Here is a 71,661-nt window from a genome sequence, read left to right on the forward strand (position 1 = left end):
TCCTCCAAAACCATGAGATTTGGTTTAAATCCCTTAAAGGACTCTCACCGAGAGGCTGGAGATGCATACATGTTCCACACCTCCCCTTTAAAGGGTCCTCAAGCTTGAGACTGTATCGGCTTCGTCCTCGGGCAAGGCTGGCGGCAGAGCAGGCGCAAGCCACGGGAGCCGCTAGCAGGGCTCGGGCAGCGCATCGTGCCGGCCAGGAGGCAGCTCCCGAGGCACAGCCTCCACGGCGCCTTGCGTGACACCCGGCTCCGCGTGCCGGAGAGCCGCAGGCTGGACAGGGGGAAGAGGCACCGAGCGGTCCCTGTCCGACTGCAAGCGGGCTGGTGACAGCCCCAGCCCTGCGCATCGATGACTCAGCGCTCAAGCACCCTGACTTCCCTTGGAAGGGCCGCTGCAGCGCTAGCACAGAACCCATCAAGGTGCCGGCGTTCAACTTCAAGCCGGGTCTCCGCGCCCACGGCACCATCTTAGCGTAGGAGTGGGACGCTACCAGCAGAAACAAGCTGCACGGCACGGGGCCCTATCGCTGACGGCGACAGCAGGGACGGAGAACCGCCTAGCCGCTCGCATCCCCGTTCCTTCACCGGCCGCTTGCAGCAGTGACCCACTAAGCGGCGCATGCGTCCTGCTGCCGTCCCCTCCCCGCTGGGTTGCGTCACAGCGCGCGTGCCCGGCGGTCGTTGCGGCGCCGGGTCCGTGCAGCGGCGCCGGGTATGGGCAGGCAGCCGCAGACCGTTGCCTGCCGTGGCGCATGCGCGCCCGCTCCCCCGCCAGCTCGCCGCTGCTGCTGCATGGGGCACGCGCTGTTTTCTCCCTGCAGCCGGGGGGAGGTGGAGGAAGATGCCGGGAAAGCTGAAGGTCAAAATCGTGGCAGGGCGCCATTTGCCAGTGATGGACCGCGCCAGTGACCTGACCGACGCCTTTGTAGAGGTTTGCGGGAGGGAGGGGAGGGGAGGGGCGCTGTGCCGCGGGGGCGGGGGTGGAGGAGGAAGAGGAAGGCGGCCCCTCTGGCTCCTGTCTTGGGCCCGCGGGGCTGAGGCACCTGCCCGGCCTCGCCGAGACGACCCTGGGCGCGGGGACTCTGTCCTGTCTGCCGTGCGTTGACAGTTGCAGCTGCGGTCACGTACCACGCACCGCGGAGCGCTGCATGAACGCTGCCGACTGCGGCTCTCCTCGGTGGTCTCCCCCTGGGGCGCGTTTGTTGCCTCCAGGCTCGGCCGGAGAGCGGTTCCGTTGGCTGGTTCATGTACCCTCTCCGTGGGGAGGGCAGGCCAGCCCTGGCTGGGGCCAGGCGGGCGAGCGTGGTCCGCAGAGGGGCTGCGAAAATAACAAGGAGCACCCTAAGTCTGCGGAGATGTTTCTTAATCGGTTTATTGTTTACTCGTGAGTCTGATTCTTTTATCTGACAGCCATGCAGAATTTTAGTGGTGCTTTAAAGTTACCCAGCTCTCTTTCAGCCTGTTCTGGCTGAAGGCTGTTAGTGAATGGCTCTTGTTAATAGGACAGCAGGATGGAATCCATTTCAGCAATTCATTAGGTGTGTACAAGGAGGACGGAGAAGTAGGAAAAGGAACGCTTAAAGTAATTTGTTTCTCTGACTATAGGAAGGGCAGAGCGGTTGTACAGGCGTTACTTTTAAGGTCGATATTAATCCTTCTGTTTAATGTACACAAAATACTGAAATATTTTCAGAGAGAATTTGTATTGGACAAGCGCTAAACATTGTTTATGTATTTAAATCGTGGCATTACACCAAAGGTATCTAACCTCAGCCGTCCTTACAATCATGCAGTTTAAGAGGCAATAGATAGGGCGTTTCTTAGGAAGGGATTGTAAAATAAGCTGACATGATTCATTATTTCCAATGGGAGTAACTGAAAAACATTTCAGTAACATTCCATAGGTTCAGAAATGCTTTCAGAAAAAGCAAGGAGCTCTTTAACAGTGGGATGCAATATAAATGCATGCTTGTACCACAAATAGTGATTGAGGTTGGCGTGGTACTGGTATTCAAGTTGGAAGACAACAAGTGGACAACAAATTAAGCATGAGCCAGCAGTGTGCCCTTGTGGCCGAGAAGGCCAGTGGTATCCTGGAGTGCTTTAGGAGGAATATGGCCATCATGGCAAGTGAGGTTCAGCCACTTTGCTCTGACCTAGTAAGGCCATGTCTGGGGTCCTCTTTCCACTTCTGTGCTTCTCAGTTCAAGAAGGACAAAGAGCTACTGGAGAGAACGCAGTGAAGGGCTATGAAGATGATGAAGGGACTGGAGCATCTATTCTACAAGGAAAGGCTGAGATACCTGGGTCTTTTTAGCCTGGAGAAGACAGAAGGGATCTTGTCAGTGCTTATCAATATCTAGAGGACAGGTGTTAAGAGGATGGGGCCAGACTCTTTTCAGTGGTGCCAAGGCACAAGGCAAAGGGCAGTGGGCTCAAACTGGAAGACAGGAAGTTCTATCTGAACATAAGGAAAATCTTCCCTGTGAGTTGCCAGATCATTGGAACAGGCTGCTCAGATGTTGTGGAGTTTGCTCTGGAGACTTTCAAAACCCTTCTGTGTGCAGTCCTGGACAACCTGCACTAGGTGATCCTGCTTTACCAGGGGGTTTAGTCTAGGTGATCCCCAGAGGTCTCCTCCAACCTCTGTGCTTCTGTGAAGACAGAATGTCTTTCAAGAACTGTGTAGCTTGAAAAGTCTGACAATGTAAAAATAAAGTTTGGGTATGTAGATCCTGATTTGCTTTGGTGCTTAAAAATTTCATTGACTTCAGACAATAAGTACACTGCTTAGTGGGACAGCAAATTGCTAATAAAGTGAAAATGTATTTCTCATATGCTTTTTAATGGAGCTAACATAGTACACAGTTCTGTTTTACTACATGAACGACAGTCATTTAAACAATATTTCAGTGTTTGGTTTCAGGTGTTTCATCAGTGAGTTTTTACTGTATAAGCATTTCTCTTGTAATTTTTAAACCTGATTAATTGGCAGCCTGTGGCAACTTAATGTGTGCTATTAGAAGGCAGGGAAAACAGGGATAGGAAATAATGTTCTCTGATGAGTTTCATTTGGATTGTTTTTAAGCTGCCTTCAGGAGAAACAGCTCTCCTCTACTGGTGCTTGCTTGGGGCCAACTCTGCTCCATCTGAGCCAAAACAGATTTGAAAATTAATCTGGTTAAAAAGTAGCTTAGCAAAAAAAAGGAAAATAAAATTTTTCAGAAAGACCAATTTGCTTATCTGGATTAAGGTGCAGTTTCATGAATGTCTTGGCGCAAATAAGGCTAAAGAAATATGTAGATGGAGCCTTGCTTTTAGGAGTGTTCCTTGGAAAGGTGGGGAACTGCCCTTACCAAGTATGGAGTAGGCAAGACATCAGGTGAGAGTTATGGTAAAATAAATTAAGATGGAAGTATTGTTCTATTTCTGAGTGTAAGGTTGCTGAAAACCTTTAGAAAACCTTTTCACTTAATCAAAAAGCTGAAGTAATGTCTGGTGGTGAGAAAAGGTCAATTCTCCCCCCACACACAAACCACAGCTAACTCAGTCTAGCAAAACGGGAAAGGGCTGTATTTACAAGCAGAATGAAATGCAATGAATATATACACAATATACAATATTTACCAGTTGATTACTAGCCTTTAATTTCCTTGTTAAATTTTCTAATGTAAATCTAGAATTAGAAAAGAAGATGAGAAAATACTTCAGAGATCTTGCTTGGCTCAGGTTGTGCATAACTTGAACTTTGCCAGCATTTATGATCTGGAGGAAATTGGCATCATTTCTTCCATAATTCTGCTTCTAAATTTGTACAGCAGACAGCAGTGTAGTGCTTGATTATCTCTACTGGCTTTAATGAACTAGCTTGACTACATGGAAAAGTTCAGTTAGAGCTGCCTGGGACTCCAAGGGAGCTAATTTACTCCCTAGATAACATGTGAAAATAGGTTGGGTGGAGCTCTGGGCTTTTGTGTCTTGGCAGCCTCTAGTATATAAGGTGGCTCAGTTTAAAACTTGTGTCAGTATCACTTTTACTGCTTTGTGTGATGAGTAAACATCCTACGTGGTGGTGCTGTTATTTTTTTTAATGCACAAAGACTGCCTCCACCCCTCTCCCTTTTGATTAGCTGGATGATTTATATCTAATTTACACCGAGGTTGCTTAGCCCTGTGTTTTCATACCACTCTGGCTTTTACCTTTAGAGCTTACTGTGAAGTAACCTCTTTTTGAAAAGCATTACTGTCTGTTGAATCTAATTAGGGTGAGGGAGGCTTAATTATTATTTTTTGTTTGTTTGTTTCTTTGGTCACAAATTTTGTACAGAGCTCTGTTGACTGAGGTATGTATGGTTATGGGTATAGAGCTCAGTGTGAACTCGTAGTCCTGCAGTGCTTTAGATTTACTGAATTAACTGGGTGTACTTAGGCAATTGTAGGCTGCTTAGAGTTGAGGTATGCATCTATACAAAATAATCACCATGTCACTGAAAGGTGTAAAGCCTTTACTTAATACTCTCCTGAGCAAGAGTGTTAAAAAATTGCTATACAGTTTTCCAAAGTGAAGCCTTCGTTTAGTCTCCTAAATCCCATTAAGATTAATAGTAAGAAAAAAACCCAGAAAACCTCAAACAAACAAACAAAAACCCCAAACCCAATGACAACAAAAAACCTACCCAAACAAACAAAAAACCTCAAACCTCCCAACAAAAACAACAAGAAACAACAAAACCCAGCACTGAAAATTCTAGAATCATGGAAAGGTTGGGTTGGAAGGGATGTCCAAAGGTCATATAGTCCAACCGCCCTGCAGTCAGCTGGGACATCCTCCACTAGGTCAGCTTGCTCAGAACCTTGTTGAATCTGACCTTGAATATTTCCAGAAATAGCGCCTCAGCTACTTTCCTGGGCAACCTGTTGCAGTATTCCACCACCGTCACAGCACTTGTTCCTAACATCCAATCTAAATCTCATTTCCAACCATTGCCCCTCATCCTATCACTGCAGGCCTTTGCAAACAGTCCCACTGCAGCCTTCTTGTAGGCCCCTTGGGCTACTGGAAGGCTGCTATTAGGTCTCCTTGGAGTCGTCTTTTCTCCAGGCTGCACAACCCCAGCCCCCTCAGGCTGTCCTCACAGGAGAGGTGTTCCAGCCCCTTGATCATCTTTGTGGCCTTCTTCTGGACCTTCTCCATCAGGTCTATGTCATTCCTGTGTTGAGGGCTTCAGAGCTGGACACAGCAGTCCAGGTGAAGTCTCACTAGAGCAGAGGAGCAGAAGCACCTTGACCTTCTGGCCACACTGCCTTTGATGCAGCCCAGGATGTTATTGGCCTGGGCTGCAGAAGTGCACACTATTGGCTCCTGTGTAGGTTCTTGTGTACCAGAACTCCCATGTCCTTTTCTGCAGGGCTCCTGTCTTTAACTGCAGTATTTCTTTTATGTAAATATTCTAATTTTCTTAAATATCTTGAATTAATTCAGTACCATAACTATGTATTTGTAAGTAGTGCTTATTATTTGGAGAACAGGTGTTCATAAATCGTTTGGAATGAAAGCTGCAGCAAAATGAAGGCTTTTGCAGGGAGCATCACAGACATTCAGTTTTGCTTCCTTCTTTTTTAAAACAAAACAACCAAACAGGGTCATCCTGAAATAGACTTCTCTGGAGATTCCTGAAATAGGCTTCCATATGGTTGAAGGTGCATTAATCAGTATGGAGAATATTCAGTCTTCAGTCACTGGAGGTTGCATGGATATGTAGAGAGGAATGTGTATAGATATGTAGTCCCTCTGTGCTTTTTGCCTACATGCTTTCTAGAATTTTCTGTATCTTAAGAAAGGAATAGAAACTGATGAGGTGCTGTGTCCAGTCCTGGGCCCCTCAGTTTAGGAAAGATGTTGAATTGCTGGAATGGGTCCAGAGAAGGGCAGCAAAGCTGGTGAGGGGATTAGAACACAAGCCCTATGAGGAAAGGCTGAGGGAGCTGGGCTTGCTTAGCCTGGAGAAGAGGAGGCTCAGGGGAGACCTTATTGCTCTCTACAACTATCTGAAGGGAGGTTATAGCCAGGTGAGGGTTAGTCTTTTCTCCCAGGCAACTTGTGACAGAACAAGGGGACACAGTCTCAAGCTGCACCAGGGGAGGTTTAGACTGGATGTTAGGAAGAAGTTCTTTGCCATGCCATGCCATGCCATTTTTAGACTGGAGATAAGGAAGAAATTTGAGTTTTAATTCTGTGCTCGAGAGTGTCAAGTTAGTCACGTTAAAGGTCCAGTTGGGCACCAAACAGGAGTTAAGCTCTGTTGCTCCCAGCCTCTCTGATATATGAGGACCAGCTGGAACACAAGGGAGTTAAGCTCTGCCAAGTTGCCCACTGTTGGACTGTGACAGTATGTAATGTGATGAGTTTCCAAATGTATTAATATTGATTATTAACTGTGCATCTCTTGTGTTTCTAGGTAAAATTTGGAAATACAACATTTAAGACAGATGTGTATCCCAAATCACTTAATCCTCAGTGGAATTCTGAGTGGTTCAAATTTGAAGTAAGTGTTTTTTAAAGAGTTTGCCTGTATCTGTAGAGACACTCTGGATTAGGGCCCCTTAATGCAGTCATTTCATTTCAGGTAGAAAATGGGGTTTGAGGAGTAACATGTATTTCTGCTATCTGCAAAACCTATCTACCTACAGTTACACCTTGCAAGACTACATGTTCTATTTCTGCAAACACTTACATGAGCCATCTTATTGCATTTAGCAAACCTGATTCCTGGTTTGTGACTTTCACACAAAACTCTGTCCTACAACACAGTTAAAGTACCTGCAGATGGATAATTGCATTTGTGTAGGAAAGTGCATGTGTGAAGTTACTGAATGTTTACAGCAGGTTGTATAAAATGCCTTACAAATTATTTTAAGCCACTGACCAGTTTAGAAAGACCAATAATCATAACTTCAGGGTATAACAGTCCTATAAGATGCTTTATCTTAATTTTGTGTAGTCACTGTCATCTTGCTTTTCTGTTGTTCTCCCAGTGATAACTCTGGTTCCAGGATCTTACCAGTCTGTGAAGGGTAAAATCAAAATAAGTGAATGCATTATTTGGGTTCAGGAAATTGAAATCACAGATTTGTCTCTGTAATTCTCCTCTTTATTACATTGTTTTTTTAGTAGTGTTTCTCCACATTTAAAAGAAAAATGCTCCAATTCCATGTAAATCTTTGCTTCTAGGTAGATGATGAAGAGCTACAAGATGAGCCTCTCCAGATCACAGTTCTCGATCACGATACCTACAGTGCTAATGATGCCATTGGCAAAGTGTACATAGATATTGATCCTTTGCTCTACAGTGAAGCAGCTACAGTTATTTCAGGATGGTTTCCCATTTATGATACCATTCATGGTAAGATTTGCCAGTTTGAAAGTGAAGCAATGTTGTTTGAAATGTAATCTGATTTTTGGTCTTCATTTCTGTAAGCTGTTTTCAGAACTTTGTAATACTTTTAGCCTTGGGAGGTGGAAAGCTGTTTTTCTGGCATTGTTTGCCTTATTTCTGGCAGGAGAGAATTTCTGGCATGGTAAATCAGACTAGTGCTTGGCAGAACACCTTCCACAGAACTTGTGGTATTTAAAATAGTTACTGCAAAATTCAGATTAAACAAAAAGTCCCAAACACACCTCTCCAACTGCCACATGTTTACTAAAAGAATATGCTTGTGCTGAAGTCACTTGGGCTGTGCCTTCCTGGGATGTTGGATAAACTTTACTTGAGATGAAAGGACAGGATGTGACATGTCTTCAACATAAAGTACAGGATGAAATTCCTTTTCTCTGCTGAAAGTACTCTCAGTGCTAGACAGATTTCATCAGAATGTCTTGAAGGTCTGAGGTGAAGTTAATGGTATTTTTGCCTTTGCTTTTAGTGAAAGAGAAGTTTTGTCCCAGAAAATCAAGGTTGACTTACAGCAAGTAGCTTGCTGCTTGGATGCCGTATTGCAGAACATCTCTGTGTTTATCATTGCCACCCTGGTTTATTATCTATTCATATTTAAAACTGTTATACTGAAGAGTTTTTGGAGAAGTACTGTGTGTATTTTTCTTACCTGTTTATTCATATTTTCCCATCATACCTTTTTTTTTCTGAAGTAAAATAAGGTGAACACTTGCCTTGGGATATGTCCAACTTGTATGTCAGAGAGAATTAGATTTCTCTATATTTTTTCTAGATCCTTTAGTATTTCACAGTTTGGGTTTTTTTAATCTAATTTAAGTAAAATTAGAAATTAACTTTTCTGCAGTAGTTGCTAATTATCCTGATCGACTATTTTTTTTTTAAGGAGGCATCTACTGTTTTTCTGTTCATCTTTGTTTGTAGACAATCATTCTGAGTGCAATTTCTTTTTCCTCACTACTTGTAAAATTAATTAAACCTGAAGCACTTCCTCCTGTAGTGACTGAAGTCTTCTTTCTGTTGGCATTTTGGAACATAAATTAGGTGATTCTATTCCCAAATTCAGTCTCCAACTCGAATGCTTTTGTCTGAGTGTCATATACTCCTGTGATACAGGCTTCTGAAGACACTAGAGATCAGACTCCTCAAGAATTTTAGTCCTCAATATGTCAGAACCTGTAATATGCAAAATGGATTTGTTACTGGGTGGGGAAAAAAGAAGTGGAAAAAAGAAGCAGCTCAGCACAGGAAAGTAGAAAAATCTAGAAGCAATGGCTCTATGTTGAGGAAATACTCCATTATTGAGGTTTAATTGGGGCCAAAAATGAAGCTTTATATAAAGAGTCTGTAATCCCTTATTTTTATACTTTCCTTGTCATAGTCAGAGTATTTTAGAAACATTTACTGTGCCACTTTGTGGTTCTAGAAAGAGCCATAAATCTTCTGATTGAGTTGAACCTTCAGTGCAGCTTTACTGTGATTTAAAAACCATTTCAGGGAGAACATGTAAAAGCCTTTTGGTGTTGGTCAGAGGTTTTTGAGGTGGGCATGACTCTAGCACATAGTACTTCCAGCCTCTTGTGCTAAGGGTGTCTTGAGACAGTCACAGTCCTTAAATAGTGATTTTTGTACCCTTCCCGCACTGATGGTGCAGGGCAAAGGAGCAGAGAAGCACTTGCACACTCCAATATCAGGAGGCTGATGGCTTCTCTTTAACAGTGCCATTTTTCTTCTAAAGTCCTGTTTGGACTGTTACTTGCATAACTTCAGCCTCAAAGGCTTGGCAGAATTAGAAACTTCCTATAAGACAGCAAGGAGATGACAAGGAAACTTCTTCCTGCTGCTCTGGCCCAGGTTCAAACTGGCATGGGAAGTGCCAGTTGAACAGAACAATTCTAGCAGAGTTACAGTACATTCTTTGCAGAAACTGTTAATAGAAAGTGTGTTAATTGCTAATAAAAGGGCATAATTAATAGGACTACTTTTGTAATTATTTTTTCCTGATACATCTCTTATTTTTCATGTTTTTTTATTCGTAGGTATACGTGGGGAGATCAATGTGGTGGTGAAAGTAGATCTCTTCAATGATTTAAACAGATTTAGGCAGTCATCCTGTGGAGTCAAATTTTTTTGCAGTAAGTAGAGGAGAAAAGTTTATTTCAGCAGAAAACTTCCTCCCTCTCCACTTCTTTCCTACACATTCTGTCAGTTTCCCTTCTTTCACCAGCTCATGGCATAAGCCCAGTAGAAATTATATTGAAGGCAGTAACAAATGTGGAGAAGTGTTGTTCGCTCTTCTTTTTTAAGTTTTTACTGTTCATATTTCAAAACATAGGAAATAATTATCTCCCCCCACCCTTTACCTTTCTTAAGTGTCATTTCAATACACGTGCGCACACAAGTTGTGTTATTTTGTGCACAGGTCCTTGTAAAGAGGCACAAAGTAAATGTACATATTCTAACTGATACACAAGCCCTGTGAGGAGAGGCTGAGGGAGCTGGGGTTGTTTAGCCTGGAGAAGAGGAGGCTCAGGGGAGACCTCATTGCCCTCTACAACTACCTGGGAGGTGGTTGTAGCCAGGAAGGGATTGGTCTCTTCTCCCAGGCAACCAGCACCAGAACAAGGGGACACAGTCTCAAGCTGCGCCAGGGGAGGTTTAGGCTCGAGGTGTGGAGGAAGTTCTTCACCGAGCAAGTTGTCTGTCATTGGAATGTGCTGCCCAGGGAGGTGGTGGAGTCACCGTCCCTGGAGGTGTTCAAGAGGAGATTGGATGTGGCACTTGGTGCCACAGTCTAGTCATTAAGTCTGTGTTGATAGGTTGGACTCTATGATCCTCGAGGTCTCTTCCAACCTTAGTTATACTGTGATACTGTGATGCACTGGGTTACTTTCTGGAATCTTTTTGTGTGTGTGTGCAATTCTTGGCTTATAGATTCATGCCTTGCATATTTTATGTGATTGATTCTGATTTTTGTTTATATTTTTAAACAGCTACATCTATTCCTAAGTGTTACAGAGCAGTGATAATTCATGGATTTGTGGAAGAACTGGTAGTTAATGAAGACCCAGAGTACCAGTGGATAGACCGAATTCGTACACCAAGGGCGTCAAATGAGGCTAGACAAAGGCTTATTTCACTCATGTCAGGTATTAAACACATAGACTGCAATGATTATTGCTGCTTTAAAAAATACTCAGTGTTAAAACAAGTGACTCACTTAAGATTGTGTATGATTTCTGATATTAATTATGCCTATTTTTTTTCAGTTCACAGCGTCTTCTGTTTTAAAAGGTTCTAATGTCATTGCTGATAGCTGGTATGGCTGACTTCCTCCTTGCTGAGGCCATGCTGCTATCTAATTTGTTGGTTGTTTATAGCAAGGTCACAGAAACCTGTGAAACTTCTGTTGAAGATGTTCTTAATCTATATGAGGAGTATTACTGGAATTTTGACTCAAGTTGCAGAACTACTCCATTCCCTTTGAACTACTTTGAAGTATAATCACATCTTGGGCTTCATCAAAAGAAGTGGCCAGCAAGTTGAGGGAGGTGATTCTGCCTTGCTACTCTGCTCCTGCGAGACCTCACCTGAAGTACTGTGTTCACCTCTGGGGCCTCAAGCATATGAGGAACATGGAGCTGCTGTGAGGGGGATTTGAAGAGGAGCATGAAGATGATCAGAGGTTTAGAGAACCTCCCCTATGGGGACAGGCTGAGAGAATTGGGGCTGTTCAGCCTGGAGAAGTGAAGGTTCCAAGGAGAACTTAGAGCAGTCCTCCATTATCTGAATGGGGCCTGCAGGAAAACCAGGAAAGGACTTTTTACAGGGCCTTGTAGTGATAGGACAAGAGGGAATGGACTGAAGTTTGAGGAGTGCAGATTTAGACTGGAGTTTAGGAGGACATTCTTTCCAGTGAGGGTGATGAGACACTGGAACAGGTTGCCCAGGGAAGCTGTGGATGCCCTTTGCCTGGAGGTGTTCAAGGCCAGGCTGATGAGGGTTTGAGCAGCCTTTTCTAGCAGAAGGTGTTCTTGCCCATGGCAGGTGGGTTGGAACTAGATGATCTTTAACATCCCTTCCATTCCTATGGATTCTATGAATTTCCACTTGATTTCTTAAAGTTACTGATATTGGGACTATGAGGTTATTCTGTGACGGGCTTTTTCAGCTTATTAACAGAGGATTTTGGAAATCTTTCATTTTCATCAGAAGAGAGATGGTATTTGCCACCTGGTGTTACTAAGGCTGTCTGGCTATATATTTTCTTTTTTTAATTTTTATTTTTAATTTGCTAAGAAAGCATCTATGGCAGACCATGGTCTCATAGCTGCAGTCTTTCCATCTTTTTGTACAGCTAACAGAGAAGCAGCACTTCTGTCTGCAGTGTGAGTGGTGTATTTGGTGTCCCATTTTGTCTATTTGGTGCAACAGGTTGCCCATGGAGGTAGTTGAGGCTTCATCCCTGGACATACTCAAAGTCAGGCTTGACAAAACAACCTGATCTAGTGGAGGATGTCCCTGCTGACTTCAAGGGGGTTAGTCTAGATCATAGTATCAGTCAGGATTGGAAGGAACCACAAGGATCATCTAGTTCCAATCACCCTGCCATGGGCAGGGACACCCCACACTAGATCAGGCTGGCCAGGGCCTCATCCAGCCTGGTCTTAAACACCTCCAGGGATGGGGCCTCAACCACCTCCTTGGACAACCCATTCCAGGGCTTCACCACTCTCATGGTGAAGAACTTCCTCCTCATGTCCAGCCTGAATCTCCCCACCTCCAGCTTCATTCCATTCCCCCTAGTCCTATCACTACTTGAGATCCTGAGAAGTCCCTCCCAAGCCTTCCTTCAGATACTGGAAGGCCACAATTAGGTCACCTCAGAACCTTCTCTTCTCCAGACTGAACAGCCCAACTCCTTCAGTCTGTCCTCATAGGAGAGGTGCTCCAGCCCTCTGATCATCCTCGTGACCCTTCTCTCGACACCTTCCAGCACGTCCATATCCCTCTTGTAATATGGGCTCCAGAACTGGATGCAGTATTCCAGGTGGGGTCTCACTCACCAGAGCTGAGTAGAGGACCTTTGGAAGTTACTTCCAACCCAAACCATTCTAGGACTCTATGAATTTCAAAGATGCTGCATTCTGAACTGGATGAACTATTTAGAAACTTAGGAGTGTTCTTGCACACATCTTGACCATCTTTTCCTCTCTAAATAAAAGAAAAACCTAATGAAAATAAAGAAAAAACATTCTGGAAATAACAAGTTGTTTTGGCAATTAAATTTAGAGAACAAAAGGAAGAAATGCTGTGCAAGTCATCAGTATCACCCTTGTTACTGGAGACAGATTGTAACCAGCTGCTTGGCATAATTGTGTAAGGTTGGATCTACTACTTGTTTTACTGACTTTGCTGATAATTCCAAATGCAGAGGCCAGAGGTCATAAAAGAGAATAGGTAAAGTTTATTGCAATTATGAGCTCTTTACAATTTATTTTTTGTTTAGGTGAATTGCAAAGGAAGATTGGCTTGAAGGTGCTTGAAATGAGAGGAAACGCTGTCGTTGGCTATTTGCAGTGTTTTGACTTGGAGGGAGAGTCTGGACTAGTAGTGCGAGCCATAGGAACAGCCTGCACGTTGGATAAATTAAGTAGCACATCAGCATTCTTACCTGCATGTAACTCCCCATCCAAAGAAATGAAGGAGTAAGTATGAATTAATAGTTTGTAGGGAAACAAGTTTCATCTCTCTTCATACTCATTCAGTTTTACATAACCGATGTGATTTCTTTTTTTTTTCCCCCCCTGAATTTGTTTTTCCTTTGTAGTTTTTATTTGTCTGCAACTGAGTTTATATTCCACAATTTGGGAATGGTTTAGGTTGAGTTATTTCTGTTATTTCTTTAGAAGCTGGAGCAGTAATCCTTATTTAACATGACAATCTTGGATTTATATAGCAATGGTATTACATGTCCTTGGGTTGTGATCCAGTGATTTCCTAACTAATAATTAGTTCTGTTTTGACTCCATTTTTGTCCAATATACACCAATGTGAAGGCTTCCTATGATACATCTTCTCAGGATTTCCCCAAGTTCAGTACAGTAAGGCTGAAGCATTTATGCTGAGCATGTAGGAAAAGGTAAATTTTGAATTCAGACAGTTATCTCTGTGATTTAGAGAACGATCCTGAAGTAATCTTGTCTTTTCTTGCGTGCTTTCCTTTTTACACTTGCAGAACAAGTAGGGCTATTGCAAAACAAGTAAAGAGTTCCTTGCAGAGAAAACTCTTTTAGGATGAGAGGGAGAGTTTCTGGATGTTTGCATTTGTTGGAGCACCAAACACAGTTCAAATGCAATTTTCAGTGTGCTTATAAATTAATAGAAAAGAATGTGCAGTCTGTTTCAAATTGTTACTACTTTGTTGCTTGGAGAAATTAGTGATTTTCTGTTCGGTAGAGCTGCACAATTTCTGGAAGGGCAAAAGGCACCCAAAATTGTACTACTCACACTGTGCTTCCAAAGGTGTTAATTGGATTAGGGATTTTTGCTAATGTGAACTGTTGTGTTATTACAATAATTATTAGGCTTTTTTTTTTTCCCCCATGCAGGCAGCAGTATGCTTTGACTTCTCAAAATTACTGGTTTCTGTTTCAAATCGTAGCTTGTTAAACTTGTCTTTAAAAATTGGCCATCAAAAGAGCTTCTGGATGCAATACAGAATAATATAACAGTGGTGATTTTAAGGAAAAAAAGGAGAAGACAAAAAAATAAGAAAAGGTGGACCTGGTAACTGCTAACTTAAAAATGCATTGATAAATAAATCAGTAGCTTTCCTTCCCGAGCAAAATGTGGAAATCCCGCCCCCCACATAGTGGCATGTTCAGCTTAATGGTGAATATTGTCAGTCTCTCAGTCTGAAAAATGGGAGTGTTTCTCAAAGCCAGTAAAATCAGCTAATGCTTCTTGTTCTTGGCTTTACTAACGTGGTGGTGCCAAAGAATCAATTGCACATTCACAAGCTAATGCTTACTGTTCCTTTCTCTCTTATTTCATCTGGACTCTTGCATGCTAGGAATTTAAATTCTTAGAGTCTGCTTAAAGTAAGAGATCTCCTCTAGCTAAACTTCCCTGAAATCATTTATAACATAACTTTGCAACCTGTTTGTATGTATTGTTTTCTTTTCTTCCACCTTGGCTGCAAATTCTCTCAGGTCTCCGCTGGTTCATCCGCCAAGCCATGGATGTCGCTCGACTCACAACAGCCCAATTCACACTGCTACTGGCTCACGACTTACTCAGAACTTCTCTGTGTCTGTTCCCACTCTCATCTACACTGGTACGAGACTGCTCAGACTCAAGAGCTGGGGAAAGGCAGGCCACAGGCACAGTGGTCGCAAAGTGCAGGCAGGCAGGCAGTGTAGGCAGGTACCACCCATCTTTTCTCCCTCATTTTCTCATGGAGACACCTTCTTTTGTCACTGAGGAACTACTCTGTGTGCAGCTGCTGAAACAAAGGCAATAGTGTCTTGAGAATGCATCCGAGTCTCTTCCACAAAGCCACACTCTTCTTTTTAGCTTGGTAACTTCAGAAGACATGAAGTAAATACAAGAAGTTATCTGGGTAACATTCACTGTTTTACAATCACTGGAGGAAAGCATGTCTTGATTGGAGTCCATTATTTCTGTCAAGTGTAATCCCCATCTAAGATTTTGGTTTTAAAATGGTTATAGGAAGGGTATGTGCCATTTGTGGAAGAGATGGGTATAGAGAGCAGGTAAGTCAATCTGCATAAGTGAACTGTATGTCAATATAGTTGTTCCCATAAAGATACTCCTCTTTGCTCTGTTTTTAGCTGTGGCATGCTGCTGATGCTATAGGATAAGGAAACATCTATTTATTTTTTCTTTTTCCCTTAAAATGCATATGTGTGTATATACATAAATGTATGGATATGTATAAACACAAATATAATTTGGAATTATTTTTTTCCTTCATAAACTAACTCAAAGCATTGTGTATTTGACCAGATTTTTAAGTCATAAATGGTTTTTAATTTTCTTTTGCATATATATATATATATAATTTTTTTGTCACATCTCATGCCTTTCATTTGGCTTAATTGTTTCATTGTAGATTATCAGCATCTATCTGTAGAATGCTGAATGGGTAAACCAGCACTTCTTTGCCTCAGGCCTCATCCCCAGTCTTTTCACCTAAGGAATAGCTGCTGGCCCTGCCCCAATCCCATCCTGGTGTTTGGATCATGCTGCTGTCAGCCAGGTCCTTTGGCACAGGATTACTGAATATGTTTCCACCTTCTTCTGGCAGGATTCCCTTCAATGAAGATCCCAATCCCAATACTCATTCATCAGGACCCTCCACCCCTCTGAAAAACCAAACCTATTCCTTTTCACCTTCCAAGTCCTACAGTCGACAGTCCTCTTCTTCTGACACAGATTTGAGTTTGACACCCAAAACTGGTAAGGCACTTCCACCCACTTTTTGTTTAATTTGTGTTTCTCTTTTTATATTTTCATTCAACCCCTTTTTGTTTTTTGGCATTTAAGTTATCAAAATGATGTGGAAATTGGAGACTTCAAGTAGCACGCCCCAAGTCTGAAAAGGTTTCTGTAGGGTGAAAGTTCAAATCCTGCTTATATTTCCACTAATCTGGATAATGTTAAAGTAACTTTTACAACACAACTGGATTCAGATTGCCATAAATCATTTTAAGACTCCCTGAATGCTCTGAGCAATTGCTGTTTTATTATTTCCTTCATTTCATATCACAAATCATGGGAATACATTATTTGAGAGGTGGGCCTGAGCCAGTCACATGAAATTCAACAGGGCCAAGTGCAATGTCCTACACCTGGGCTGGGGCAATTCCAAAGACAGATCCAGGCTGAGTGAGGAGTGGCTCAAGAGCAGTCTGGAGGCGAAGGACATGGGGGTGTCAGTTGAAGAAAAACTCAACAAGAACCAGCAGTGGTCACTGACAGCCCAAGAGACAGCTGTGTGCTGGGCTGCATCCAAAGCAGGGAGAGCAGCAGGACAGGGAGGGGATTCTGCCCTTCAGCTCAGCTCTTGTGAGACCCGACTTGGAGCACTCTGTTCAGTCATGGTGCCCCCCAGCATAAGGAGGACTGGAAACTCCTGGAGAGGGTCCAGAGAAGGGCCACAATAATAACCAGAGGGTTGGAGAACCTCCCCTAGGGGGACAGGCTGAGAGAGCCGGAGTTGTTCAGCCTGGAGTAGATAAGGCTCTGGAGGGACCTTAGAGCTTTACATACACAGTATGCATTTTGCAAGTAATTTGAAAGTAAATTGTACTCCAGACATCTTCAAAAAGCATTTTTTTTCCTCCATTGATCTATCATAATTTCTTCAATTTTTTGTTTCCTCCCTTCTTATTTTTTTAGTCTGTGGTTAGAATCATGTCAGTGATAATGTTAGCACAACTCAAGAGTTGTTACCTATTATGTGACCAATGACCTGAGCTTTGCTACTGAAGGACAAAATGTTTTGCAGAATTGTTGATAAAAGTCTGGTGGATTTTTAAAATGCTGTTTTAAATTGTGGTATTTGAAACTCAGAACATTCCTGTCTCCATCTAATCTAGACAATATTTAAGCATTTCAAAATACTTGATTTGAATTAATGGTCTCTGAGGGTTGAGGCAGGCTGCAGGAGTTGGAACTGTTCAGCCTGGAGAAGAGAAGGTTCCAGGGAGATTTTAAAGCAGCCTTCCAGTAACTGAATGGGGCCTACAAGAAGGCTGGAGAAAGGACTGTTTTCAAAGGCCTGCAGTGATAGAACTAGGGGCAATAGATTGAATCTTGAGGAGGGCAGATTTAGACTGGAGAAACTCTTGACAGTGAGGGTGGTGAGACACTGAAACAGGTTGCCCAGGGAGGAGGTTGTGGATGCCCCTTTCCTGGAGGTGTTCAAGACTAGGCTGGATGAGGCCTTGAACAATCTGTCATAGTAAAGGTGTCCCTGCCCATGGCAGGGCTTTGGAAACAGATGACCTTCAAGGTCCTTTCCAACCTAAACCATTTGATGAATGTACAAATTCCATGAAAAGAACAGTATCTCTTCGGTTCTTTCGTCTTTTACCAAAGAATTGATGGTTTGCAGAAGTTAATTCCATAGCATGCTAAATTCAGTGTGTTGTTCTTAACAATTCACTGTGTGTGTTTGGAGCTCTGGTTTTCATTTCTGAAGACCTGGAATATTTCAGTGCGAAAGTTGATGATGTCAGGGTTTTTTTTTGGGGGGGGGGTTGGGGTTTGATTTTGTTTTGTTGTTGTTAAAGGACAAATGTATGACACTTTAAGCATGAGCAGATGTAAGATGCTTGTTACTTAGTATGACTGACTTGTAAAATTAAGTATTTTCTGATACTTTTGCAGTATATTATATTCCTCTTTATTTCATGGGTAGCTAGTGTGTTCAGATGCTTGAGGTGGAGGCTAACCTGGAAAAAGAGTGCAGATACCACAATTTGACAATATGAATAAGTAGAGGAGATTAAAACTCAAATCTTCTTAAGCATCTAGTTTTCAGGAGACCACAAACTTTGTGTTTTATAAAACATAGTTATAATTGATTGTGTTATCCATTCTGGTCTATATCTGCTCTAAGTATGAAGGGGAATCAGTCTGTGCTGAGAAAGCTTGTTTTGGTTTGTAGTTAGATGACTTCTATGAATAGTGGTAAATTTTAAGGCACTGCAAAACAACAGAGATAAGAGGCTGACAAAAACCATGACCTATTTGCATCAGGTAATACATTTTGATATGACGTAGTCTGTGTTTGGAGGAAATTGAAAAGGTGTAAACTTTTCTTTGTGGGAACTTCAAATTCTACAAATGTCTGACTGTAAAAATCATAAACCCATGACTTGTCTGGAAAACATCTTTTCATTACAAAATAATGAAAGCAATCATATAAACTGTGTGAGCAGACAGTGGGGTTTAGCCTCTATTCCATAGCATTTGTTAGCAAATTTTGTATAACATTTAAAACTAAAAGATAGGTTACTATGGCTCAACACCACACCACCCCCTAGCCCCCCCAACGAATTACAAGTAAATTAGTCATGATTTTTTAGAACATGCTTCTCATTCACATTGTGGAACTGTATTGTCATTCCATTTCTTTGTTGAGGAACAGCAGTTAAGTGCTGGTTCGTTTGGAGAAAAAAACAAATGCTTCATTTTGATTTCTTCCGTCTGTTTCTTTAGTCATCTTCTTAATCTACATCTCTTTGTCTCTATTACTTTCCTCTACAGCACCTTCCCCACAGGGACGTAGGACTTTCCTGTTTCCCAGCTCCCCTACACTCTCTTGTGTCTCCCCACATCCTAAAAAGTCCTGTCTCCTCTTCTCGGGGTCTAGCCTTAACCCTCTACACTCTAGCCATGTCAGCCCAGTTGTTCTGAGGAAAAGTGTTTCTTTCACTGAAGAGCTGCTTCTGGCTGCCTCTGGTAGGATCAATCTATTATGGCCTTTTAAACAAACTTTAAATGAAATGTTATTACTTAATATAGGGGCATTTAACACACAGCCTTCTATAACCCTTTGTTTTTGTTCAGTTAGCCTCTGAAAAATGCTGGCTACGTGACTGTACCATCTCTTACCTCTGCTCCAGAAGCTTGTAACAGCTTCAGCGCTTTGAGGATGTGAAATATACACAGTTTGTGCTACGGAACGTTCTCCTTTTCTCTTGCAAAATTTCCTTTGGTTATTGGACTAAAATCATTTACTTTTGTTTTTAATCCACTTCATTTTCTTCACTTTGTTCCTGTGTTTTGCATGGAACAAGCACTTGCTCATGAATTCATTCATAATTTGTTGGAATACAATGGCTATCAGATAGCTAGCAACACTGCTCTTTAATCTCTTCATGCCCATACAAATTTTTTTCTTTGCACTACCCCTTTTCCATTTCTCTGCCATGCATTATCTTCATAGATATAAATTAAGTAGTTGATAATACTGCTTTTTTTTCCTGTAGTTCATATTTTTTGAGTTTGTTTCATGTCCAGTATTTATGCTATGTTTGTCTGTATTTAATATTGTATAGTCCCTGACAACAATGCCAAATAGTAAAAGCAGTTTACTCTTGCTTAATGGGACTATACAGATACTAATATTTTTGTTTCCTTATCCAAGAACAGCTAAAAATATTGGTTAAAAATGATGCTATAATGATAGCCTAGTAATTTTGGACAATGTTAGGAATTAAGATACATGATTAAGTCCAGTCTTATTTCCAGATATCCGAGCCTTTAGTTAAAATCTGCACTTTATATGTACAGTCTCATTCCTGTTTATGAGATGCTTGATCAGAAGGAAAAGGAAACTAGCAAGGAACTGTTGTGTTAAATTAATTATCAATTCTGTAAAAGACATTCTTGGCTTCACTCCTAACTAACTGCTTGCACTGTGGTGTTTGTATTTCATCCTGCTGCTGGTGCTTTCTGATTCTTGATCCTATGCTCTCCTTTATAACTTAATGTGTGTATTTTTGCTTTGTCAAGTTAGCACCGATGGTTTTAGATACAAGAGATGCTAATGATAGTATGTTTTTAGGCATGAAATATTACCAGTAAAATCTGATTCACCAGCATTGTGTTTTCTTTAGGAAAACCACAATCTTGGTATGTGTTTTATTTTTGTGATTTCTAACCACAGAGCAAATAACTTGCTGTCATACACATAACCTGCATCACAATACAGTTACGAGTACAGTTTCTTCATAACTGAAAATGCTGTAGCATAGGTACTTGTGCATCTGATAGAAACTTTCTGTCTCTTCATAAGAGCTCCTGTATTGAGGCAAGCTCATGTATTGTCATGTTGGGAGTTCAATATCTGAAAGAAAGGGAGAATTACCCAGATTAGGCAAAATTGGACTTGTCTGATTCTAGTATACAGATAATCTGCAGGTTATGTGTGTGTAAGTAGAGCAATGAAAGTAGTGTGGCAGTTTTAAATGTTAAGCAGTAGTCCTTATTTGAATGAATCAGATGAGTGAATATTTCAGTGCATAGATATTAAAGACAATAAGAATAATCAGTGTTATTTTTTCCCCAGAGTTCATATTTCAAATCAAAAGATGTGCATTGCCTTTGCAATTCTCTTTCTCCCAATCACGCAACAGCTACTGCTGTAATGATGTGTACAGTCTCCTCCCAGTGGTTAGGAAAGGTGATAGAATTATACTGAAACTCTCAGAAAGCCAGATTTTATTACTTTAAAAAAATCAAATTGATAATGATAGTAGAGAGAGATACTTTACTGTGGAGTAATCTGGCCGAGAGGTATCATTCAGCAGTGAAGAATTAATGGTAACTTTGCAGCACTTCTCGATAAGAGCTGAACACCTGGTTATGTAGAAACTTCTGTGAAAAAGCAGAGAAGGTAGAGCCTTGTTGAAATCATAGGAAAAACTCCCAAGGTTTATATGCTTAGGAAAGAATGGCAAGCCCTGATCCTCAAGTCTTACTGTAGGTTTTTTAAATTGAGGCAGGAAACAGAAAAAGATCTTGGATCGGGGGGTTTAGTCCAAATGTCCTGTGAAAACCAACCCCCAAAATACTCCTCCCCAAACCCAAATTAAACTGGTGCTAAGCATTTGTTTTCCTGGAAATTAAATTGATGGGGATAATCTGACTGTTCTCAATCACTACTTTATGTATTTTAAAATTATAGTTTGATTACAAATGATAATATGTGTTTCTTTGAATGTCCTTTGTACTGATACTCTTCAGGAATGGGCAGTGGGAGCGCTGGAAAAGAAGGGGGGCCATTTAAAACTCTCTTAAGACAGCAGACTCAGTCAGCTCTGGAACAAAGGGTAAGGCATTTTGAACCTATAATCCTGATCTGCTAAAATGAAAGTGTATTTTGTAGTACATTAAATGTGTTCTGTTACTTCCTGCTTTAAAATATGTGTAATTTTTAGGTCTGAAAATGTATTACAAGTATTGGGCCCTTTTACACACAAGTTATTTAAACTTTAATATATTAACTGAAGCATTAAGAAAAGTGGAGCAAGTAGCCGTAGTGTGCATAGCACTCAAGCGATCAGGCTATAGGGCTCTGAGCTACCTGATCTAGTGGAGGATGTCCCTGCTGACTGCAGGGTGGTTGGACTGAGATGACCTTTGGAGGTCCCTTCCAGCCCAACCCATTCTATGATTATAGCTGCTGTTGGAAGAAACAGTCATAGCAAAAAAAAGAGTACTCTTTAGGCACTGTAAGTTACTGATGAATGTGTAAATTTAATATTTTACAGTCATGTGTTTATCTTTTACAGAAGGCAAATTCAGAAAGCATTGGAATAGTTTGAAACAAGGTGAAAATCCCATTTGTAACTGCCCAAACTATCACTTTTGAAAAAATAGAGTTGGTGCATAATTTAGCTATTGTTCTACTACACAAAATGGTCTGCATGCAGCCTTTAACAAATAGTAACTTAAACCTAAACCCTTTCCTAAGCAATAAAAGGGCTTCATAGGTGTACAGCTTTTTGTAGAACCTCTGCAGGACTGAAAAATGCCAGTTACTGTGCTGAACAGGATTTTGTAAGTGGGTTTAATTCCTTGTTTCAGTTTTGAAATGAGTCCTTACAACTCTATAGATTCCATTTGTCAAAATGTTAGTAATGAGGTGTCCTGATGCAAGAAATGTGAATGCTTTCCTATTCAGAAATTAATTCTTAAATTAAGTCCAATGTCTGACTTACCTGAACTTCTTAACATAGAACCATATATGTGTGTTGGAAACAAAATCAGCTACCTTTGTGAAATATAAGTGAATGGCTTCTCTTTGGAGTAAGTGGATGATTCTCTTCTCGTTTTTGTGTTATCCATTGCTAAGGGAGGATCGCCTCATAGGTTCTGTAGAAGGCGGGTATGTTCCAAAACATCGTGTGACTCTTTGTAGCCCTTTTTTTGCCTTGTATTGAGGATTTTTCAACAATTATTTGAATCTTTTTTTTTTTTTTTTTTTCACCTTTTTATTTTATTGTTTTGGTGGGGTTTTGCAGATTTCTGTTACCTCGTTTCTGCAGGGGGTTTCTTACATTTGTTCCCTTATTTTTAAGAGCATTTATCAGATTGGCGTAGTTTTGCTTAGTTGGTATTTTGCATGTTGGTACATTTCAGTTGAAATTTTAATTTCTCTTTAAACACAAACCCCTGGCTTTTTGCTTTTAATGCTTTAGTTTGTTAAAACAAAAAAAAAAGTGCTTTGCAAAGAGCCTTTTCTCTGTCGAGCTTTGCCTTTGCTAATGTCTCAAAACATTTCATGGCTTATCTGTTATGTCCTTAGGAAGCTTCTTAAAAACAATGGAAAACCTAAATTAAGAGCAGTTAATGTATTTTTAAAGCTTGAATTATCTGCATGTTGTTTTGATAAGGTCTCTGTATTGTCTAGTGGAAAAAATACTGGAAAATGGAATGGAAAGTATTGAATTTGTTATTGATTACGATGTAGCAAAGCATGTAAATGTTAATTGATAGAAAAAATATGTTTGTACTGTCTTTGAAAGTTCCATATTGGCTGGGTTTTGCTATACTTACTTAATGTCACCTTATGGTTGAGTTACTTAACTAGAATGCGTAGCACTTAAAACTCTTTTAATCTTGCACACATAAGTAGTGCCCTTTAGTTACTTGTCTGGCTTAGCTAATTTGGGAAAACAAAGAATAAATTCAATATGCAGAATGTATTTCCTTCTCTGGCTTAGCTAATTTGGGAAAACAAAGACTAAATTCAATATATATTTCCACATGCATTAGATGTACAGTATATTCTTCTGAGTCTTAGTTCAGTTTGTTTGGGCATATGGTAATGCTGTAGTGAACCCAGTTCATTTAACTGGGTGTCTCCACACCTTTTTTTAATCAAATGTGGGTTTAATGTGTTAATTAAATAACCCATATTGCAAACCACAACAGATTTTGTTGGCAGGATAATAATTCCCTATTTCTTCTGGGGAAAATTTACCAGCTGTGGAAAGCTGACATCTGTGTTATGTTGTACGTTAATATTTTAAGCCATTCATAGGATGCTTGTTGATAGCAAATGTAGCTATGGCACAGTTATGTATGTTTTTGTGTATATGCTATGTTTCCATCAGTGGGAAAATGTGAGCTTACTTCACTCATGGGGAAAAAAAAAAAAGGGCCTGCTTCTGTAGAAATGGCCAGATGCTCTAGATGATATTTTCTATCCCTGTTGACTTGAACAAATGCTGTTTTATTCCTCCACGTTTGCTTTCTGCAAGCGCTTGAGGGATCTTTTCTGCTGCCTTTTCAAAACGGAGAGCTGTTGATCTTCATCTCTGAAGAGTGCTGCTAGATAATTGTTGTGCTAGAGTGCAGTTCTCTGGGTGACTCTGCTGGTTGCAATGCTGATTTAAGCAACTTTTCTTTCCAGCTACTTCTCGTTACTATCCAACCCATTCCCTTTGTTCAGTTGAAGAATAACCTGTAGGAACGTTTGGCCACTCTGTGAGATGGTGCAGTAAATGTGCTTAGAATGAAAATAATTCAGTGAGGAAATTAATCAGTATTATCATGTGGACCAGTTCACTGCTGTGGTTCAGCCCCAAAAGTTTTATGAACTTATCTGACCACTACAAGCATTATCTGAGGGAATGGTACAACGATGGGAATGAGTCAGTGGCTGGAAGAGAAACTGAGAACTGCTTCAGCTGGCACTGACACCAAATAAAACCTGTGTGCAGCCTTGTTCCATGTGCTTTCTGATTATTTTGTGTCTTTGTATGAAACATAGTTAAAAAAGAAGAATACTAGCAATACATGTATGCATATACAGAACATTTTAAAACATAGTATTAAAAAAAGATGTTTGCACTCTTCTTGCCAAGTTTTCCCCAAATGCCTACTACAAAATCTCAATGGAGTTACAGAGATTAAACCAATCACAGTTGTTTCAGGGTCTTTGCTGTCCTTGACTGTGTATTGGTAGTAAATTGGTACTGGAGAGATGATTGACCATATTCAGCTGTAGCTTGGAAACTTTGAGATGAGTGTATCTTCTCAGACCCTGGAATAGTGTGTGCTTGCATGACGTTGGTGTTACTGCAAATTACAGCAACAGAGGAGATTCACAGGTTGCCTTGAGTTGGAAGGGATCCTCAAAGGTCATCTTGTCCAACTCCCCTGCAGTCAGCAGGGACAGCTGCATTTGGTTCTTATGGACCTCTGTTTTCTGTACAATAAGTGTAGCTTTAAAATTTTGAAGGATTACAGATTGAGGATGGAAATTGTATTGGATTAATATAATAATAAAACCCTTCAACCCTCCCCCAAAAAAGGAGGACAACACCCTGTGAAAAATGTTCAAAGGCACAGCCTCAAACTAGCACAGTAGTACACCTCTGAATCACTCAACAGTTAAATTTTACAGACCCACAGCAAAAAGGTTTCTACAAAAATGTGGATGTACTATGTGTATTTTTTTCTTTTGTTCCCCCTTCCCCCCCCCCCCCCCCCCCCCTTCTTAGTCATGAAAGATATGCAGAAAAGGAGCTCAGACTATGGTGTAGTCAGAGCATTCTGACTGTTGAGATAACCTGCAATGCACTTTGCAGTCTGGTAGAACTTTCTGGGAGAATCTCTTCTGTAATCCCCTGTAGGGACCCATCAGTGCTCCTAAAAAGGAGATTAGCCAAGCAGGCTTGAAAGAGTATTATGGTGAAATCTTGCTTTTTAATTGCATCATAGGGCATGACTGCAGGTCTTGGTGTTTTGTGGGGTCTGTGGTGTTTGTGTTTGGTTTTGTTTTGTTCTGGTTGTTGGTGTAATGATTACTGATTTCAGTTTGCCCATTGATTTTAGAAGTGAAAATCCAGAACACTTAAACTTTGTAGGGCCTTTTAAAACTTTCAAGAGTTCTAACAACAAGTGTGGGGAAAATTCTGAAGTACTAATTTTTAAATCTACATTGGGCTTTGGTTGAAGAGGATTTTCCATGCCATGTATTGCTGGAAGAACAGTCATCTTCATTTGATCTGCAGCATGTACATTGTCTAGGTAGAAGCTCAGTTAACTGTACTGTTGCAAGTGCTTTAAGTATGTGAGAAAGGAATCTTTACTGTACTTTCTCCCATATAAAATGATGGTGTTTATTTTTTCCATTTAACCATAACTGCATGGTTTGTTTTCTCCTTTTCTTTTCTTTTTTTGCCTCTGTGCATTTAGAATTGTCAAACATCAATCTATTGCCTTTCCCCCATAAGTGTGCTGGGTCTTGGACATTCCAGACAACATCTCTAGAAAAGAAAATCTTCCGGGTTTAGGATCACTTCTTTTACTTCATCATATGTGTCATGGAAAATTTATGGTTACCACTTACTTGTATGAATTATATTTTGAAGTATTTGCTGAAACTTAGTAATTCTTCATTTTGATTACAAATTGGTAAGAACTGATTTCTGCAAATTAATTGGAAGGTAACTCCCTTAGTTTAACAATTTACAGTTATGTTTTAAGGACTTACTCTTCATGCTAGAAGATTAGTGTTTACTTGTTACATTTAGAGCTGACGACACTAGAAGAGCAGTCAGTTAAATTTGTTTTATGTATGTTTTTTGGTAACAAGGCATTTATCATGCCCCCTCCCTGGAAGGTTTTCAAGGCCAGGTTGGATGAGGCCTTGAGCAACCTGGTCTAATGGAGGATGTCCCTGGCAGTGCCAGGGAGGTTGGAACTAGATGATCTTTAAGGTCCCTTCCAACCTAGACCATTCTATGAATCTATCAATCATTCTTGCAAGACTACAGTTTGGTTTACTCTGTGCTTCACAAATCAAGCTGCAGTCAGCTGTAACAATAAAACCTAAAAAATGGAGAAGTGTCTTCATTCATTTCGTACTAACGAAAGCAGAGTTACAGTGTTTAGCTGCCATCCTAAAAGTGGACCAGTAGAGGCTTTGTTAGCACAAATGTGAGAGTTTTGATTAATAATACTATGTTGAGATACAACTGTATGGGGGAAAAGTATTACTACATTGTATAATACTTCTGCTTTTATTACACTATGGGTCTATGACAATGAATGGTTACTTAGTGCTTAGTAGGTCTGAAGGATGCGTTTGGCTTAATGTAACCGCTTTGCTTGTATTTCAGGGAAGTTATCAATTCACTGCATGTTTGTTGGCACTCAGTAGTGGTTGGTAAGCAGTCATTTGATGTTTGTTTTTAATCATAACAGGAATTTCCATTTTTTACCTTGACGACCTTTCCACCAGGCTTTCTTGTCCACGTTGGTGGTGTTGTCAGCGCGCGGTCTGTGAAGCTCCTGGATCGCATTCACAATCCTGGTACGTTCACACAACAACAATTTCCTAGCTCACATCCAGTTACAGTGATCATGTGCTTTTAATCTTTGGAGCTTCATCACCTAAATATTTGAGTAGATAGGAATAAATTCCAACAGTGTCCATGAAAAGCCCTATTTTTAAGACAGTCTTTTAAGCTTGAAAAACAATATTCAGAGCATAGGCTTTTAGTGGGAAACTGTTCAATAAGTTAATGAAATAACAAAGCACTTGCAATCCAGTAACTTTGAAGTAAAAACTGTCTTGGAATTACTGAGGATTTAATGATTTTTTTTTTTTTAACCACTTGTTAATATTAAAACTTCATACAACTTTTTGATTCAAGCAAAATCAAGACGAAATACTTGATCTTAACTATGAATGTTTTCGTATTTTCAGCTCTTGAAATCTTTAAGACTACTGACTCCAATGTAGCTCGATATGTGTTTTTAACCTCTTTTGATTAAAACCTTTACAGCTTTGTTTCTCTTCTTAAAAACATATGCTGAATAATACTTTAAGATTTTAATTGGATATTTACTTAGGAACCCCAGTACTGGAACATGTGTATTTTGCATGTCCTACTTCTGACATCAGAATTCAGTCCCTTTTGACACTGAAGACTGTAGTTGTCATTGAGACAAGCTGAGGAGTATTCTGTAAAAAGCTCTTAATGCAGAGCAGGAGAGTAACAAATAGCACTCACAATAGTTTTGCATGCACTAGTCAGGAGTAATAAACTTTATACAAATGCATCTTCAAAAGCAATTAAAAAACTGCCTTTAATTAAAAAAAAAAGTAAATTTGCTTGTCTGTCATCTTTCTGTGGCCAAAGGCAAGCAATTCTGCAAATAGGTACCTTGTTGCTGATCTGAAGATTCAGTAAACTGACCACATGAAATAAAATTCCAAAGTTGATTTGAATTAAAACCATAGCTAGGATTGCCATGACCTCGGTGCAGGATCTATCACTTGGCCTTACGGAACCTTGTGAGATTCTCCTCAGCCCATCTCTTCAGCCTGTCCAGGTCCCTCTGGATGGCATTCCATCTTTTACACTCCTGTACCACTCAGCAGCAAAGTTACCTTAGACTTCTCTATCTTCAACAGATTTCTAGGTCACCTACATGCAAAATTGCCTGTATGCTAAGCTTATTTAGGACAAAACAGAGACAGGCTCAGAAGTTTTAAAATCTGATTTCTTGCATTATAATCCCTTGATTTTTGCCAGCTGACTGAAAGCAGGCTAGGAAATGAGACAGAGATGCACATTTGCACAGCTAAGTGTCTCTGCAGTGGTTTTGTGGGACTTGCAGATTACTCCTGACAAGTGAATGTCGGATGCATGGTACTTTGGACTCAGTATATTGCAAACCAGTGAAATCAAAACGGAAGAATGAAGGCACGTGGCTAATGAGAGGGAAGGAGAAGAAACAAATTATTTTGCTACAGTGCTGATCATACTAAGCATTTTAGTCAAATAAGTCTGTAAAAATATGAACAGAAACAAACTGGCAACTGACTAAACAGGAGAATGAAGACGAGGCAAGAAGGTGGATTGAGAACATATCAGACAATAATTGCTCTATACTGTACACTGTGATCATGCCTAGTGCTAGATTGCTATAGCATGCTCCTTTTTTTCCCCTATTTCAGCCACTTATTAACTCTGCTGTCTGTGTCTTTCCAGTTCCTGTGGAGTGGTGTTGTCAATTATGTTCTTGTTGGTAGTTTTTTTTTTTTCTTTTTTCACTATTCTGCTCCTATAACTGATCTACTAATTTGCTGTTTTGAACTCAGCCTTTGTCGGAATTATGGGTAACACAAGATCATACAAACTGCTAGACTGGAATAGTTTCAATTCAGGTATTTTACTAGTCATTCAGTACTACATATGCTGACAGAAATTATGGCAGCTCAGTGAAGTTCTTAGAAATGCTGTAGGGTATTCAGGTTAATGCTTCAAATTGCAATCTGTTTAACCATCAAATGCCTCAATGTCTCGTTTTCATGTTGTTAAAGGCTTTCTTTAAAATTGCAAAAGATTGTTCCAGTATAAAAATAGCATTGCTAAGAATAACTTAATATCAATCTGGAAAGCTGAATGTTCAGATGATAATTTTTTGCAGTAGCTTTCAGCTCTGTCCATGAAGCAGGTAATTTAAGGAAGGAGAATGGATTGTTTGTATAGTTGGGATCCTGTCAGGTGTGAATTGCCATTAGTTCCAAAAAGATTTTTTTTGTTTGATTTGGGGGTGGGGCCTGTTGGTTAGTTTTGTTTTGCATGAGCTTGCACTTTCTTCAAGGATGGCTGTACTTAATTTCAGGGAATTGTGGAATGTGTTTTTCTAAATAGTACAAAAATTTTGCAAGAGAATGGAAAACAGCTTAGGACTGTGTTTAAAGGAAAGGTTAGTTTGTATGCTGGGATTTGATGAGTCATAAATCTTGTGAAATTCAGTCAGCATCCAGGACTTACAAAATACTTACTTGAACTTATTAATCACTTGAACACCTAATTAGAAAAAAAGCCCCAGTATTCTATTTTTTTATTCAGTCTTAGAGATCAGAGTGTTAAACTTTTTTATACAGTTACAGGGAGTGAGTAAGTTGATGATGCAGTCTGCATAGAATCTGCATAGAATACTGACCTGTTGGAGGAAGAAAAAGGTGTCTTGTCTTTCCCATCCCACCCTAAGCTAAGGGGGAAATCAGGAATTTATTTCTTGACAGAATATCCAAAACACTAGCCTAAACTTTTTAGGGATAACATAAAAAGAAATGCATCATAGAATCATGGAATGGTTTGGGTTGGAAGCGACCTCCAAAGGTCATCTAGTCCAACCCCCCCTGCAGTCAGCAGGGACATCCTCAACTATCAGCTTGCACAGAGCCTTGTTGAGTCTGACTTTAAATACTTCCAGGGATGGGGTATCAACTACCTCTGTGGGCAACCTATTACAGTGTTCCACCACCCTCATGGTAAAGAACTTATGTACATCTTCTAACATAGACAGTGTTAGCACATAACTGCATTTTTTAACTCCTTATTCAGGGAACTGCTTCAGTAGTGATTCTTCAGCTGCAGTAGTCAGAAACATGGAAGGACAAAAGACTGACAATAAAATTCCTATGGATCTTTTGAGCTCCTTATGTGATATCCTGACCTGCTGTTTGAGTGTGAAATTCTCCAGAACTCCAGTTTTGAATATGAGGAAATGCAAGAAAGCTTGAATTGTGTTTTTGTTCTGTAACTGAATATTTTTCTTTCACAGAAATACAAACATATGGTGAATGTGCAAATGACATTTCTTACTGCTTTGTCTGAGGTGTAAACATGGTGCTACTTGTAAGAACATAGTAGAAAACGTCAGAATGTTGGGGGGTTTTGCCTTCCTTTTTTTAGTGTTTATGTGGCTGTAATTCAGAACTAGAGGAAAAACAGCATTTTAACTGCAACCTCTCACCTTTTCGTAGAGGATCTCCAGGTTGGCTTCTTGTACACCACTATGTGGTGATATGATAATGGGAGGTTTAAGGCCATTGCCAGAGGATTTTCTGAGCCCTGAGTGGTGTGATGTTTTCTCAGTGAGAGTTTACTGAATGGTCTTCTGCAGCCTTTCCAGAGGAGTGAATATTTCTTAATGTTTTTTTGTGATGGTGTTTGAAACAGATGCATCCTTACATTAATTTTCTTTGGGACTGCATTGTATATCTTTTGGTGAGCTCTGAGTACGTATTCATGTAACTGAACAAAGAGTGGTCACTCTGAGAATCACAGCAGAATAGGAGTTGGAAGTCCAGCCCCGCTGGACTTCCCTTAGAGCAGGATCATCTAGAATAGGTTACACAGGAACACATCTAACTGGGTTTGGAATGTCTCCAGAGAAGCTCCTGACACTGCCCTTCACATCTTTATAAACATGAAAGAGGTTGCCCCTCAGGGTGCTCTGCTCCAAGCTCAAGAGCCCCAGCTCCCTCAGCCTTGCCCCAGCAAGATGTTCCACTCCCACACCAGCGTCTTTATGACTCTGTGCTGGACTCTCTGAAGCAGTTCCCTGAGGTCCTTCTTGAAGTGAAGGGCTGAGAACTGGACACAATATTCCACAGTTTGGGCTTGTCCTTACCTGGCAGAAAAGCACTGATGCAGTATTCTCTAAACTGGGTGTTCTGTCTGTAGTTTAAACTCTGCAGGAGTAATTGTACCTCTTCTCTTTGCTGGTGTGGTCGCACTGTTTTCAGCTGTGGAGTAGTGTATCTTAGCTTTCATTTGATAACTCAAAAACTCTACTTCCTTCAGTTTCTAAGTGATTTTTTTATTTTCACATCTTTTAGTCTTAAAGAGGAATACAAGGAGTAGATTGAAGAAAAGGATGGAGTGTCTTTTAGGTTAGTCTGCTATGGGTTTAGTTATTTGCTACCCAAGTTTGGCTGTTTGTACATTTCCTAAAGTGTTAAACATTTTAGGAAGGTGATGGGAAATGTCAGTATTTATGGGATAACCAGAGGAGTTCATTAGAATTCAAGGTCCAGGGAATGGTACCCCTAAACCTAACAAAGGTGTCTCTTAAAACCATAAAAACCTAGCCTGAAAAATGTCCCACACTTTATTTTCCTCTGTGAGCTGGTTAATAGGTTTTAATTGTGAAGATCCAAGAGTAAGGGGATAAAGAAGTGGCGGATAATAACTGCCCAGGGAAAGTCACAGAGACTGAATTTGAAAGAACATTGTTGGTTTCTCCATTGCCATTTTTGAGACAACAGAACAATGAGTCATTTGTATATTGTAAAAACTTCCATAGTGTGAGTGGTGTTCTCATTCCAGAACATTTGCATTTACATTAAATGTAAATATTTACCAAATTATACAATAATTAAATAGGTTAAAAAAAAAATCATGTAGTGCCTACTTCAGAATAATTGTCTCAAGAAGTCTCAGGATTCGGCTTACATACTCTTAACTCCTGAGTATGATCTGTGTGATCAGGAGACCATTCTTATTCAGATTGGGACAGGATGTTGTCCTATCAGCAGTGAAATCAGCATCCTGTTTTGAAGGAAAGAGACAGGTGAATTGGTGGTAGATAGAACTAACTCAAAGAACATTGAGGGCACAAAATGAGTACAGTGCTGTTTGTGTCTTTTAAAGCTGCTCAGTAAAATGAGTTTGAGTTGGCACAGTTGTTACAGAATACTGTGCTGTTAACAACATTTTCTCAAGTCTTCAACTCTGGAAACAAGCATGCTTGGCTTCCACTTTAGAGTAGATACCATGCCAGTATTGAAGCAGTGATAAAAATAGGTTTAATATCCAGTCATGGGTTTCCAGTAAAGGGTGCATAACACCAGTGTAAATTTTGCCCACTTTTTTGCTTCAAGTTGTAGAAAAACCTCGCTATAAACTACTTAGATTTGCTAGAAAAGCTTGTGATTGAGTGCTCTGTATGCTTGCCTTTTTGCTTCCACCTAGAATCCAGGGCCATTACTTTCTGTAACCATTTCAGTGAGCTGCCATAGTTTTCAGTCTGTACTGTCACCTGATCCAAGCATGCGCCAAAATACCCACCGTTTCTGGCTACTGTCTGCTGAATCTGCTTTGCAAACCCTCAGTTCTTAAGCTTTTGCCTTAGCCAAAACCAACAACAGACACTCTTAAAAGAGTGTGCTGGACACATGCCATCCTGCTTCCCTAGCTCCTCTAATTGTTTATGTAAACCCTTAGCTTTACTAAACTTGTAAATGCTACAATGGCATCCCCGTGTGAAATTGTGTGGCTCGTGTCAAAAAAAGGCTGCTTGTGGAAAAAACTGTTAGAAGAATATGAATGCTACACATTGCACTGCACTCAGTGTTTTGTATCAAGTTATTATTGCAATGTCATGGTGTTTGATTTCAATTGTAGACAATCATTTTGTGTTTTAATATGCAAAGGTAAGTCTGTGTAAACTGTAAATGTACACTATTAATATAGAAGCATTCTGGTTCCTGCTTTTGGCCTCTTCCTGTCAGGTGTCTTCAGCAGAAACCCCAATCTTCTTTACAAACTTGTTTATGCATGAATCCTAAAGAAATCTTTGAACTTGTGCAGTAAGAATTTGTTGGATATTTTTGGAAAAATATTGGGCCTGATCCTGTTAACACTGCAGACAGTGGCTGAAAAATGTTCTTACCTCTCCTAAGGATGAATATGATCCATTATACTACTGTAGTTAATAGCTTTGTTAATTCTGATGTTGGACAGATTCTCAGAGTAAACTGTTAAATGTTGCGTTATCAAGACATTGTGTTGAGCAACCTCCCACCAATATGTACTTTCCATTATGGTAAGGTGTTTAAGATAAGTTAGGTAAGAAAATTCTGTTAATTCTCTTAGGAAATTGTTTCTGAACTTTAACTATAATTTCTTTTCTTATTTTCTCTTTTTCCGTTTTTTTTTGGTTTTGTGTGTGGAGGAAGGTTAAATGTTTGCAGAGAGTTTGGGACCCGTCACTATTTCTACCTTTCCTGTTCCCCTTCATCATATCTGTTCCATTCAGCATTTCATTCTGTTTCCTTTTTTACTGTGGCCACGTAGCTTTTCACTGACACATCATTGTTGGTAATCTCACTCCTTATTCCACATCTCTTTCCATGTTCATCCCATTGTTTCACCTGTTGCTCACTTTAAACTCCTCCCTTATGACTTCACATTTTCTTGCACTTTTCATCATGGAAAGCTCATCGGTGACAAGTAGGAGCAGAATGGTACCTAAAACATGTGAAAAATTACTCAGTAAAATTGGCTTTTTGGTTTTGTGCCTAGAAAAAAGTTGCTTCTCCTTTGCAGGTGTGTTTTTTTGTTTTTTTTCCTCTGGAAGATAAAAATTTGTGAGGCTGTTTAGTCAGTGTGTATAGCCAGCTGACTGTGATCAAATCCAGTTGAGCCAGAGTTAGTCTGCATAGCCAGTGAAACACCTTTCCTACTGCTTACACTAGCCTGTCACAGGGAGAAACACACCTTGATAAGCAACCTTCTTGTCTGTAATTGGATAGGGAAGGAGGAATTACTCCCAAGTTCCATGCCATTTCACCATAAAGTTAGTGATAACATTGGCAGTGTGGTCTTGCATCTCACATACGTCTCTCCTTTTTGTCAGAAGTTGTAGCCTTTGCCTTCAAATGGCTGTCATTAACTGGTGACAGCAATTGCACCCACTGTTCAGACAGAGGTATGCTTTGTGTACCATGAATGGCGCTCATAGCTGAGCTTGGAAACTCCAGCCTTATGGTGTGATGAGTTGTACCTGCATGATTCTCAGCTTTTGAAAGCTGCAAAGTCTGAGGCCTTGCTAGCAGGTCCTCCACCCACCTGAGCCAGGATTACTGTGTATCATCCCAAGCATTCGCTTTTCCTGGTCATCCAAAGTGTTTAAACTGTTTTGGTGTTGAGAAATGGCAAAGTGCAGTTCTTTGATAGTCTTCTAGTAATGCACTGAAGCCTGCTGACAATGTACTTGGATATAAAGGAGCATGATTGATACAGTCACAGATTGCACTGGGTCATCTTGCCCACCCCCCCTGCAGTCAGCAAGGATATCTCCAGTTAGATCAGGCTGCCCAGGGCCACATCCAGTCTGATCTTGAATGTCTCCAGGGACAGGGCCTCAACCACATCCTTGGGTAGCCTGTTCCAGTATTTCACCACTCTTGTTGTGAAGAACTTCAGAAAGAAGTCCAACCTAAATCTACCCTGCTCCAGTTTCAGACCACTGCCCCTCATCCTATAGCTACAAGCCCTAGAGTTCATTAAAATCCTTAGTCTCTTTTGTGTCTTAATGTATGTATTTTTGTCTTGATTATGGAGAGCCTTCTTAAGAACTATTCCTCTAGTATTTTTTTCTGTTCAGTGTTCATTTCTTAAAGCAAAGATTGGATAAACTTCAGCCTAGACACCCAAGAGTGCTGCTATTCAGTACAGTGCTATGAGTTACACATCCAAAGTCAGGTGTAGTTGAGTATACATTCTTCTGTTCTCTTTTTGTTTAATTAGAAAATTATCATTATTTTATTTTGGAAGGCTGAAAGCCTAGTTCTGAATGAAAAGTGAAGGTAAATTCAGGACTGAATACATCTTGCTGTACAATACTTTTGTTTCAGTAAATTTCAAAGTATGTGTGTATCTGCATCTCTCATTTTTGTTTGTCATGTTGTCAGAGAACCTAGTGTATGATATAGGGTTATCATACACTACCTTTGTAAATATTCCTGATAGTACAAAACTGGTTCCCAATGAATCTCACATTTGGATGCTGCTATTTGAAGTTCTGATTTAGCAAGGAGCTCTCAAATGGTGAGAAGTTTGTTCAGTTATTTCAGGAAAACTGTACAAGAATCTGTCTACTCAGAACTCTTTGTAGCATCTTTGTTGTTGTCTTCCCCCTTATTTTTGATGTATCAACAATTACCATAGTTTTCAACTAAGTTCATTGGTACAGGTAAGCCACTTTGAAAGAAAAAACACTTCAACTCTAACTGCAGACAGAAACAATGCTCACTGATTTCCTTAGGAGCCTGTGAGACGAGAAGCTAATTGCTGAATAATTAACATAAACAGATTGCATAAACTTTTTCTCCTAGCATTCTGTTTTGCATTTTTAATGCAGTATTCAAGAAAAGCAAGTGGGATACCTTTTAACATATTCCCTCAAAGACAATAAAGGTAATTAGAATCCACTGGGGGGAGGAGGGGGAAGTTGTGTTTGCCAGGACACCGATTCAAAAAGACATCAACAAATGCATAGTCAGTGTACATCTTCTACTTCTCAGTGTAGAAGTAGTTTCAAATACCTATGGCTTCTCAAAGTTGAAGTGGTGAAATAAGGAGCACAGAGCTATGTGTTTGGTCAATAATCCAGTCAGATTCTTCAAAAATGTGGTTAACAGAACTGCTTGCAATGCAAGAAGCTGTTGAGGTTATTACAAAGATGGCAAGTGTACGCTGTAGTAAAATTCTACTTTCTTACTACAAACACTGTTTCATTACTGTTACTGCTGTTGTCAGTATGACAGATTTATCTGTGATGCTTTGTTGCAAGTTACATGCTGTTCTCCTGTTGTTGGAAGCTGACAGTATGGCCCTAAGTGGGTAGAGATTGGAACAGTATCTCCAATATTTTGGTGTTATCTGTCGTACAGACAGGAAGAAGAATGCAGAAATAATTGGTTAGATCCTATTCACATGGCTGAGGAACAAGAAAAAATATTGATTTGAAAGCCCTGTTAGTGCTTGCTTGAAGTGTGATAGCTGGGAAATGAAAAGTGTCTACATGCAACAAAGCCCTTGAAAAATTCAACTTGTTGGATTAATTGCATGAAGCTTTGTGTTGATATGGTGCAGAATAGTGAACTGATTTATACTTTGTCTTTCAGATGAACCAGAGACACGAGATGCATGGTGGGCAGAAATCAGACAGGAAATAAAATCCCATGCCAAGGCATTGGGTTGTCATGCTGTGGTGGGCTACAGTGAATCAACTAGCATTTGGTAAATCCTGATGATGATTTGATTTTTGAAATGCCTCAGAAAATGTATTTTATCTTCAGTGGATTCAAAGTGGTGAATTATTTCAGCACAGTTGTTGGTGTCATCTACTACTCTTAAGAGTTAAACTGTCATGGGATTTCAGTATTGTGCTGCCTTTTTTTTTTTTAATATGTTTTGATTTTAATTTTTGTTCAGTTTTGATTTTTTTTCCTAAGAAACATTAAAATTTGTCTTTAAAGACAAAACCAAATCTACAGATTTGCTTTTGTAGTAAACAAGATTAATTTACCCATGGCCTTTTCTAAACCTACTCTAAATGGTTAAGACTGTTCCTAAAAGTCTATGTATTTAAGTTTTATTATTGGCTTCAACTGGCAGACCAGTACATAAATGCTAAACTTCAAACTTAAGGCACAATGGTAAACTTCAAACTGAAGGCACAATTTCTTTACTAGGGATGTACTCATTGCTATGTTCACAGGATCACAGGTTGTTAGGGGTTGGAAAGGACCTCTGAAGATCAAGTCCAACTCCCCTGCAAGAGCAGGACCATAGAATCTAGCATAGGTCACACAGGAATGCATCCAGCTGGGTCTTGAAAGTCTCCAGAGAAGGAGACTCCACAATGTCTTTGGGGGGCCTGTTCCAGTGCTTTGTGACCCTCGCAGTGAAGAAATTCCTCCTTATGTTGAGGTGGAACCTCCTGTGCTGTAGTTCATATCCATTGCCATTTGTCTGTCGAGTTCATTTTGCCTAAATAAAAAGCGCTAAAGATTTGCTTTTCTTAAAGAGAGAATTTGGAAAAGGAAATTTCATTTTACTTTGCTGTTAATAAGCTGAAGAAATAAATACAGTGGCACAGTGCTTTCGTGAATGCACACCATCTGCTATCTGTGAGATAACCAGAAGCGATCAGGCTGAAAGCCACAGCATTGATTGCTTCACATCTACTGCTCCTCCACATTTATAGCTTCCCTGTAGGTAAAGAAACAGCTAACAGAATATATTGATCTTTCACAAAACTTGAAAACAAGTTTTGGAAGTCAAATGCTTGTGCATTGACTAGTAGAGTAGGAAAATAGGAGAACTTACTTTACAGACAAAGGATGGTGGTCTTGCTTGGTGTATTAAAGACCATATTAATCTCAAAATTGCCATATGCAAGTTCCCATTGCTGAGGGCTGAATTTGCACCAGAAATGGAAGATTTATTCCTTTGGCCATCAAGCTACTTGTAAAAAGCACAAATATTTTGTTTGGGTTTTTTGTACCTTAACTGTGGGGAAAGGATGAAGGGAATGTATAGATAGGTAGTGAGTTATTGGGCTATTTCTCACTCCCATTTTTCTTAAGGTATTTGATCACTCATAAATATTAGAGTGCCTATGCTTCCTTACTACTTCAGCTTTATTCCGTGCTTAAAGAGCAAGGCTCTGTCAGTACTGGTCTGCCAGATGTGTTACGTATGAAAAAGTATTATGGAATGAGAAACAGCAAATAAAAAAGGCAGAGGTATCATTCTAGAAACTGGGGGAAAGCTCTTCTCCATGATTTTTCCAATAGAGTATTTTAAGTACTGAATGCTGGAGTTCTGCTTCTTATTTGACAATTTTAGGTATATTAAATGTCAGTTCCTTTGCATGCTATCTGTGCCATTATTGTAGTTGTTGATAAGAAAATTGTACTGGTTTGCTACTTTTTATTCTCCAAGAAGCACCCTTGTCAGCACCCTTGTCAGCCTTATTTTGTAACTTCATTTTGAGTGAGTATTTCTAAGACGAAGAGGCTCTCAGCTTCCGTTTTCCTTTGGTAAACAGTTATGCCTTGTTTGTCTTATTGTTTGTGTTTTGTTTAATATTTCTTTGCTTTTGCTGGTTGGATTTCTTTGCATTGTGAACCATAACACTGCAAACCATGCTTAAATCTGGTTAGCCTTTGTGATGTTACAGTTTATTATTTATAACATAGGGCAGAGCTCTTGAGTCCTTCTGTGCAATCCTTCCGCACCTCTGATTTAGACGATGGTTTAAATGCCCCAGTGGGGTTGTTTGTCAGATTTAATGGGCACAGTTGCACAAAGGAGCAAAATCAGCAGTTGTGTTGAATTCACTGAGACTTTTGTACCAGTCTTTTAATCTAATAGATTAAAATAAAAGCAGCATTAAGCACTAGGAATTCACTTTGTTGTAATTCTTTTCTCTTCTAGTGAAGAGGTCTGTATTTTGTCCGCGTCTGGCACAGCAGCTGTACTGAACCCTAGGTTCCTTCAGGATGGCATCGTGGAAGGCTGTTTGGAACAAAGGTTGTCATGGCAGCCTGGCTTCTTTTCCATAGGGTCAGAGAAGGGAGAGGTTGATTTTTTTCCTCAGAGCCAAGATAGTTCTTCTCTATTAGGGTAGGTTACAGTGTTACAGTGCAGGATGCGGGACCAACCACTTTACTGCTTTTCACTAACAACAACAACAACAGAAGTAATGGAACTCTGCACCAAATTAGATATTCTGTTTTTATTTCTAACAGTCTGAATAAGGTAACACGTTTGACTACTAACCACAGATGATAACTCTTGTTTTTCTTTGCTGCTCTTTCAGGTATCTTTCTCAACTTTATATCCCACTATAAAAGATGGCAGATGTATGATAATTTATGTGAGCCAAAAAACTCCTGTGGCTGTAATATGTGTTTATATGCTCTCTTTATACTATTTAAGAGCTATTTGGGAGATAAAATAGCTTGACTGTAAGCCAAAGATGGTGCCAGCTGTGTGTTTTAACTGAAATTTATGAACAAAATCATGAAACCAAAGGAAAAATGAGAATTTTCCCTTGGTTTCTACTCTTGCAAATAAAATTTGAAGGATGATTATTTTGGGGAGAAAAAAATAGATTAATACATATTGGTAATTTATTATGTGTTTACCAGGATAGTTCTCAAATATTTCAGGACATTATTCTAGCCATAAAGGTTATTTGTTACACCTTAGCACTTGAATTGCCTTTTCTATAATAGTGCTGCCAACACAGCATTATTTGTTATTCTTTCCCTTTGGTAGCAGAGGGCCATTGTTATCTTGAGTAGATAGGCTTTTGAAACCTGTAGCCAGAACAAAAATACTTGTTTCCATATTCACTGTGTAATGGAGAGGATGAAATGTTGTGTTGATAATGTGAAGAAAATGGTGTTTTTCAAAATCAAAATATCTGTTTTGGTGCTACTAAAGGATTTTGCAGAGATTAGAAATGCCAAAGGAAGGTAAAACAGCTACATGGACAAAGCCCATGTTTGAGATAAAATTTATTTACCAGAGTCAATGATAACTGATGTTTCAAGTCTGTTCAGATTTGCTTAAGAATTCACTGAAAGGAATTATTTCTGTGAAAGAGAGTAATTGCTGTGGTTCAGTTAGCCTATGCTTGTTCACCATTTAATAGTGGTCTTTCCTGGATATTTAAGTGAGACTAAATATCCCAAGTGAATTACAAAGTTTACTTGACACCTTGTCTTAGGAAATAGTCTTGCTGTTGTTCTTCTTACTATGTCAATATATATTGTACTGCTTCTCAGTAGGATGGTTGGTTTGTTTCTGTTGTGCTCATGGAGTTTCTGTAGGTTTTTGGACACAGTCCACACAAGAGAGCTTTCATTGTGTTTGGTGCAGCAAATTCTCATTACAACTGTTATACTACATGTAGTAGTACTACATGTAGAAATCCTAGAGCCTAAAGCCAGCTCAGTCATGATTTAGGTTTATGTGAGTTCTTGATCATTATATGTACTTTCTCTTGATCCCTGCATAATCAGTGTCAATGCAAATTCTATTTATAGCATTTTAGCTGGTACTGTGCAGCCTAATTTTATTCTTCTAATTCATAAAATGCAGTGCTTGTTACATTGGAATGATGGAGCCAAGTATAGCTGCAGTGTATGATTTAAGTAGGCATCTCTAGGTTTTTATATACATGTACGTGTGTTGATCATCGGTAAGAAAATGTTTTAAGTATGTTTTTTGTAATGTAATTTTAGGATTGAAGAGGCTTCACCACCAGGTTGTGGATTTTGCCATATACCATATGATGAATTGAATATGCCATTCCCTGCACACCTCACTTACTGTTACAACTGCAGGAAGCAAAAAGTTCCTGATGTCCTTTTCACCACAATTGATCTTCCCGTAGAGGCGATAGTTATTGGGAAAGGATGTCTTATTCAAGCCAGGTATCTCTCAAAATGATTTCTTGGTAGATTTGTTGAGGTTTGTGTAAAGAACTCCTGTCACTAAAATCCAGTATGTCATCCCACTTTGAATTTCTGTGTTGGGTTGCTAGGAGTTAATGACTGTATGTTAGGGTACAGGAGGAGTAGTACAGCCTTCTCCTCCTGTGTTACATGCCACACCTGCTAATGGACATCTGGTAACATAGGCATTTGGTAAGTGTTCTGCTTTTTGTAGTAACTCTGGAAATTGTTCTATTTTCTCTGCCTGCATCTAAGAGTTTTCATGCTTTAACTTGCTGTTTGGGACTGCTGACATGGTCAGATACAGCTATTGCACTGAAAACTGTTTAAGTCAGCCGTGTTGATTCTTTACAGAGTTTATGTTCAGTTATGGCTATAAGCAGAAGTATTGATTATGTCCAGTTTATGCTGTGGTCTTTGAATTTGCAGAGGAATGATTTACACTGGGAAAGAAAGAAGAGTTAGCTATGTGAAGTGGATAAATAACCGGTTCAATGGTAATAACTGGAACTGGTTGCCCAGGGAGTTTGCAGATGTCCCCTGCCTGGAGGTTTTCAAGGCTGGGTTGGATGAGGCCTTGAGCAACATGGGTTAGTGGGAGGTGTCCCTGCCCATAGCAACAGGGTTGCAACTAGATGGTCTTAAGGTCCCTTCCAACCTGAACTATTTCCTGAATCTTAAGTATTTGCTTTGACAAAAGTGAGCAGGGCATATTTTTAACAGTCACTGCTGTACTATAGCTGTAAATATATACTAGATTTATATATTTATATAGTATGTATATATTTAAATGCATCCTATAGTTAGCCAAACATCTAGCAGATGGTTATCAGGAAAGTGTGTAAGGCTTCTTTACATTGCCTAGTTATTTGGTGCTGTCAGAGTATTGTAGAGGAAGCCCTGTGTGATGCATGTTTTTTGTCTGATACCAGTCTTCAGCGTGCTTTAAGAATGAGGATGTGATTTGATTCCATGATTTCCCAGAACACAATCTTTGTAAACTTTTTTTTGTTCTGCCTTGGTAGGGGATATGTTTGAGTGTTGCTCAAGGCTATGTATTGCTCTGTTCTAATTTTATTTGTTACTCATTTTTACTGTTAATGTAGATATAAAGTTTTCTCTTAAAGCTGAAAATCAGATCTTACTTATTGAGACTCAGTGCCTCAGTCTACCTTCATCTTCTCACTGAGAATTTAATATTTGATGAGATTTAAAAATACATTAAAAAGAAAGTGATTGTATTGGGCTGTACAGTGAGGGGAAAATGAGAAAATACCCTGTGCTGACATCAAAAGTGTTTATCTGCTGATGTTATCTTGCTGTCTTGTATTGTCAGGTTGTGCCGTCTAAAGAAGAAAGCTCAAGCTGAAGCCAACGCCACATCTATCAGTAATCTCCTGCCATTTATGGAATATGAAGTGCACACCCAACTGATGAACAAACTTAAGCTGAGAGGAATGAATGCTCTGTTTGGGCTGAGAATTCAGATCACTGTGGGTGAAAATATGCTAATGGGGTTGGCCGTAAGTACAATTTTAATCTTGGGACTCTTGTTTTCACACAGTGTTATTTGGGGCACGAGGATGTCACGAGGATGGTGGAATTCAGAGTAACTAGAAATACTAGAATGTCATTTTAAGAATAACTGAAGGGCTGGAAAGGAGTGGGCTGCTTACTTGTTGACAAATAGCACAAGCTGTCTTTCATCACCAGAAGAAGATTGAAATTTCTTGAAGAAAGAAGACAAAATTATGTTAGAGGACAAAATTATTAGCAAGGGAATGAGGGAAAAAGAGACTTTCAAATGGTTTAAGAACAAAAATTACTAAAAAATTCTTGTGGTCTTTAAATGTCCTGTCAAAGAGATCCTTGGTCCTCAAGTTTGCATTATGATTCCATGACAAATAAGGTCAATTAAGTCTCTGAATATATATTTTGGTTAGTTCCCAGCTAGAGAAGTATCTGTTGCCTCTTCTTGGATGGCACAGAAGAAATAACTGGTAAATTGGAAATGTCTTAGAAATAGTCAAGAAATGTTCATTAACAGTGTTTTCTACCCTCATCCTGTCATCTGGGGTTAGGATAATGAAGTATGCTGCTTCTTCCTGCATCAGTGTAAGCGGATGCTTGGGTGATAGTGACTGATTTGCACGTTCTTTTGTCTGAACTGATGATCTGTTTCCTGTAAATAGAAGTGGGATTGTCCCAAGTGTAAATGGTTTGGACAAGTTTTAAACCCTTGAAAGCATCCCTGGTCTATAGAGCAGAGGTTTTAGTTCACACTTTAGAAACGTTTAGGTAGGAGCTCCACCATGGAGAAGAGCCATGAGAATGGCAGAGTTTGCTAAAAGAATAGTGTTGGGTTTGTTGTTTCTTTTCCTGTAAGGAGGGAGAATTCCAGTTCTTCCAGAAAAAGGTGGTGCTGTAATGTAGATGTCACAGTGCTGTCCACTATAGCTTAGGCATTATGGGAAACCATCTGGAAATGTTAGAAGTGCATGCTTATGTAATTGTCATTTTTAAAAGTCTGCAACAGGGGTGTATCTAGCAGCTCTGCCAACACCTGGTGGCATTCAGATTGCTGGGAAGACTCCCAACGATGGCACTTACGAACAGCACATCTCTCACATGCAAAAGAAAATAAATGACACGATAGCAAAAAACAAGGAACTTTATGAGATTAACCCTCCAGTAAGTAAAGCCTTTTATGCTCTTCAAAATAAAGCATTCCGAGTCAAACAGATACACATAATGTATACCCAAGAATTCTTCTTGATTGAGTCATATAGAACACAGATTGTGGGGTTTTTTTTGTTAGAGATGCAGATTTTTCTTACTGTTTTGGGAACCTATGGGAATTTTCAGCCTTTGAACCTACCTATGCGAATCAGTTTGCACTTTTTAAGATGTATTTCTCAGGAAAATTCGTTTCAGAATGTTCTGTTTCCAAAACTGTTTATAACTGAACTTATTTCAGAGAGTGATTGCCCATTGGAATGGGCTGCCCGGGGAGGTGGTGGAGTCGCCATCATTGGAGGTGTTTAGGAGGAGACTGGATGGGGTGCTTGGTGCCATGGGTTAGTTGGTTAGATGGTATTGGATGATGGGTTGGACGTGATGATCTTGAAGGTCTTTTCCAACCTGGTTTATTCTATTCTGTAACTGTTAATTTTTATATCCTTTTTAGGAGCTCCCTGAAGAAATCATTGGGTCTCCTATTCCAGAGCCAAGACAACGTTCCAGATTATTAAGATCTCAATCAGAAAGCTCTGATGAAGTCACGGAACTAGACCTTTCACATGGGAAAAAGGATGCTTTTGTCTTGGAGGTGAGAAATGTTTTCATACTTCTCTTTTCCTGAAATAGATGCTAAAAAAATGGAGAAAAACTCTCTTACTCAACTCCAGGGGCAGTTCTTAAGTCATGTGTAAGTTTTTCCTTTTTTATGTCAGTATACACTTAGCTGCTAGATAAAGATTCCTCAATGACAAAGGTTTTGCGTCTTTCTGGAACTTTGCACTGGAGCAGCAACATCATTTTTATCCATTGTTCCCTTTTCCAGATTGATGATACAGATGCAATGGAAGACGTACATTCTTTACTGACAGATGTGCCACCACCTGCTGGTATGGTTAAAAACATCTTTGCCTAATTTTTTCCCCTAGGCTGCAAGATGACAAAGTAGAACCAGTTTTAGTGCAAAAGTAGTTCAAGAGCAACAGTGAAAATGTTCTTGGAAGCAGTAAGCTAATCAGATAACACCTGTGAAGAACAAGTCATTAAGCTTTTTATGGTGATTGGTGCTAATTGGAAATTGAGGTACACACAGGATTTGTGTGGTTTTCACTGGTTTGTACTGTTGGTGCAAATCTGTTGTTGTTTGATATGAGTACAACAACTGGATCTTCATCTGGATTTTTTCTACTAGTTCATTGGTTTCTAGAGATTTTTAGACTTTGTCTAATTGGTAGGTTTCAGGGCCAATGAAAGTAGAAGTACAGAGAACAGAGTGGTCTTTTAAGTATTTATAGCCGTATAATGTGACATATTGCTGTGGTATTTCAACAATATTATTGGGCTTTCTGGCTTGGATCAGCAATAGTGTGGCCAGCAGGAGTAGGGAAGTGATGGTTCCCTTGTACTTGGCATTGATGAGGCCACACCTTAAGTGCTGGGTTCAGTTTAGAGCACCTCAATATGAGAAAGATTTTGAGAGGCTGGAGCAGGTGCAAAGAGCAGCTAAGCTGGTGAAGGACCTAGAGAATGAGTCTGATGAAGGGCAGCTGAGGGAACTGGGACTGTTTAGTCTGAGGAGGCTGAGGGGAGACCTTATTGCCTTCTGCTGAAAGGACAATAGAGAGGTAGATGCCTGTCTCTTCTCACAGGTAATTAGTGATAGAACAAGAGGGAATGGCCTCAAGCTGCACTAGGGTAGGTTTGGGCTGGGCACAAGGAAATTTTTTTCCCCTGAAGGAGTGGTCAAGTATGGGAACAGGCTGCCCCGGGGTGGGGATTGAGTCACCATCCCTGGAGGTGGTGCTTAGCAATGTGGTTTAGTGGTGAACTTGGTAGAGTAGGGTTAATGATTTGACCTAAATCATGGTCTAAAGGGTCTTTTCCAACCTGAATGATTCTGTGAAAGTCAGCAATTTACCCTTACAGCCTTCTTGTTCAACAAACACATTTGTATTTTCCTTGCTTTATGATTTTGCCATACTATCAGAGTCTTTGTGTTCACTGTATTTGTGGTCTTCTCTGTTAAAAAAAGCTGTTTCCATTTTCAGCCCATATGTGTCTTTTTTGCATCATGATCTGGACTTGTATAAGAGCTAGCTTCTTTTGCTTGATTTGCATCAGCCACTTTTTTCTTGAGAAGAGGGAAGCACTGCTTTGTATCACTTTTCTCTGTGCTGGTTTTGGTTGTATAGGTGTCTGTCAGATCTATTCTTGGTGGAACTCCTGTATCTCTATAAGAGGCCAATTACAGCTGTTCATTTTATGGAAATTACTCTGTATACTGGTTAGCCTTGTCCTCCTCCTCTTATCTTTATTTCCCTATTTCTTCTGTGCATGTTATCTGTTCCCTTCCTAATAAAATTGGTGTCAGTGTTTTATCATTTTGAGTACTACTGAACTCAGAACTGACCTTGTCGTATCTGTTATTACCACCGAATCTTTTATTCCTCTTCAGTTATCCATTGTGAGATCCTGCTGCAGTTGATTTTTATTTATTTATTTAACCTTCACATTAAGAGTATCAGCACTAACCTTGCTTTATCCTCTTGGAGATAAGTTATGAATTTGTTTGAAGCATATTATCCTGAATTACAGGTGCCTCCAAGTGTGAAAATTGAGCATTTATCTTTGCCCTCTTATTCCAGTCTTAGATTTTCTTTAATAATACTCCATTCTACCCTTCAGCATAGTAGTTTCTTAAAGAGTCCTTGGTGAAGGATCTTATCAAGTGCTTTTTGATACCTGAAGCAGACTGATGTCAGTCAGATGCCTTTAGTGTGCATGCTCCTTGACAGCTTATGAACCATGAATGTCACTTGAAGTGGTATCAGCTCCACTGCAGTGTCTTTTTTTTTCCCATCTGCTCATAAACTCCATGAAACTCTATGAAATAGATTCTGTGGAAGCTAATGTAGATATCTATAGTAGGCAAGGTAGTAGGTCCCAGTCACAAAAAACAGGCCCTATGCAGCCTTTTTGTAGCCCCCTTCAGGTACTGGAAGACCATTCTAAGGTCTCCCTAGAGGCTTCTCTTCTCCAGGCTGAACGACCCCAGCTCCCTCAGCCTGTCCTTGTAGAAGAGATGTTCCAGCCCTCCTGATCATCTTCATGGCCCTACTCTGGAATTGCTCTATCAGGTCCATGGCCTTCCTGTGCTGAGGGCTCCAGAGCTGGATGCTGTACTCCAGGTGAGGTCTCCCCAGAGCAAAGTGGTAGAATTACCTCTCTCCATCTGCTGGCCACACTGCTTTTGATGCAGCCTAGTATGCCATTGGCCTTCTGGGTTGCAAATGCATACTGTTGGCTCATGTCCAGCTTCTCATCCACCAGAGTATCCAAGTCCTTTTCTGCAGGGCTGCTTTCCATCATCTCATTGCCAGCCTGCATTGATAATGATCGTTTTGACTCAGCTGCAGGGCCCTGCACTTTTTCTTTTTGAACCCCGTGAGGGTCACCTGGGTGCACCTCTCTGGTTTGTCTAGGTCATTCTGGATGACATACTGTCCCTGTAGCATATCCACAGCACCACTCAGCTTGGTGTCATCTCCAAACTTGCTGATGGTGCACTGGATCCTACTGTCTCTATCATTGATGAAAATATTAAACAATACTGGTCCCAGTACAGACCCCTGTGGGGACACCACTTGTCATGGCTCTCCTTGTGTACTTCCAGTGATTTGCCTTAATAAATGCTTCAGTGTATCTTGCTCAGAGCTAGTAGTATGCTGTTAATGCTTCTCCTTGCTCAGGACCAACTAGTCAGGGGCTTTTAATTTGTAGTTTCCACAAACAGCAGCCCTGTGAAGCAGTTAGGGAGCTTGTTTTAGCATCAGAGGACACCAGTCTCCGTGGGGAGCAGTTGTCACTGTTGGATTTCATGCTGTTGTAGCCTCTGTCACATAGTGACATTTCTGGCCTTGCTTTTTAATTTGCTCCATCACCATGGGATGAGTAGCAGAAACCTTGTTTCTTCTGTATATCCCACTGTATTCTTCAGATGGATGTTGCTTTTTTTGAGTGTTGATCTCAGTTCTGGTATGTTACTCAGTATTTAAAAACACCTGAGAGAAAATAGTTGCAAACCATTAAGTAAGCTCAAGTAAGTCTCTTTAAATGTGTTGTGCTACAGCACAGATTTACTGAAATGTTTTCTTTACAGGTTTTTACAGCTGCAACACAGAAATTATGCCTGGGATAAATAACTGGACACCAGAAATTCAAGTAAGGTTACTCAAAGGAAATGAAACCTTTTGTTCCAAATTGGGTTGAAATATGTTGTAGTAATTTAAATGTGTATTAGAGATCACTGGTCTTGAAAGTTCAAATAAGAGAATGCTTCTGTCTTAGAAATTAAAGGTAGCATTTTGGTAAGAAAAATAGAAAAATGAGAACCTCTTTCTCAGCAGGAGCAGGGAAGTCGTTGTCCCCCTGTACTCAGCACTGGTTAGGCCACACCTTGAGTACTGTGTCCAGTTCTGGGCCCCTCAGTTTAAGAAGGACATTGAGACTCTTGAATGTGTCCAGAGAAGGGCAGTGAGGCTGGTGAGAGGCCTTGAGCACAAGCCCCATGAGGAGAGGCTGAGTGAGCTGGGATTTAGCCTGGAGAAGAGGAGGCTCAGGGGAGACCTTATTGCTCTCTACAACTACCTGAAGGGAGGTTGTAGCCAGGAAGGGGTTGGTCTCTTCTCCCAGGCAAGCAGTGCCAGAACAAGAGGACACAGTCTCAAGCTGCACCAGGGGAAGTTTAGGCTGGAGGTGAGGAGAAAGTTCTTCACAGAGAGAGTTGTTAGCCATTGGAATGTGCTGCCCAGGGAGGTGGTGGAATCACCATCCTTGAAGGTGTTCAAGAGGGGAGGGGATGTGGCACTTGGTGCCATGGTTTAGTCATGAGGTCTGTGGTGACAGGTTGGACTTGATGATCTTTGAGGTCACTTCCAACCTTGGTGATTCTGTTTGTAGGTTTTTGGTTTTTTTTTTCATTGTATGATTTAACAGAAAACCTAATTAAAAAAAAAAATAGAGTAAATACAAACTTTAAGGTTTGGGGCATTTTTAAGAGCTTGGCCAGAATTTTTGAAGCCATTCTGAAGAAGCAAATTGTTGACTGTGTTCCTTAGTGAGAGATGAATATGATGCCATTAGTAGGTTAAGATAAATCAGCATTAAATGAAGGTAGTCTGGTGAGTACAGAGAAATTCCCTTTAGAATTGTTTAAACATTTTGGTCATGTTTGTGCAACACAATGAACTCTTGGATGGAATTAAAAAAGATTTATATAAGTGAGGTTTTTGTGCCCCAATGGCACGATGCAAGGCTGGGTTTTGCAAAGTTCAAACCTGAAATCAATACGACTGCACCAGCAGCATAGTCTCAAGTTGATGGGATTGCCTCTGTGTATGGCATTCCATTGTGGTCTGTATTATTGGACACAATTAAAATCCAGTTTTAAACAGCAGTTAACAAAATGGGTAGCAGGTAGAAAGGCTTCTGTATCAAGCAAGTTAAAAGAGTATTTAATGCTGCGTTTAACACATTCACAGAAAAACCTTCCTTGTGTTTGTAAACACATCTAGTGGAGGATGTCCCTGCTGACTGCAGGGGGGGTTGATTAGGAGACCTTCAGAGATCCCTTCCACAGTATCACAGTATAACTAAGGTTGGAAGAGACCTCGAGGATCGAGTCCAACCTATCACCACATGTAGACCTCATGACTAGACCATGGCACCAAGTGCCACGTCCAATCTCCTCTTAAACACCTCCAGGGACGGCGACTTCCAACTCAAATCATTCTGTGATTCTATGATTCTCTTGCCTTTTACCTTCTTTCTGAGTGTTTTGTTTTTAATGTAACATCCACTTCCAACAAGTGTGTTCATTTCTCCTTCAGATGTTCACAGCAGTAAGGGTATCCAGATTAAGCAACGTTAACCTAACAAATCAAACACTTAATAAAAACTTTAATGATCTCTGTGAGAATCTATTGAAGGTAAGAATCTTCTTTCAAACTTGTTTTTTTCCACTTGTTCAGAGAGAAGTGAATGAAGCTATACTGAAAATAACATTTTGGTAGTACATTCTAGAAACAGAAATATAAAGCCTGCTGTGCAGTGGATTGTATTATATCCTGACTTTTCACACCTCTAATTCTTCATGAAAAAAGTTAATATGATTAGCTGATTTCTACTGAGCAAAGGGGTTTGATTTTTCTCTGAAATAAGCCATGCATTTTTTTAGAGTAATGTGAATAATATCTTGTCTTCAACAGAGCTTGTATTTTAAGCTGCGATCTATGGTTCCCTGCTGCCTTTGTCATGTGAATTTTACAGTTGCTCTACCAGAGGATGAGATAGTTCAGGTAAATAAACTGCTTCTTTTGACTTCCTAATGCAGGCAGGCTGGCTTTGTCTTTTAATTAGCATTTGCTGTTCAGAGTAAATCAGGTTGGGATTTGATTTTTCTACTATGTCTGGTGAATTCTAAAATAGGCATAAGGCAAAACACTATCAGGTGTGCATTCTAACAACACAGCTCCTTGGTATTGCCTTTTTACTCTGCTATGAAGGGTTTGTTACTAGGTCTACTTAAAATTGGTTTTGTCCTCACTATTTTTTCATGGAAAAAGCTGATTTGTTTGCCAAATGATTTTTGCAGGTTGCTTTACTAATACACCATATATTTCTGATTTGCAGATTGCAGTCACGGCTGTTGCAATTACGTACGACAAAAACCAGGCATTGCAAACCCACAAAGCTCCCCCAGAAAAATCACAGCAAAGAGGTAAATTTTGTGAGGCCTGTAAAGATAAGAGATCATGGTTTTTTTTCCTCTATTTTTTTCACCAGTACCCATTGAGTCTGCAATTTCATTTCAGATACGTATTCTCATTTTTACAGGGATGTTCTATAAAATCATGAAGTCGTAACACACCTTAGAGCAGGCTTCCAGTACCTGAAGGAGCCTGCAAGAAAGACAGGAATAGGCTTTTTACAAAGGCTTGTAGTAATAAGAAAAGAGTGAGTGGATTGCAGCTTGAGGAGGGCAGGTGTAGAGTGGTGATTAGGAAGAAATTCTTTACAGTGAGGATGGTGAGACACTGAAATGGGTTGCCCAAGGAGGTCTTGAATACCCCTTTCCCTGGAGGCATTCAAGGCAGGTGACAGCATTTCCGTTGTATTTTGAAATGCCATATACATAATCAGATTCATAGAGTGATTTAGATTGAGAGGGACCTTGAAGATCATCTACTTCCAAACCACCTGCCATGGCAGGGACACATACCACTAGATCAGGTTGCTCAAGGTCTCATCCAGCCTGGCCAGGACCTCCATGGGCAACCTGTTCTGCTGTCTCATCACCCTCACTGTAAAGCATTTCTTCCTAATCTCCAATCTAAATCTCCTCTCCTCAAGCTTCAATCCATTTTCTCTCATCCTGTCACTGCAAGTCTTTGCCACAAGCCTCTCCCCAGCTTTCTTGTAGGCCCCCTTCTGGTACTGGATGGCTGCTTTAAGCTCTCCCTGGAGCCTTTTCTTCTCCAGGGTGAAGTATTAGAGAATACCTGTTATAACGACATAGCAAATTTTGTCCTTTCTTCAAGAAAGCAGGAAATAAATTATTCATACTACTTCAAAAAACATTCCCCAAACCCTTAAGTAGGTCAATAATATTTTTGGAGATCAGTGAAACATGCAGCATTATGTAGGAAATAGAAGAAGCTACTGCAATCTGCATGTGTCATCTTGCTAATGAAGCGCCATCTTACACTAGAAATGTGTGTATGCATTCTGGGTGTGGGAAATTAAATAGAACTTTGAAAATACTCCACTCTGAATAATGGGATTGGGTAGTAGAACAGAACCATATGTTTCTAAAATATGAGTTATACCTTACTTCTCCAATAATAAGGTTTTCTTTCATATGAAATAAAGTGTTACATGTTACCCTAATGTATATCTAGCTCAGGTCCAACTGCAGAATCAAATCAGAAATGCATGAATTGACTTAATTTTTTTCCCCTGAAAATCAAATCCTGTTCAATGGGGCACAGATTCTATTCAAATTTGCAGCAGGATTTGTTGTCACTTGACTGTTAATACAGACCTGTTCCACTGTATACATATGCTTAAAAAAAAATCTATCCCAATTGATGAAATGAAATCTGTAGTGCTTATAATTGCTGGCAAATCTTATTTTGGGGGTTAATTATCTATTGGGTATGTTTTCTTTGTTGAAGCATCAACAGACAATGAAGAACAGCTACAGTTTCCATTGGAACTTTACTCTGATCCCCTTGCTTCTCAACCCTTCTCACCAGCTAAAGGTCCGTTAAATGGAAGAATGCTGAACTGTTGTTTTTTGCTGATTATGAGTTCTGCTCTTTCACTGTTGCAGTATCTTGAAAACACCTGTGCTTTGAATGTGACATGCTTTGAATACTCTTTGCTACCTAAGCATGATGGATATATTCACTCTGAAAATCAAACTTGAGAGGCACATAAGATGGTTAGGCTAATCATTCTGTATATATTCTTTTGTAGATTACCTGTAGTAGTTCTACCTTTGCACTTAGAATGTTGAAAATGCTGCAAACCCCTGAGTGTTGGTTGTTGTTATACTCAGAGCTTCAAATTATTTGATAATTAGGCTTGCCTCTTACTGCTTTGCATCTGCAAATGGCCTTATCAAATAACTCCAGGTATTGTTACCCTCAAATAATCTATCTCATCATTTTCATGGTGGGAGATATTTCATCTAGCAAATACTGGTTGTTCAATTGAGCAAAGCTGCATGTGGTTTTCACAGAATCACAGGGGTTGGAAGGGACCTCTAGAGGTCTTCAAGTCCAACCCCTGTGCCAGAGCAGGACCACAGAATCTAGTGCAGGTCACACAGGAATGCATCCAGACAAGTCTTGAAAGTCTCCAGAGAAGAAGACTCCACAACCTTTCTGGGGAGCCTGTTCCAGTGCTCTGTGACCCTTACAGTAAAGAAGCTCTTTGTCATGTTGAGGTGGAACTTCCTGTGCTGTAGTTTACATCTGTTGCCCCTTGTCCTATCACAGGGTGCAACTGAGCAGAGGCTATCCCTTCCTTCTTGACACCCAGCCCTCATGTATTTGTATCCCCTCTCAGTCTTCTTCATGTTTGGGGTTTGTTATATGTTTGGGTTTGTTTTTTTTTCAAGTGAGGGAAGCCTAGGCTTTCATAGTAAATCATTTGTACAGTGCACCATATTTATTAGCTATTAAACAGCTGCTTCATTTCATGTGAGGTAGAGCTGTACTTCAAGAACTGTTGTCACAATTCTTCTGTGACTCTATTAAAAATCAGGTCATTGTTGAACTCAGCTGTCTTTACTTCTGACTTCATTGTTGGAGACCCACCAAATCTACACAGCAAAGTGACTAGTGACAGAAAAACTAGCATTTATGAATTACTGTAACTGTTTGAGTAAAATGTTGAAGAGCTCCCTTTTTTGCCCGTTATGTAAGTGGCGTAAAGGAGGGTGCCTGCCCTGCTTGTATTTGCAGAGGTCAGTTTAATTTCAGCAGCAATATTCTGAACTTTGGGGTGGGGTGTGTGTGTTTATCTTTGTGCATTTTTGTGTGCATAGCTTCTAATGGATCACATTGCCATCTTGTTAACCTTTGAGTTTTAAACAGAAATGGTGGGTTTCTTCAGTTACCAGACTCTGCTGCTTGTATAATGGGCACTGACCAGTAGAGGGTAGCCTGTTCATGTAGATATCACTTCTCCAGATGTTCTCCACATTCCATATTGTACTGCATGTTACTTTAAATGTTTTCAACGAGGCAATTACTGAATCTGTCATTTCTTCACAAGTAGATTTGAGGCTTCATTGTAGTTACATTTACTTTACAGCTTATGGAATATATTAATTCTTTTTACCTAATTTTCTGCAAGATTGGGTTTTAAAAAATATATTTATATGCAACATTACACAGTAATGAGCTTTAGTAAATGGTAATGTAATTTGCAAGATGGATTTACACAGATTCACAGACTGCATTGGGTTGGAGGGCACCCTCAAAGGTCATCTTGTCCAACCCCTCTGCAGTCAGCAGGGACACGTCCAACTAGATCAGGCTTCCCAGAGCCACATGGAGTCTGATTTTGAATGTCTCCAGGGACAGAGCCTCAACCAGTAGATTTAATTATTTATACCAATTTATTATGTGCTATCAAAGTACAGAGTGTACTGTGGATATTATTTCTCATATTTTACTCTAAAAATCTTTTTTTATAAGAAGGAAGATGTCTTGTAATACATGACTCTGCTCACTTATTATCTGAATTAAATCAATTTTGTCTTACTAGAAGTCCTGGAGGGTGCAAGTTCCCACACAGGTATTCCTGCTGCTCAGAGAGGTAAGTTTACCTAATGTAGCCATATGCCAGAACAGAATGAGCATTCTTGGGATATTGGTATACTCTTTTTGGATGTGCCCTAATCCAGGAAGTGTTTACTAGTTAACTGAGAATGCATGCTCTGGTGTGGCTTATTGATACCCTACAATTTTGATGTGGTTTTTAATTGCAAGAGTCAGATTTGTTAAAAACAGTGGCTCTCTGTCAGATACACTCCTTTATCTGGCAAAAAATTAGTTTCCTCAGAGAGAGCTTTTTTGCTTGTCTTGATTTGAAGTTAGCATGTGTTCCTTCCGTTTCTTCCTTGTCCTGAAGAAACGGTGTTTGCAAAACAGTTTTGGTCTTAAAAAGATATGCAAACACCCCTGCAACTAATCCTAAAAGTCATAGCAGAAACAACTCTACTTCTCAGTGAAATGAGGAGGAGGAGGAGGATGGGGGAGGAGGGCATTGGAGGGAGGGGGACTGCTGGGGAAAAGAGGACAGCATTTTGTAAGGAAAATTTGTTTGCGTTTAAAACTGAGGTGTTGTTTCAGCTTGTGACTCTTACCCTCATCACCAAAGTTGGTTTGGTTTGGTTTTTCTTCTTTTTTTTTTTTCAGTCTGTAGGTTAGATGTTGGTAAAAGACAATTAGGAAGTTTAACTCGTGATCAGCAGCTCTTTGTGAGGAGAAGAATAGCAATGGAAAATAAAAGTAAACAAGGCTTAAATAAACTTAAAGAAGTCAGAATTTACTACCTAAAATGAGATAAATAAATAATAATTAAAACCAAAAACAGCAAATGGTGAATCTAGCATAAGTCATTAATGACTGTATTTGCATGTTTTTCCAGTGATGAAGTCCCAGTCAGGCAGTTGGTTCACAGCTGGGACATCACCAGAAATCGGTACACTGGTTTGGGCAAGTCCAAACCACACTGTGACTTCTCCTTTAAACAGACCTGGAAAGGGATGTTTGTTCTCTCTCAGACACAGATTAACTGCTTCCTCAAAAGGAGCATTGAGATGAGCAAGAGACATCATCCATATATTTTTTTCTTTGTTTTTTCTTTTGTTTTTTTTCTGTCTGTGTTTTCAGCAACGTCAATTGATTACAGTTCCTTTGCAGACAGATGCAACAGCTGGATAGAGCTCATTAAACTGAAAGCTCAGACCATAAGGCGCGGATCAATTAAGACAAGTAGGCGGCTGTTTCTACCACGTTATGATAATCTGAGACATAGCTCTGATTTCCCAGTGGTGACTAGGGGAGTCTCCTGCCCAGCAGTAGTCTTGCAGATCACATGTAGAACCAGTCCCCAAGCGTGAAAACTGCCGACATTGTCCATGTCTGTGTAAGCTAATGCAGGGTTTATGAACCAGCCAAATCTAGCACTTTCTCTTCACCTAGTGAAAATGAGTTACTGATAAACGTGTACGCCTACTAATGCTGTAACATACACTGCATGGATGTAGGTGTATGTGTGATCTTGGAAAATTTTGTGTGAGAAACAGGAAGCAATCACCAAGGTGACAGTCAAGGCAATGGTCACTAAATTAGCAAGTGGTGAGTTATTTTTCAGTAGTTCTTTGGCCACAGGTCTGACTATCTTGCTTAAAGTAGCCGAGATTAATACCTGTTTTAATGGAAAATGCTGCACTGGGGAAACACAACAACTTTCACACTTCCTGTAATTTGTTCCTCCAGCAGAATCCGTGTCTCAAAATGTTGGCACTTTTTCCTTTACCCTCACTTAAACTGATTGTTGTATGTGCAGCTCCTTGCCTCAATGTTTTCCTTTGCAGGAATGCCACTCTTCCAAATCAATTCCATTTCAGCTTTTTGTCTCCTTTTGCATGCGTTGCATGATAATTGCCTTTCTCACGTGATATGGCTGAGCATCACAGGCAGCTGAATGTTGTCACCAAGCTATTTGGAAACCATAAAGAAGAGTTTTTGTGTTTTGAGAAAGTGATCAGCCTTACCTGATAGTTACTTTCTCTTCTTTTTTCCCATCTTTTTAGCGGCTTCACTCGATAAAGCGAGTCCGCTGGCTGAGGGCTACTTACGGCACCGTTCTTTTCCGTCCTGCACCAACTCCACTGTCTCAGTTGTTAAGATGACACCTCTTTCTTTTCTGCCTGGGGCAAAAATAACCAAATACCTCGGGATAATCAACATGTTTTTCATAAGAGAAACCACTTCTTTGCGTGAGGTGAGCTGCGTAGTGGGGATTGGCACTTGTTGTTAATCGTAATAATCAAAGGTAAATACCTCAGGAGGTTTGAGTTGAGGTACGGCACAGAGAGGGAGGAGAGTTCTTGTCACAGGAGGGTAGGTGATGACGAGGGAGTACATAGTCTGGTGTGTATATATATATATATCAGTATGCACTTGCAGCCCAGAAAGCCAGTTATTTCCTGGGCTGCATCAAGAGAAGCATGGCCAGGAGGTTGAGAGGTGATTCTCGCACTTTACTCCATTCTGTTGAGACCCCACCTGGAGTACTGTGTCCAGTTCTGGAGCCCCTATTACAGGAAAGATGTGGACTTTCTAGAGCATGTCCAGAGAAGGGCCAGGAGGATGATCAGTGGGCTGGAGCTTCTCTTCTTTGGAGACAGTCTGAGAGAGTTGGGGCTGTTCAGTCTGGAGAAGAGAAGGCTCTCAGGAGACCTTCTTGTGGCCTTCCAGTATCTGAAGGGGGCCTCCCAAGAAAGCTCGTGAGGAACTTTTTAGGATGTCAAGTAGTGATAGGACTAGGGGAAGGAGCAAAACTAGAAGTGGCTAGATTCAGATTGGATGATAGGAAAAAGTTCTTCACCATGAGGGTGGTGAGACAAGGAACAAGTTGCCCAGGGAGGTTGTGGATGCCCCCTCCCTGGAGGTGTTCAAGGCCGGGTTGGGTAAGGCCTTGAGCATCCTGTTCTAGAGGAAGGTGTCCCTGCCCATGGCAGGAGGCTTGGAACTGGATGATCTTTGAGCTCCCTTCCAACCCTGACAATTCTGTGATATAGTTCAGCTTGTATTTTATAGGTCGGAACCTCCGTATTCTGTAAATGTATGCAAAATACAAAGCATCTTGTAGCTATAACTAACATGAAATGTAACTTTTTTTTTCCATTTTAGGAAGGTGGTGTCAGTGGTTTTCTCCATGCTTTTATTGCTGAAGTGTTTGCCATGGTGAGAGCTCATGTTGCAGCTTTAGGGGGAAATGCAGTTGTCTCGTACATAATGAAGCAGTGTGTTTTCATGGAGAATCCAAACAAAAATCAGGTAAATGGTGATGTCAAATAGCAGTGCTGTTACGTGTAGGATGACACAGGTACACATTTTATATACTTGAGAAACAGCCACCCTGAAGAGCCATCCATGTCTGTATAACACTACTGGAGGTGTCATCAGAAGGTTTATTTAAATAAGCTGAGAACATTCCTGAACACCACAGATGACACAAACTTAGGAATATGCTTTGGAAGTAGCCACATGGGTTAAAAAACTAAGTTACATGGAATTAAGTAAATTACAGGAAATGGTGAACAACAGTGCTGAACTTGGTTAGCTTTTCTGATGTTGCAGTGTTAAGATTTTTATCCTAGGTCTTTGGAAAAGACCTGGAGTGGCTGATATAAAATGCTCTGTTTTGGACATAGAGACAAAACTTTGCTAATAAAGGTAGAATATGGTTGGTTCCATACATGAAATGCTTTCAGTGCTGCTTTGGACACAAGTACAGCTACCCAGATACTTAATTTATATTCTTAACATAATCTACATGTGCAACACACAAGTGGATAGAAAACAAAATATGGCAGGGATTGCCTCACTAGTAAAGTTGATGATAAACTTGCCATGAGCCAGCAATGGTCACTTGCAGCCCAGAAGACAAAACGTGTCCTGATGAGCAAAACGAGGGAGGCAATTCTGCCCCTCTGCTCTGCTGAGACTCCACCTGCAGTCCTGATCCAGTTCTGGTGCCCCCAGCGTAAGAGGGACATGGAGCTGCTGGAGCATGTCCAGAGGAGGCCACAAAGATGATCAGAGGGCTGGAGAACTTCCCCTGTGGGGACATGCTGAAAGAGTGGTGGTGTTCAGCCTGGAGAAAAGAAGATGCCAGGGAGAACTTACAGCAGCCTTCCAGTACCTGAAGGGGACCTACAAGAAGGCCAGGAAGGGACTTTTGTCAAGGGCTTGTAGTTATGGGATGAGGGGCAATGAATTGAAGCTTGAGGAGGGCAGATTTAGACTGGAGATCAGGAAGAAATTCTTTCCAGTGAGGGTGGTAAGACACTGGAACAGGTTTCCCAGGGAGGTTGTGGATTTCCTCTCCCTCGAGGTGTTCGAGGGCAGGTTGGATCAGGCCTTGAGCAGCCTGGTCTGGTGGAAGGTGTCCCTGCCCATGGCAGAGGGCTTGAAACTGGATGATCTTTAAGGTGCCTTCCAACCTAAACCATTCTAGGAACCTCTGAATCCTTCAGATCTGTTGACTTTTCTGTGACCTGCACAGTTAAATGCAGCAGCTCTAAGTAAACATAAAATGTGTTACTGCTGCCTGTTTGCTCACTAGATGTTGCCTTGTTTTCAGGCTCAGTGCTTGATCAACGTCAGCGGCGATGCGGTCATCTTCGTACGTGAATCCGAGTTAGAAATGTTCCCAGTGCAGCCTTCGACGGCTGTTTCTCAATCCACAAGCTCTGGAGGAGATGTCACAACATGAAGAGAGAAAAAGCTAAATGGTCTCTGCCAAATACAAAGATTATTTAAAACGTGGGAATGTTTAGGTTTGCATCTTCAGAATCAGTATCTGCCCCTAGAATTGAAAGCAATCACTCTGCCTCGTCCTTTATGTAATGAGTCAGGGCTGGTCTGATCCTTCTGTTATAATTGTAGGCCCCTGTGAAACCCAGGCAGTAAGTAAAGCACTGGGGTGAGTGTGTGGATTGCAATAGGTGGCATCCTATGGAACTGTGAAGGAAGACACCAGCCAGTTCTGTTATGTTTTTCAGCTGTCTGACAAGACCATAATAAGCTGAAATTTAGAACCATTTTTTAGTTTGCATGTTTGATTCTCAGCTCAGTTCAAAAAGTGAAAGAAGGGTTGGGGGTGGGTTGCAGATAACTGAGAATCCTGCATTACCCAGCCTTTGCTGAAGGACCAAAGGATTTGTGTGCAGGCTAAGGCAAAAACATGGGCTCAAGTCTGGGCTTACCTTAGATCATAGTGAGCAGCACCAAAAAGCCACAGTTTGAATTTCTGGACACTAAAACTATTGTCAGCTTGGTTTTGAGCTGCTGGTTTATTTTTATTAAAGCTATTACCATGCAGCTTGTTTTGGGTCAATGCTTTGGAGGGGGTTTTGTGTTTAGAAAGTGCTAGACCATGATGGGGTGTGTGTTCCCTGTCATCCCCGTGGTTTGAAAACGACAAAAGGACAAAAACTTGCCAAGTGTGTTTGGTGCTGTTGGAAGATGTTCACTTCCAGACTGACAGAACAGATTTCCTGTTTTAAATAGTAATAATTATTGTGGGTGAAATGTCCCCAAACTCATTTTCTTTAGGCATGACCTCTTGCAAGGCAGACAGACAGTCCTCCAAAAGTCAGTTCTACAGACGTGTACTCCAGCCTCCTTTCCATTTAACAAGTTGGAAATGCCTGTGAACAATAAATTGTGTTGCAACCAAACAAAAAGACAAATAATAACAGACCAGCTGCTTTTTACATTTTAATAGTCCCCTAGTGCTGTTCTTTCTTTCTGCATAGGGCAATTCTTTTATTTGGCACATCAAGGATAAAAAAAAAGGTCAAGGACTGAACCAAAGTTTACAAAGCTTCAACTGTAAGCTAGTAGTTATAAGGAAGAAAGCCAGACACCAATGTCATAGCAAAATTAAAACCACCAAACCACACACACAACATGATCAGTATCATCAGAGCCTTCTAGCTGCAACAAAATCCTCCAATTATTGTTCAAACCACAGTCAGACTGCTGGAAATCTTGTCTCAAGTTCTGTTGTGCTCTTCCTTGCAGTGTGTAAATCCTCACTAAATGGCAAGGAGGCTTTGGTGAACACATTTCACATTGTGTCATTTTTTCTTCATTTCAAGTTTCAGTGCAGATACTTAAAGACCTGTAAAGTCCTGTAAAGTCTGGCTGCTTTCCAGTAGTCTGTCCCCACCTCTCTTGTGGGGGGAGACACTGGTGGTGCAGAACTGGAGCTGGTTGAGCCCTTCATTTTCCCTCTGCCACCTGGAGAATGCTTTCACCACCATTGCCATAACCTGCTGCCAGGGCCTGACAACAACCTGGCTGGCTAGTTGGAGGTTGGTGTGTGCTTGTGCTGCTGGTTTCTGCCAGTTGGGTTTGGTTTTTGTTTGGTTGGTGTTGGTTGGTTGGGTTTGGTTGGTTGATGTTGGTTGGTCTCTGTGTGTTTGGGGCTTTTTTTTTTTTAATGCTTGCTTTGAGGATGTTTTTGGTGGTTTTTGTCTGTGTTTTTGGGGTTTTTTTTTTAATCCTTTTGTTTTGGCTTGATTTTTGTTATTTTAGTGGTTGTCCTTGGGTGGTTGGTTGGTTGTTTTCCAGTACAATAGCTGGGAAATGAGGATACTGAAAAGAGAGGAAATTTGTCATTTCCAGTAAATGCCTGAAAGGTGGTGATGTTTTAATGCAACAGATGCAGACTGTGATTTGAAGATGCATTCTTACTTAATTCTGACAATACCAGACACGGAACTTGAACAAAGGTGTAAACTTGAATGTAAATATGCTGCTTAGTGTTGAAATTAAGCAATGGCATGATTATTTGTTCAGACTAATTATCTCATTGTAAATGAGCATGAAAATCATTCTTGCACAATAAATTTTCTTTATAAAAGTCTCTTCTGTGTGTAAGAGTTAAATGTGTATGCTGGAGACATATTGAAGATGTACATATTAAATATTTGCAGATGATACCAAGCTGAGTAGTACAGTTCATGAGTCTGAAGGATGGGATGGGTGCCGTCCAGAGGGAGCTGGACAGGCTGGAGAGGTGTCCTGAGGAGACTCTTGGGAGGTTCAATAAGGCATGGTGCAAGCTCCTGCACCTAGGTTGGGGCTGTTCTACATATCAATCCAGGCTGGGGATGATGAGGGCAGCCCTACAGAAAAGAACTTGGGGTGCTGGTGGATGAGAGGCTGGGCATGAGCCAGCAATGAGCACTTGCAGCCCAGAAGGCAAATGGCAACCTGGGCTGCATCTAAAGAGGTGGGGCTGGTTGAGAGGTCATGAGAGGTGATTCTGCCTCTTTGGTCTGGTGAGACCTCACCTGGAGTACTGCGTCTAGTAGGTCCAGAGTCAGCCATGAAGATGACTGTGGAAGGCTGGAACACTTCTATAAGGACAGGCTGAGGCTGTTCAGCTTAGAGAAGAGAAGGCTCCCCAGCAAGTAAGCTAAGGGTGGGCAGGAGGCTCTGGGGGATAATGTAGTCGGGACAGCTAATCCAGATGGCCTGCAAGGATATGGCATACCCTGCAGTACTGTGCCCAGTAGTGAGTCTAGGGAGAGGTTCACCAGGGGTTGCAGTGGCTCAGGAGCTGGCCTCAGTTGGCTGACAGAAAGCAACTGCTTTTTGTGTTACCTGTTTTTCTTTGTTGTCTTTTGCTCTTAATAAACTATCTCTGTGGTTTGGTTTGTTGGTTTGGTTTTGTTTGCCCCTTTTTTTTTTCTTTATAAATTTGTTTGTATTATTAAGCTAACTCTTTGTGGTTGGTTTTTTTCTTTTACTAAACTATCTGAACCCATGAGTTTTCTCACTTGCACCCTTCTGATTCCATTCCCTATCCCAGTGGGAGGGAAGGAGCAAGGGAGCAGCTGTGGTGTCCGGTTGCCTGGCAGGGTTAACCCACAGCATTACTGCTTTCTCCTGAACTGAAGAATCCAAAGGACAGAGAGCAGAGTGAAAGCACTCCTGCTCCCATCAGCAGCCCTCGGAAGAACCACTGAGTTGTGTTTAAAACCTTAGGAATATTGAGAAGAGACAGGTTGGCATCACCCTTTGTTAGAAAGGGGTGGTGGCATCTGCTGTAGAAGACCAATTCTCCAGGCACTGCTTTACTGCAACAGTGAAGCTAGGTCTGTGTCAGTCTTTCTGATGACTAGGCCATGGTCAGGGCCTGAACAACTGTCCTACCTGTAGACTGAGGAAGATCATTGGCTGCTGCTGCTTGCTGATTCCACACCTTTCTCTAACCATCACTATATTAAGAGATGCATGGAGTGCTTGCTAGGTCGACCAGCTCAAGCTTGAAGGTTGGCAGGAGTTAATTTGAAGGGAGATTCTGGCTTCATGTTGGGAGTCCTGACCAGCTCAGTGCTTGAAGAATGGATCTGGAATAACATCCCATAGGGTTTGGTTTGTTTTCCAAGTAGGAGCTTGCTTTCAGAGCTGGTCAAAAAGTCTTCAGTCAGATTTTCTTCTTCCCCCCCCCTTTGTGAACTATCCAGTTTGTGAACTCTGATACGCACATGTAAAAGGTGCTAAGTGAAAGCAGATCTCATCTAGTGGATGATGTGAAGTTAATTATGGTGCCTCTATCCCCCCAGGTGGGTTTGGTTTGTGGGTTTTGGTGTGTTTAGCTGAACTTAGAATTTCCTTGGAAATGGAAGCTGGGAGTCTGCTTCACTTTTGCCATGCATCTTGCTGGCAACTTACTGAGAAGTGAATCCATGAAAATAGAAGCAAGGCAGATGCAGGGAAATGGAAGCAGTTGAAAAGAGTGGAATGTCCATGCTTGTGAAGTTTTTTGAGAGCTCTCACTTTCAGTGTTCAGATAAGGACAGGCAGAAGATTTGATGAATGCTCTTGGTGATTACCAGTTGCCTTGGCAAGTGCCTTATGTACAACTGTGCTGCTGCAGCATCTGCAAATCTTTTGTTGAGCCTTAGGCAGTACTGCATCACTGCTCTGAAGCCCTCAGCACAGCAAGGACATGGACCTGATGGAAAAGGTCCAGAGGAGACCTGTGAAGATGGTTGGATGGCTGGAGCACCTCTACTGCTAGGACAGGCTGAGGGAGCTGGGGTTGTTCAGCTTGGAGAAGAGGCTCTGGGGAGACCTAATAGCAGCCTTCCGGTACCTGAAGGGGGCTCCAAGCAGGCTGCAGAGGGACTGTTTGCAAAGGCCTGCAGTGATAGGACAAGGGGCAATGGTTTGAAATGAGAGGCCAGCAGATTTAGATTGGATGTTAGGAACATGTTCTTTGCCATGAGGGTGGTAGAACACTGCAGCAGGTTGCCCACAGAGGTCATTGATACCCCATCCCTGGAGATACTCAAGGTCAGGTTTGACAAGGCTCTGAGCAAGCTGATCTAGTGGAGGATGTCTCTGCTGACTGCCAGGGGGTTGGGCTAGATGACCTTTGGAGATGCCTTCCAACCCAAACCATTCTATGATTACTCTCCACTTTACAGTTAAGTAACTGAGATGGAAAGATATGAAGCAGTGTGCCAAGGTCATGCTGGAGGCCAGTGGGAGAAACAGGTCTTGTTCCAGGCACCAACATGTGATGCTTGTGAGTATGGTGTGAAAAATGACAATCAGCTGAAGATGGATTTATGTGGTGCTTGATTTGCTGTCACTGTACCTGTCTGATGAATGATTTGCCTGAAAATACCAATACAGCTAGAGTTAACAATCTTAGATAATGGTTTGCTGTGTATAGCAGTCCATGGGCAAATTGCTGAGTAGAAGCTGGAGTCTGAAATTGTTGATTTCAGTTTTGGAAACAGGAGTCACATTTTGACTGACTTGCAGATTTTGAACATTAACATGCACATGGACACGAAATGATGCACATTTATTTCTGTTTCAAAAGCCTTTCCCATTACTGAGTACAGAAATATTTTCTTACACGTAGGGACAAGGGGAGCTAGGGGAAATTCCACTTTTGGCTTTAAAACCAGGTATCTTTAACACTTCAAGGAAAGAGAGCATTTGTCTGGAAACCCTGTGAGATTTTGGAAACACCATTGCACCTTGCTGAGCAGAATACTTGCCCTTGGAGTGCTCTTAAATGTTGAGAGATTGCAGCTGAGCCTGGTAAGCTCTGAGGAGATGGTGTCATGCACTCTAAAGACAGAGGAGTAAGTGAAAGCATTTACAGACAGCAACCCTTCCTCTCCCTGCTTCCTTTCTCTGCCCAGGCTATCTTTGCCCTCTCCATAGCCATGTGGTGCTTTCCCTTCCTGTGATCCAGCTCTGGGCTCTGATTTCTTTTCTCCCTGCCACATTTCTGGAGGGTTTGGTTAACCATAGACCAGAAACAGCTGAGGCACTCCTCTGCTTGGCAGAGAGGAGGCTGTTGTGTTTTCAGTTCAGAAACTGTAGGCTGTTCACACTTCTTGCAGGACAGGAGAGCTATCTACATTGCAGAGCTGTCATTCAGTCTTCAACCTTCTACTGAGATTGATGATCTTGGTGTCAGTGCTGTTTGCATGAGGGCAAATAGTTGAGACAAGGGGAAATGGAAGAGTAGCTTGATACTAAGTTGTCACCATCGCCCACCTCTGTTTTTCCAGGGCTTAGGTCCTGCCTTTGCACTGCAGGTTGCAGGCTTTGTTAGCAAGTTACTGATGTTCTGTGTGCAGGGTGATCAGAGTACTGTGGTCTAGAGGGATCTCTTGTTCATGCCAGAAACCTGCAAAGAGGCTTTTAAATTGTCACTTTAATTTTACATATACCAACTGTTAAGCTTACCCAGAGGCCACATGAAGGCCACATAAGGAGGATGAAATTTAGCAAGAGGGTTTTCACACCTCTCATATCTGTTGACAGCGTCAGAGCACCGTTGAAGGTGAAATGCTCTCCTATTTCTCATACCATTGCTGGTTTTGACTGTCTCTACAACCAGCAGCAAAGCACATCTGCAGGCCAACGAAGAGCCCAGGAAGAGGTTGGTGTCTCCAGACTATTTCCCTGCTGCCACTGCAGAAGAAGAGGGACTGAGATAAAGAAGGGAAAGGCAAGAGATCAGGGGGATGACTCATGGTCTTGCTGAGTCATATGTTATAGAGCAATGCCCAGTTCTTTGCCTTTTTGTCTTGGATGATGTCACTGTCAAATGTAGTTGCACTTCTACTCTTCTTACCTGAAAGTGTTTTATAGTACCTAGCTGGACAGCTAGGTCCAGATAAAGGCTCTTATCTTATATAAATCTAAGCATTGTTTGTAGGCTTTAGTTCTGGAAGTCAAGGAAAAATTCTTTCAGTGTGTGTTTGCCATGCATATATTGTCTGTGTGTACATATGCACAGTTCTGTTTGAAGGGCAGAAGGTTGTTTATGCAGCTTTTCCCACCCCCATACATACTGCTTTTTGGCTCCATATGCCATGACACTTCCAGCCTCTGCCTGCAAAAGGTGCAGTGTGATTTAGACAATCAATCTTCATGTATGTGTGCATGTAAAGTCCAGAGAGGAAAGTTCATGTTTTCCTCTTACAGCTGCAGGGTGCTGGAAGTATTCTGACAGGATATGACTAGCAAGAAATGAGGTAATAGAACAGAATCCCTTGAGCTGATAGAAAGCAGCACTGTCCAAAAGGGCTGGGGACTTCTGGTGGATGAGAAGCTGGTCATGATCCAATGATGTGTCCTTGCAGCCCGGAAGGCAAAAAGCAGCCGGGGATACATCAAAAGAAGCGTGGCCAGCAGATGGAGAGAGGTGGTTCTGCCACTTTGCTTTGCTCTGGGGAGACCTCAGCTGCACTGCTGTGTCCAGCCCTGGAGTCCTCAACATAGGAAGGACATGGACCTGATGGAGCAGGTCCAGAGGAGGGCCAAAAAGATGGCTGGGGAGCTGGAGCACCACTGCTGTGAGGACAGGCTGAGGGTGCTGGGGTTGTTCAGCCTGAAGAAGAGAAGGCTCCAGGCAGATCTAATAGCAGCCTTTGAGTACCTGAAGGGGGCTACAAGAAGGCTGCAGAGGGACTGTTTGCAAAGGCCTACAGTGATATGATGAGAGGTAATGGTTTGAAATGAGAGAAGAGCTGATTTAGATTGGATGCTAGGAACAGGTTCTTTGCCATAAGGGTGGTAGAACACTGCAACAGGTTGCCCAGGGAGCTAGCTGAGGCCACATCTCTGGAAATATGCAAGGTCAGGTTTGACAAGACTCTGAGCAAGCTGATCTAGTCGAGGATGTCCCTGCTGATTGCAGAGGAGTTGGACTAGATGACCTTTGGAGGTACTTTTCAATCCAAACCACTCTATGATTCTGAATCTCTGTTAGAGGCATGATACAGGTAGGTAGCTCTAGGTAGCATGCATATCTGTGGAAAATAATCCAGAGATTACAGGCAGAACACAGAGTCAACAATGGTATGCTGGTGTTGAGAGTGAAGATGGCACAGGGGAAGGTAGAAGTCATGTGAAATACTGCTTCTGCACCTTGAGTCCTGTGTCCAGTTCTGGGCCCCTCAGTTTAGAAAGATGTTGACTTGCTGGAATGTGTCCAGAGAAGAACAACAGAGCTGGGGAGGGGTTTGGAGCACAAGCCCTATGAGAAGAGGCTGAGGGACCTGGGGTTGCTTAGCCTGGAGAAGAGGAGGCTCAGGGGAGACCTTCTTGCTCTCTACAACTACCTTAAGGGATGTTGTAGACAGGCAGGGGCTGGTCTCTTCTGCCAGGCAACCAGCACCAGAACAAGAGGACACAGTCTCAAGCTGTGCCAGGGGAAGTTTAGGCTGGATGTTAGGAAGAAATTCTTCCCAGAAAGAGAGATTGGCCATTGGAATGTGCTGCCCAGGGAGGTGGTGTTGGATGATGGTTTGGACACGATGATCTTGAAGGTCTCTTCCAACCTGGTCTATCCTATCCTATCCTATCCTATCCTATCCTATCCTATCCTATCCTATCCTATCCTATCCTATCCTATCCTATCCTATCCTATCCTATCCTATCCTATCCTATCCTATCCTATCCTATCCTATCCTATCCTATCCTATCCCATCCTATCCTATCCTATCCTATCCTATCCTATCCTATGGCTGCTCTTCAAGAAAGATTCAAGCCTAACAGAAATGAGAGCTCAGAAGTTCAGAAAACATGATCTGCGAGGGAGGGTGGACTCAGCTGTGGTGAGAGTGGCATACTGAGCTGGCTGTTGTCAAGGGCTGTTTCCTAGGTCTGTAGCAAATATCAGAGGAAGTAAATAGATTAAAGCAGAACAAGGAAAGGTTCAGGCTACACTCACAGGTTTGTGGTTGTGAGGAACAGTAAGCACTGGGGAGGTTAGTGTTAGCCTCCACCCAATGCATCAGAGAGCTGGTTAAATAGCATCTTTCAGGACTCGCATGTGTGCTTCTGAATAGAACATGAACTGCTTGACTTCCTGAGATCCTCCTTACTCCCAGGACTTCACACTCTGTAGATTTATGCAGATGCAGTTTTAAACTGAGTAGAAGATCCTTCTTCCCAAGTGCTCAGACCTGGCTGGAGCTGTTCCTCTTAACCTGTGTTCTGCTAACTTCTGGCAGACAGTAGTCAACTTGATTCTATATGAGAGTAAACAGAGATCACTTTCTACACTGGCTTTGCCTACCAATGAACTGATGTCATTTTAATACTGTAAGTAGAGTTGTAAAAGACCCAATGTAGTTATCATTCCTTTCATAGGAAAGAAAGGATTTGTCTGAACTCTATAGTTATAGAGTTTAGACTTAAAAGAACTCATCTAGGCCCCTCTAAAATAAAAGGGTTCTGTACTACAGTAATTAAATCAACATCCAGATCACAGGATATTAGGGATTGGAAGGGACCACTGGAGATCTTTTGAGTCCAATCCCCTTGCACAGCAGGGACCATACAATCTTGTGCAGGTCACACAGGAATGCATCCAGATGGAGCGTGAAAGTCTCCAGAGTAGGAGAATCCACAACCTCTCTGGTGACCCTGTTCCAGTCCTCTGTGACTCTTACAATAAAGAAGTTTTCCTTCATGTAGAGTTGGAATGTCCTGTGCTGTAGTTTACATCCATTGCCCCTTGTCCTATCACAGGGCACAAGTGAGAAGAGGCTATCTCTTCCTTCCTGACACCCAGCTCTCAGATATTTATATAGATTCATTAGCTCCCTTCTCAGTCTTCCCCTCTCCAGACTAAACAGCCCCAGGTCTCTCAGCCTTTTCTCCCAAGGCAGTGCTTCAGTCCATTCATCATCCTCATAGCCCTCTGTTGGACTCTCTCAAGCAGATCCCTATCCCTCCTGAACTGGGGTGCCCAGAACTGGATGCAATATTCCAGTTGTGACCTCACCAGGGCAGAGTAGAGCAGGAGGAGAACCTCTCTCAATCTACTGGACACTTTTCTTAATGCACCTCAGGACACCATTGGGCTTCTTGGCCACAAGAGCACATTGCTGTCTCATGGATAACTTATTGTCCACCAGGTCTCCCAGGTCCTTCTCCACAGGGATGCTCTCTATCAGATTGCCTTCTAGCCTGTACTGTTAAACTGAAATGCAGAAATAGCCTGGTCAGAAGTTTGTTCAGATCCTGGCAATAATGTCATTTCAAATACATGTGCATAAATTTAACCCAGTACTCTGCAGTAACACAATTACATCATCTCATTTAGTTTAACAAACCCACAGACTCATCATTGCTTGTAATTATAAAGGTGCATGGAACAAGCAGATGATCTCTCCAGCATCTTGGCCATACCTAAGAGACACATTTCTTTGACAGGAAACTATGTGAGACTTTCCAAAGCAGTGCCCAGGCCACTAGGAAGTCTGACATGAGAGGCTTGGAGTGATTAATGATTTGGTGGGTTAGTTGTAGATGTGTATGATATCAAAGAGCCAGTCTGTGGGAAATACTGTGTCAGTAATTTATCTGCAGCTCATTCTGCTTCAAACTTGCATGGCCAACTGTTCTCACATACCTGCTGTGAAGTGAGGCCAGCATAGAATGTGTGTTTCTCTTGAAGTGATAACTATCAGTCACTATTGTGATCAGCTTTCTTCATTTGAAGCTGTGGTGAGTCAAAATTACCCCCAACATAAAATTGCCAGAGCAGCTCAGTTGAAAGCAAATGAAGCTGTATTTACAAGCACACCATCTAGAAATAGGAAATGCAATAAATATGTACAAAATAGACAATACTTACTTACAGAATTAACCAGGCTGGAAAAGACCTCCAAGATCAAGCCCAATCTATCACCAAACACCATCTAATCAACTAAACCATGGCACTAAGAGCCTCATCCAGTCTCTTTTTAAACAGTTCCAGTGATGGTGACCCCACCACCTCCCTGGGCAGCCTGTTCCAATGGCTGATCTTTCTTTCTGTGGGGAAGGGAAGGGAAGGGAAGGGAAGGGAAGGGAAGGGAAGGGAAGGGAAGGGAAGGGAAGGGAAGGGAAGGGAAGGGAAGGGAAGGGAAGGGACGGGACCAGGTTGGAAGAGACCTTCAAGATCATCGCATCCAACCCATCATCCAACACCATCCAATCAACTAAACCATGGCTCCAAGTACCCCATCAAGTTTCTTCCTTAACACCTCCAGTGATGGTAACACCACCACCTCCCTGGGCAGCACATTCCAATGACCAATCACTCTCTCTATGAAGAGTTTCTTCCTAACATCCAGCCTGAACCTCCCCTGGTGTAGCTTGAGACTGTGTCCTCTTGTCCTGGTGCTGGTTGCCTGGGAGAAGAGAGTAACCCCCACCTGGCTACCACCTCCCTTCAGGTAATTGTAGAGAGCAATAAGGTCTCCTCTGAGCCTCCTCTTCTCCAGGCTAAGCAACCCCAGCTCCCTCAGCCACTCCTCATAGGGCTTGTGCTCCAGATGCCTTACCAGCTTTGTTGCCTTTCTCTGGACACGTTCCAGCAACTCAACATCTTTCTTAAACTGAGGATCCCAAAACTGGACACAGCACTCAAGATGTGGTTTAACATATTTATATATATCTACAATTTATAAACAACACAAGAACCACCCTGGACAAAAGCAGGAGGTTGCTAGCAACTTCCATCTCTCCCCTCCCCCAGACAAGGGAAAAAGAAAGAGGAGAAAAGCAGAGAGTAGCTTGTTAGTACTTAGCCACAAAAAAGACATGCAGCCAAAGGCAGGAAGCCAGCAGAAGCACCAGCTAGTATCTGCTAGAGTGAAGAAACCAAAAAGAGAAAGTTAGTTTACACAAATAACTTTATGTTAGTAATGAGACCAAAGGGACTATTTAGACCTTATAATTATTTTTCTTTTACATCCAATGGTGATTTATTGACATTTCTACCTCCTCAACCTGTCGAAAATTTTCCTAGGCACAGCCTAGAACTGCCACAGAAGCCTTCAGGTGAGGGCTTGGGGTTTTTTGACTTCAATTAACAGCAAAGTTTGAGCCCAGCCAATACAATCAGTATAAAAGCAAACCTCCCAAGAAAACGTGAGAGATTTTCAGATGAAAGAACATGAAGGTTTGGGCAAAATGAGGCACTTGGTGCCAAGGTTTAGTTGATTAGATGGTGTTGGGTGATCGTTTGGACTTGATGATCTTGAAGGTCTTTTCCAACCTGGCCTATTCTATTCTATTCTATTCTATTCTATTCTATTCTATTCTATTCTATTCTATTCTATTCTATTCTATTCTAATTCCTATTCTATCCTATTCTGTCCCATCCTGTTCCTATCCTATCCTATCCCATCCCATCCCATCCTATCCTACCCTATCCTATCCCATATATTGTAACTGGGCAAACCCAGGGGCAGCTGTAGATGTCATTTCTAGTGTAGCCATGCAGAAGGAGGTACCAGGCTCCTACTTTCCTGAATTCCAGTACAAGGCTGCATGTTTCACTGTAGCATTTTCTTAGCCCTGTGCTAGATAGTGGCCTTTTGGTGCAGGTGTCTCAGCAGTTAGTGTGGAGTACATGGGTTTAGCTCCTCGATTTGTTCAGAGAGCGTCACATTTATCTTTAGGAGGCCTCAAAGAAATTAGAGTAAATATTCCTTGAGCAACAACAACAGGGATGTTAAAGGATGTACTTAGATGGAGAACAATTTGAGTGTTGCTCTTTCTTTGCAGAGTAATTGTGCATGGAACACAGGAGCAATTTTTCTACTGTCATGTGATGCTAATTGAGAAGGTGGGGGGGGGGGGGAGAAAGTGCATTCCAATGACAACCAAAGATATTTTTGGCTGGCTAGACACAGATTTAATTTGTGTGATTTGCTTGAATGGTATAATTATGATATTAATTTTTCATCATGTTGCCTAAATACAAATGCAAGTGCCAGAAACGGAAGGCTGAATTGGCAGCCAATGAAATACAGTTAACACACAGAAAATATCTCAGACTAAAGTAATTTACAGATTATGAGAATGAGTGGGAGTGAAGCAGCAAGAGAAAAGGAAAATATAATCTGTGAAGGTGTCAGCAAATGCAGTTTCTGTTGCATTTTACCAGTTCTGCTCATTACCCTCCACCCCACCCCCCCAAAATATCATACTATACCAGCCACGCTTCCTGTTAATGACAAGGAATTCAAATATTGGTTGACCTTTTCCTGTCATAACATCTAAAAAAAGTGGCTGAAAAATCTTACTGTTGCAGGTAATTGGGGGCTGAAGACATCTCTAGGCTCAGAACAGTCTTAAGACCAATGTGTCCAGCTCTAGAGCCCCAAGCTCAAGAAAGACATGGACTTGATGAAGTGGGTCCACAGGAGGGTGACCAAGATGATCGGAGGGCTTTATTAGAATATTAGAATAAACCAAGCCAGGTTGGAAGAGACCTTCAAGATCATTGTGTCCAACCCATCAACCAATCCAACCCACCCAAACAGCTAACCCATGGCACCAAGCACCCCATCAAGTCTCCTCCTGAACACCTCCAATGACGGCGACTCCACCACCTCCCCAGGCAACCCATTCCATAGCGCAATCACTCTTTCTGTATAGAACTTCTTCCTAACATCCAACCTGAACCTCCCCTG

At 41.1% G+C, this 71,661-nt stretch overlaps 1 protein-coding gene across 14 annotated transcripts; it reads left to right on the top strand.

Moving 5' to 3' along the window:
* The first annotated feature begins 715 nt into the window (after positions 1 to 715).
* Positions 716 to 60,563, top strand: C2CD5 (C2 calcium dependent domain containing 5). 14 transcript variants are annotated; one of them, XM_068141954.1, is made up of 28 exons: positions 716 to 939; positions 6,467 to 6,553; positions 7,240 to 7,411; positions 9,499 to 9,594; positions 10,453 to 10,608; positions 12,969 to 13,167; positions 15,792 to 15,943; positions 18,761 to 18,955; positions 21,245 to 21,330; positions 26,720 to 26,828; positions 28,626 to 28,691; positions 36,234 to 36,348; positions 38,554 to 38,742; positions 40,371 to 40,562; positions 41,920 to 42,106; positions 43,110 to 43,274; positions 43,771 to 43,911; positions 44,146 to 44,209; positions 47,479 to 47,540; positions 49,208 to 49,306; positions 49,586 to 49,675; positions 50,010 to 50,097; positions 51,554 to 51,640; positions 53,658 to 53,708; positions 54,788 to 54,889; positions 55,714 to 55,904; positions 56,816 to 56,962; positions 58,272 to 60,563. In XM_068141954.1, exons 1-28 carry the CDS (start codon positions 850 to 852, stop codon positions 58,401 to 58,403), a joined length of 3,510 nt encoding a protein of 1,169 aa, XP_067998055.1. In that variant the 5' UTR covers positions 716 to 849; the 3' UTR covers positions 58,404 to 60,563. The 14 variants fall into 14 exon arrangements, with proteins under 14 accessions (XP_067998055.1, XP_067998042.1, XP_067998046.1 ...); XM_068141941.1 differs by having other exon boundaries at positions 788 to 939; positions 38,554 to 38,649; XM_068141945.1 differs by lacking the exons at positions 15,792 to 15,943; positions 18,761 to 18,955 and adding an exon at positions 14,674 to 14,798 and having other exon boundaries at positions 788 to 939.
* Positions 60,564 to 71,661: the final 11,098 nt, after the last annotated feature.

Source organism: Melanerpes formicivorus, unplaced genomic scaffold (genome assembly GCF_026170545.1).
Source record: "Melanerpes formicivorus ecotype bairdi unplaced genomic scaffold, bMelFor1.0.p_v2 SCAF_8, whole genome shotgun sequence".
Classification (NCBI taxonomy): Eukaryota; Metazoa; Chordata; class Aves; order Piciformes; family Picidae; genus Melanerpes; species Melanerpes formicivorus.

Excerpts from the sequence above, each read along its gene's own strand:
- C2CD5 (XM_068141954.1), top strand. The coding sequence starts at position 850 with ATGCCGGGAAAGCTGAAGGTCAAAATCGTGGCAGGGCGCCATTTGCCA. Across the intron at positions 940-6,466 it reads TGACCGACGCCTTTGTAGAG|GTAAAATTTGGAAATACAAC; the intron begins GTTTGCGGGAGG and ends TTGTGTTTCTAG. Across the intron at positions 10,609-12,968 it reads GCTTATTTCACTCATGTCAG|GTGAATTGCAAAGGAAGATT; the intron begins GTATTAAACACA and ends TTTTTTGTTTAG.